The 72089-nt window shown below is 41.2% G+C and overlaps 1 protein-coding gene across 1 annotated transcript; it reads right to left on the bottom strand.

Annotated features, from left to right (window-relative positions):
- Nucleotides 1-23130: 23130 nt before the first annotated feature.
- Nucleotides 23131-58181, bottom strand: spata17 (spermatogenesis associated 17). Its single transcript, XM_070910198.1, has 10 exons — nt 58108-58181; nt 57485-57574; nt 56258-56339; nt 54774-54824; nt 51927-52030; nt 45336-45459; nt 40968-41210; nt 37115-37263; nt 36255-36363; nt 23131-23221 (listed from the first exon to the last, which is right to left on the bottom strand). The coding sequence occupies exons 1-9, from the start codon at nt 58173-58175 to the stop codon at nt 36282-36284; spliced, it is 993 nt and encodes a 330-aa protein (XP_070766299.1). The 5' UTR covers nt 58176-58181; the 3' UTR covers nt 23131-23221; nt 36255-36281.
- Nucleotides 58182-72089: the final 13908 nt, after the last annotated feature.

Genomic DNA, 72089 nt, shown 5'->3' with positions numbered 1-72089 from the left:
TCATAACTGTAGATCCATATCTAATGATAACAAGGCAAAGATCTTGTAATTATGAGGTAGTTTTCTTGTAAGTGCAAGGTATGGGTTGTTTCTCTCATAATAATGAAATCTTTATCTCGCAGTTATGAGATTCTAGGTCATAACTACTAGATACAGGATGTTTTTGTTACAAACGCGTGTTGAACCAGGTGTTTAAGCAGTATTCAAGAATGCTCTTGGCTTCCTGATCTCTCTGGTTCAGTGAGCCCTCAGTTCTGAATTATGTGTGGTACTTTTACCTCGTTTTACTCACTTGTTTTTTTGTTATTTTTAAATGTAGTAATCCTTTTCAAGCTGCAGTGAGGCACCAACTTTTCCCAACATGACAAATTTCTCCTTTGGGGATCAAAGGGCATCTCTTGTGTTAAAAATAATATCAGTCTCAAACTAAAGATGTGTTAATAGCAACACAATTTGACACCACAGACATTATCAGGCCAGGGGTGGCCTCATTACATCAGATCTTTATGAATGAATCTGAAAAACTGTGTGCTGCAGAAAAACACAACTATAAAATAAGGTGGAGCATAGAAAACAGTTGTTATTTAATGAGTGTAATTAACAAGTTAAAATTTGTGTGATATCTGAGTACCAAATGGCGTGCCAGCTTGCCATTTCTACCCACGCTGCATATGTGTGTGTGTTGTGATTAGGCCACTGAGGCAGTAGATAAATTAGCTTTGGGAAGGAAATGAAAGTGCAAGATATACTGGATTGCCCTGTGAGAGTTCATGTATAAAGTAGCCACACACACACACACTAAACCTTCCCTCCCTTCCTTCCTATCCACCTTCCCATCCATCAGGCCATCTCAGGGAGCTGCCCGCGGTTCCACTGGCTGGTTTAATTGTTAATGCTAATTGCTATTTATTGGCTCAGATGCAAATGATAGGCTGGCCAAAGTGAAATTTTATGAGGAGTGAACTCCCCCTCTCACACAAATTGAAAAAGTGAAACAAGAGGAAGAGGGAAATGAGGCGAGAAGAGAAGAGCTTAATGGCGGCTCTTTAATGGCAGAGAGCAAAAATTAAGACTGATTTAAGACACGCAGCTAAATCCCCCCCAAAATCCACTGTGAGCCCCTCTCAGGGAGACGCCGTTTGGCACAGGAGGAGAGCAGAGGAGAAATAAGGAGAGGAGGAATTTGAAATTGATTTAGTCTTGAAAGCTTGTTGTCAATATTACATGTTAAAATCTGTCAAATTCTTTGGATTTTTTATTTGTTGCCAGAGTAAAATTAGCTTGTAGTTCTTGACCCTAAGCCCCAAAACACATTTAAAAGTAAATAATTTGAGAAAAAATAGACAACGGAAATACACATTTTTCCTGAGCTGTGTGTCCTGAAGCAAATAAATTAGATTAGATAGACAGATATATAGATAGACACCACTTCCCGTTTAATATCTGCAAAGACACAGTGGAATAATTGTATTAGAGGAGAGCATATGGAGAATGACACTGGGATGAGGTCAAACTTAGCCAGCGGCAGCCTCTCACTGGCTCCCTATATACCAACCGGGCTTGCACTTGAACATCATCTACTTTCTAATACACTCTAAAAGGCAAAGCAGTATTTGCACAGCACATTATCTTAATGTAAGCCTGAAAATGTGTGTGTGTGTGTGCTCTACCAGAGTCCAAGCAGGACAAGCTTTGCGGACCTGTGTGACACAACGGTGTCCTCTTTTTAGGCTCGCTCATTTGTTTTCCATCCATCCAGTCCTCCCCATCCTCCCTGCTCTCCATCCCTCGCTCCATCACTCCGTCTGATTGAAGGGTCTTCTCTCCATCCTCAAGGTGCGATCGCCCGGCCAATTAAAGACCAATCCAATTGCATCTGAGCTTCTGTGTGTTTATGTGTGGGGGAGCAGTGTGTGTATGTGTGTCTACATGTATACACTCATATGTATGAGAATGCATGCACGTGTGTGTGTGTGTGAGATGTGAGATCTGGGAGGTTAATGCAGTTAGGGTTATTTCACAGTCCATTAAGAAGCTTATGTTGACCTCCTGACCCTAAAGCCAACAACACAGAATCCATTATCATGACAATAGGACTGTGTGCGCGCATGTGTATGTGTGTGTGACTGTGGACTCCAGTTGACATGATTATGCCATGTGGGAAAGTTAGCATGTATGAGAGAGATGATCAGAGAAGAAGACAAAGAGAGTGAGGTAACGAGGGATAGAAAGATATGGACACCATGACGGCAAGAGGGAACAACTTCTTGTCGTCTCTGTCTGTGATTACTGAATTACCATTGTAGTTTACAGAGTAGAGGAGGAAGGACAATCAGTGGCCATGCAAAAAAGAACAGAGGATGCTGACGCCACACTTTCTTTCTTTTTTTTTTTTTTTGGTGGTGTGGAATTTGATTCAATTACGTAGAGAGCAAAACCTAGTAGTCGCCGTACGTGCTGGAGTGTGGTGTGTGTGTGTGTGTGTGTGTGTGTGTGTGTGTGTGGTTGACAGATGAAGCTATCACAGGAAAAAGAAGTTTGTCAGCTGTGAAGGCAACCTGAGTGAAAAAAGGCCCGGCTGTAAAATGAATGGGATTTTCCACCTTGCCTTTACACTGTGTGTGTATGCAAAGATCTTTGTGAATCTTTGGATTGTTATATTGATTACTTTGGTTTTCCAAAAGTGATATTATTTTTTTATCTTTACAAATTTCTACATTTTCAATCATCAAATAAATAAGGACTTTTACTTTTACATTTTGGAGAGCTGAATTAAAGCCAGTCATATAAGTTTAGTCATGCTAAAATTGAGTGAAACATTTTTCAAGTGCAAATATTGCCACCTCTTTAACAAATAAAATCCAATAATTCATATGACAATACACAATCCCACTTTGAGTCAATATCTCTGTTTCTCTTTCTCTCAATTTCTCTCCTGTAATTAATTTACTTAAATCTCTCTCTCGCTCTCTTTCTCATCTGTTTATCCACTTATTTCCCTAACACTGGGCGGCTAACCCTGACCCTCACCTTGCCCCTCACTATCCACACCTCTTGGATGGTTATTGATCCACACACACACACACACTCACACACACAAAGACACAGAGAGAGAGGCCTGGCTGCTGTGTCCACAGCTAATGGGACAAACAGGGCCAGTCTGGGTCTGGATGGGTTACAGTTTGGAGGCCTATAAATAAACTTACAATACCTTAGGGAATGGCAAGATTGAATTTATTACATTTTTGGTCACAGCTTGAAAGATTTTATTTGTCAAGAACAAGATTCACACTTACAGAATTGAAGGCTAGACAAGGCTCCTCACACTGTATGGAGACAAAAGTGAGGGTGATAGTAAAAAGAAATAATAACTGAAAATAATCAGTGATTAAACAAAATATAAAAATTCAGACAGCTGCTACTTCATTCACCTTTTCTTTTTATTGTGTAACATTAGCTCTCTTTTAGCAAAAAACAACTTGACACCATGATGTGCCACCAAAGATGTTAACAAGGTGCATATTGGGGAAAAAAACTGCGAAAAACTCTTAAACACTTCCCTTTTCTGCTCAACCCACTGCCTCCCCTACACATACACACCTATAGACACACCTTTCCTCTCACCTTCCCCCCTCACCTCTGCCCTCCCCTCAGACGTTCTGAGTTGAGTGTTTGTGTGGTGTGTGTGTGTGCTGAAGTCAGTCACCTATAGTATGTGTTACAGCCTGTGTGGTTATGTGCATCTGACGTTATGTAGTTATGTGAGTGTGTCCGACAGCACACACAGACAGTTGAAATTGATATCCCTGGCCGTGTCTTTGCGTCCCAGGCAATATGTTTGCCTGTTCAGGGACTTATCAAACTGATGGATGGGAGAGGGGCAGAGCCCTGGGGACCCCTGCCTTAATCAACCACACACACACACACACACACTGCACTAACAACTTAAGACAGTACGGCTTTATGTGCATGTGTCTACCTGAGTGTGTTTAGAAATATGCGGGCATTCTCAAACAGCACACATGCAAACACTGTTGACTGTCAATAAAAAAAATGAAAAAAAAATCCAAGCTAGATACACTTGAAGCCACACACATGCATATAAAGATAATGTATACACACATCCTTCTGCAGCCATATATACACAGAAATAGAAGCATATACAATTCTCCACACTCATGCACACCCCCTTGTGTGTAAACGTTCTCCTTGGAAGAACCTCTGAGAACCGCCGTCACATGTAGGATGAGAAGTACCGACAGAAAGAGACAAAAGATGGCAGCAAGGGAACGGGAGAGAGAAAGAGGGAAGGTTTTAGGGTGATAGGAGAACAGAAAGCCTGTGATGAAAACATTTGCATATGCTGTTAAAAAGTTTGAGATCTTGCAAATTAGACATAGTAGGTTTTTTTTAAATAAATATATCATTTTATGAATTGTAATTAAAAATGAAATTATTTTGAATTACATGTTTAATATTTTGGTTCAGATAGAGATTATATTTAGGCTTTAATTTTGTATGTATGATGAATTATTTAAGATTTTTGGAGAAGTTAATTCATCAACTAGTTTTCATGAGCACATTTCTCACAACATAAAGACTTAAGATCCTAAGGTGTGTAGTGATTTTGATATTCATCCACTAACCTAAAACATTAAATAATATGAATTTAATTCCTTCATCATTCCACAGTCTGAATAAATCCATCCCTTATTTTACCTTGATGGAATTGAATTTCAGCTGTACATTAAGCTGTGATTAAATTTCTATTTGAAACATTTGTCTTTGGACTCTATATAGTTTCACCTTTCTGCACCTGAGTGTGTGTATCTGTGTGTGTGTGCATGCAGGCCTGTGTATGCTCACACTAACACGTTTTAATGACTCTGGAAGCTGTTTATTAGTGAAGGGTATACAATGCTCTGTTGTCAGTACTGTCCAAAAAACCACTGGGACAAAGAACACACACTCACACTCACATATAGATGACGATGCTCTCTAAATTGTCCTTCACACGGCTCTCCCTGCATATTGACTGTGTGTCTTTTTTCTCAAGCTGACGTTATTGTCAAATTGTTTCTCAAACGGGACACAATTGAAAAGGCGGACAGTTGTTCAATGGCTCGAGTTTTACCATTGATTACCAATATGGCCGTCTATTCGTCTGTCGGCTGGAGGAACGGAGAGAAACTCTGCTCTGCACTCGTCCCACGACCGCTCTCTTTTTATTTCAACACACACACACAGGTGCACACGCATACACACAAACACAAGTAGATATTTGTGTCAATGCATGCACACACACACACATCTCCTGTCATTTAAATATTGCCCCCGTCCCAACGCATTCTATTACTTGATACAGTATGATACCCACAGATCAATTGAAGCCAAGGAGACACCAAACACACACACACACACACACCAGACTGTGTGTAGCCCGCAGGCAGATGGTATCTGCAGTAGACGCTTGTTATTCTCAACAACTCTGATATGGAGATCATTAGCACAAGGAAAACACTAAAATACGTTGAAACACCTGAAGCGTATACTCGAGATAAAACTTTTTACTTTGGAAATCACCATATTAAAGCAGCCATTTTGTCTATAATATATTGCCGTTAAATCATTGAACACACATGCTGCAGCTAAACACAACAGATATGGAGATTATTAGGACGCAAGGAATGTTTTCAAATTGACGGAAAAACAGACATGCGGTAACTACAAAATGTTATTCAAAATGGAATTTTTTCTTACCATAAATACAAAGTGAAAATAGAAAATATTAAAAGATAGAATATCCCCCGTAATGTTCCCCTTGAGACACATATCATCAGTGTTCAGCAGTAAAAATATTGCTGTATCCATAAACATTACGTTGCTATATTATATTTTAGTGCCATTTCTCTCTCAATTTCAGTACACCAGCACTTTTAATGTTTTCAATTATCATATCCTTTTACTGTGTTTTTGTTTGTTGTTGTTTTTCTTCAAAAATAAATTTCTCTTGACGGACAATAAAGATTTGAACTGAGCTGTTTAAATCCCCTGAGCAAACATGAATGCACAAAAAGAACTTGGACTAGTGTGCATATGTAAAAATATTCTGGTCACTAATTTAGAATCAATCTTTTCCAAAGGTTATTTTGTGTGCAATGTGTGATATGCACGTAAACATTTACTGTATGATTGCACTTACTGTACTTGTAAGAAAATGAATCAATCAGTAGAAGAAGTTCTATCAAAGGAGGTAAAAGTGCAGTGAAGAAGAAGCAGAGGATGAACATTATTTTTCTCCTTCTCTGTCCCTTTCTCCTTGGTGGCATTTTCCAACAGTAAATAAATTAGACAAAAGGAAGTGTGTGTGTTTGTGTGTGTGAGACAGCGAGAAACACAGAGCGAGGGAGATAGCGCCAGATACATTACAAGGCCCATGGTGTGTGTGTGTGTGTGTATATGTTTGTACAAAAGCCCTCACTGCTCTCCTGTGTTCCTCCCTCTCTCTCTCTGTTTGAGAGTGTGTGTGTGTGTGTGAAAGAGACAGTATCTGAGGGAGCGTGCGGTGCTAGATTGATGTGTACCGCCGGCGTGGCCGTTTCTGCTGAGAATGGCCACACTCCTCTGCCTAATGATGCCACATCCATCCTGGAGCGCCGAGTGCTACGCGGGTAGGTGTGTGTGTGTTGCGTGTGTGTCCACAAGGCGTCTATCCTGGGGGCTACAACGCAGCACCTTACACAGCCTCTGATCACTCTTTATTTGGCACCGAGCATGTGTGTGTCCATATGTGTGTGTGTGAGTGTGAGAGTGAAGGGTCCTATGCGCCCATTAATATTAAATATAGATACCCTTGTCAGTGAATTACATCCTCTGATCCCATATCCTCCTCTCAGGGAGGAGAGGTGAGGAGGGAGGAGACACGGGAGGTGAAGGAAGGGAGAGATAAAGTGAGGAAGGGAGAGGAGGAGGACAGGAGGTGAACTGGGGAGAGAGAGAGAGAGGAAGGTAGAGAGGGGGTGAGGAATGGTTATGACATGGAAGGAGAGGGGGAGTGAAGAGAGAGGAAAGAGGGTGAGGATGTAGAAGGTAGAGGAGAAGCAGGAAACAGCATGATGAGTTTAAAGGGGAGGAGAGGAGTTAGAAGGAAAGGAGAGGGAGGTAGAGAAGACATGAGAGGATTATGGCAGACTTGTCTTGTTAAAAGTGGCTCATAAATGTTTAACTTGACCAGAGAAAGGGAGAGGAAAGGAAGCTTGGGAAAGGGAGGGAGATATGAGGGTAGAAGAAGAAGAGAAAAGGGAGGAAAAGAAGTGATCAGATGGAGTTGAATGATACAGAGGAAGCTACAGATTAGAAGAGAAGGAAGGGGATGCAAAGGTAGAGAGAAGTGGGGGGGCTGGAGGAAATCTGGGGAAAGAGGAACTACAGAGGGGACTAAGGGGTTTAGGGATGGATGGAGGGAGGGAGGTGGGGCCAGCTGATTGATTGTGCAGAGTGTTGGAGACTTGAGGAAAGAGGGATGACGAGAGGGGGAAAGGGAAAAGAAAACAGAGGACTGAATCCATCACTTCGAGGGAGGAAGAGAAAGGAAGGCATTGGCATGCAAAGACAGAGGAAAAAGAGGTAGAGAAGATCAGAAAAAGAGAAAGAGAGGTAAGGATAAGGTATAAAGTGAAACAGAAGAGAAATAAACTGGACAGATTGAGATGATGAAAGACATCAACAGATAGAGATTTGTTGGATGAAGATGTGAGAGAGCAAGAAGTGATTGAGTGATGACGGATGGAGGAAAAACAACGGAATGAACGGCAGCAGCTTTGACCTGTCATCTGTCTGTAATGAAGGAGGGAAGGGAGGAAGAGAGGAAAGGAGGAGTGACAGTTTGATTTTCCTAGCCAGGCGTTCATTCCCATATTCCCTGGCAAGCTCTCACCTGATGGAAAGATGGCAGAAAATCAATAGTCCATGTGCGTAATGGAGTAATGACTCTGAGTGTATGTGTGTGTGTGGATAATGATAAGTGTGTGTGTATCTGCCCGATCCCTAAGCAATCACACACAGCTTAAGCCAGTCCCAAGGGGTGGGGGCCACTTTAACTAACAACTTCATTACTGCAGCCACACACACACACACACACACACACACACACACACACACACACACACACACACACAGACACAAACCTTGCCCTACACAAACATTGTTGATCATAGACGGTAGACTTTTTACAAATATAATTCTGTCAGAAAGTTTAACAATGTGACTTATCTCATTCCAGTTTTATTTTGAAATGATCTTGCAAGCATTTTACATGGAAATTTTACATACAGAGTTTACTCCCCCTACAGTCATCAATGATGCACAGTGATAATGTGGCACCTTTGCTGTTATTGACTGCTTGATATCCACAGGTGGTACCTTACAGGGTGATATGGATATACCCAAACACTTTGGTGATGAGAAAATTGCTTTAAAACGATTGATTTTCCTTTAAAGGGCTACAAATACAGTCCATGTGTATCAGCATGGCGTCCCTTTGCGTGTGTGTGTGTTTATCCAAACAGCTCTCAAAGTGTTTCCATTCTCTGCCAAGTTGTTCTGAGGCTGTGAAAACATTCCCAGTTCTGGGAATGCAAGACCCTGGCACACATACACATGCAGAGATGCACCTCAATCAACCAATTAGGTCATCAAGGGGATCTCTCATCACAAAAACAGGCTCACTGCCATGTCCAAATGATGGGGTGCTGACGTACACACACACACACACACACACACACACACACACACACACACACACACACAAACACAGCCGTGGTCCTCGTCTGGCTCCAAACTCAAGAGACTCCGATCCACGGAATACACATACCCCCCCCCCCAGAAACACAAGCACACACTCACACACATGATTCAAACACACACGTGGCCCCTACTCATTACGGGTCCACTGATCAAAAAGAATGATGCTCCCCGTAACTATCTACCAGAGGAGGATGGAGAGAAAAGAGGAATTTGGACAAAAGGCGGCCCGTTGCGGCTCGGCGGCGGCACAGACCGGCAGCTCATGGCGGCAGCCCCCTCTGTTTACTAGCGGCTAATTAATTCGCCACATATGCTGAGAACATCTGTCGCTAGTGACCTGCCGGGAGAGCAGAGGACGCACTGCTGCGACGGCTCGCTCCCCCCCACTCTCATTAGCACACACACATACAGTTTCATACACACACATATACGCATAGACATGGATGGATGTATGCACTTGTGTGTGCAGACTCACATTGCTTCACATACCAAGATGTAACTTTGATCTGTCTTTAGTTCAGGACTTGTTTAAGTTGTTTCCCTGCAAGATGATAGATTCAAGATTACACTCATACATACAGGAAACACCTATCTACAATATCAATATTGAGTAAAAATGCTCAAATATGTACTTTAATTATGAGGAATAACTTACTCCATACTTAATCACAGATTTGGGGTAAGAGCTCAACAGCTCAGCATTTCTTTTTTAAAGTTTTTTTAATATTTACTAAGAATAATGGTGCTGAACAGTAAACGGTGCTTCCTCCAGAAAAAATGTATTCACAGTTGACCAATGTATTTACAGTTGACCAAACAATGTAATATTGGTATTCTGCATAAGTGTTCATCAAGGTGTAGTCAGCTGAAGGGCAGCCAACTTTCAAAGTTGTCAAAAATCTATCCGATGTGGGCAGATATTAGGGTAAAGACAGACTCAAGGACTTCCATGATGCCTATAATTCTCACTTGTTCCGTCTAAATATCTAAAACAAAATATAAACCAGTGTAAAATGTTTTTAATTGCTTTGTTAATCCACAGACAAATAGAAAATACCAATCAAGTCCACAGTCAGATTGTGCCAAATAAAAGATGGAGGAAAGAGCTGTAAACAGATAATTAGGATAAACAAAATAACTGTATCATGTCAAAGGTTGTGGTATGTGTATTTCAGCAGTAAAATGATAATAATAAAAATATTGGCAAATCTTTTAACATAATTTGGAAGTATATTTTGTTCTTTGGCTTGTAGCATTGCTGTCCACACATGAGCATGTTTTTGCTTCTGTAATTCAGCGCCTCTACAGCGTTGAACAAAGTCCCTGCATATTCCACACCTTCAGTAAAATTTAGCACACTTTTTGTCTACCACTCTGCCCTTCATGCTGCGGTGTGTCGAAGGCAAACTTGGCGAAATAAAAAAAGTGAAGCCCTGCGAGTGTGCAAACCGCAGCACCAGCAGAAAAACTCCCACCAGCCAATCAGATTCATTAACCTCCACTATCCCACAATCTCCCTGGGGGGACCTACAGAGACAAAGACAAACTCTCTCCCCCTTGTGTCCTGTGTGTCTCCCTCTTTCTCCCCCTCTTTCCTCTTCCCACACCCCATAACACCCACCCTGTCCCCCCACCCTCCCTCACATGCCACCCAACAGCCAAGTTTCAACACAGGAACTAACAGGAACAGACTGTAATTAACAAAGTACAGGTCTAACTTCTTAATACAATATATAAACGACTAAGAATCATGATTATGGGACACTTTTTGAGGAGTACTGCAAGTCTGGAAATTACCGTTAGTCTTAGTTCTAATAATTAGGTGTTGAGGTGGACTGATGGGTACTGTGTGGATTTTTGACTGAAGAACCTGATGGCTGATACTTAATTCCATTATTATTTCCATATAAACATATTTGAATTTCATGATAGTTATGTAAAGTCAGTCAGTCAGCGGGTCATTTAGGTTGTCACCTCGCCCGTCCCTGTTGTCCCTGGTGAGGAATCAATTAAAGCATGGACGTGTTGTCTGAGTTCTCCTCACCTTCAGCCCCCTCTAACGCAGCCAGCCAGACAGTAAAACCAATCAGTCAGTCAACTACTCTTGCCGTAACTCAGCCAACCGACTGCCGAACAAGTCAACAAGTCAGCCACTCAGTGAAGCAGCCGACCAAGCATCCAGTCAGTCAAGCAGCCACGCAGCCGGTGAGCCCCCCACCTGTCCCTGCTAATTTGGTGAGGAATCAATTAAGCCTGTGTTTGCTGAGTTCTCCTTGCCTTCAGCTCATCTGCTCCTCTCTAATGCAATTGTCCTGTGTGCTGCGTGCAGAGCGGCATAATAAAGTGATAAGGCTAATCAGGTTGGCTGCTCCTCTCCTCTCCCCATACGCACACTACACTTATTCTATTAGATGTGTAATGAGATTCTGCACTCCATCAACACGATGCCGCTATGCGTGTGTGTGTGCATGAGAAACAGTGTGTGTGAAAGTATGAAAGTGTGTGTGTGTGTGTGTGTGTGTTTGAGCGGGAGAGCTTCTGTTCTTGCAGAGGAAATTTGCTCCATTTACATTCTATCATTAGCTTGAAACAAATGTGCCCTTGAGCTTAGCGCCCCTGTCTCTCTCGGCTGCAAACACTTTACTTTGGCAGGCGATCATAGTAACATGCGCGTGCACGCACGGACGCGCACAGACACACACTCCCGAGCACTTCAGCATATAATCAAATACAGAAATGCACAAACACATGCTTTAATGAAACCAACGGCACAAAGTATTACTCAAATGAACGCGTAATGCTGCATGTGCTGGTGTGAGATCATTAGCTTAGGAATCATCTTACTTTTCATTATGTAAACACGCACGTAAGAAAATATGCACGCAAACACACACACACACACACACACACATTTTCACTTTTAGCCATCCGCTCATCCCTTCATTTATCCATCCATCTAACAACCTCATCTTACCTATCACATACACACACACACCAGTCCATTCAACCAACCGTCAACTGACACACACACTCACACCCCCCATCCAGGCAAGTAGAGAGAGTGATGGTCGAATAGATGTAGAGGACACGGGGCTCTATGATGTGTAGAACAGTCCTGGTCAATGGGCCAGATAATGAGTTGCCATAAACAGCAGCAGTCTTCCACTGTCCAGCTCAGCTCATTACCGTAGCTAGCATATGTAATCAGTGTGTTGCTGGGGCGTGTCTTAATGTACTCTACTCTGCTGTTTCTCAAAGACAGGGTTGGGCCCACAGGGTGGGTCACGAGAAGGTAAGAATGGATCAGTGGATCCTCCTCGGGAAACATTGGTGATTGGTATTCAAAGCTGCGAACGCTGGCCGAGTTATGGGGCCCGAATCTTCACAGTTCTTATGGATGTAATTTAGGCTAAATAAGCTACTATAGAGTACATTATGTGGTGCAAAATACTCTGTTTTTGTATCCCAAAATGTGGTATTTTTATGAAAAATATAAAAACAATGTTGAAGCATGAAGTCAGTATAGCTGCAATGGTTTTTTTTGGGTGTGTGTATCTCAAGCAATATATAAAGCACAAGCTCATATATTCCCTCTTTTGTGATTGACTTCATTAACATAAATCAGTGGGAAGACAACACAACAGAGGGTATGCAGTATATGGGTATTTTGGAGGCCAGAAAGCTGTCACAGAGACATAATTAGAAAACACACACACACCCTCACACACATACAAACACAATATCAAGCTGTGCACATCCTCATTAACTCCTCGAGTATGATAAAACACGATTCTCTCTCATCCCACCCAAGATTCCATAAAGAGGAGATAGTATTTCAAGCTGCCGACACTAAATCTCTAATTATAACTTTATTTGAAGAAAACAAGGGAGCACTTAATAAGCAAATGAGAGTGATAATAACTTGGAGTATGGATTGGACCTAACAGACTAGATTATAGGGGTGAACCCCCGCTGAGAGAGAGAGAGAGAGAGAGAGAGAGAGAGAGAGAGAGAGAGAGAGAGAGAGAGAGGTGTAAATAATGTGACAGTACGACTAAATTATGAGGCTAAATACTCAAAGCTGTAATTATGGCTTTCTTTGAATAGACAGAGATGAGTGGGTATGAGGATGATCGGATGAAAAAAAAGTTAACTGCCTTCCTCATTTGCTGTCATTCACAGACACTCGTTCTGCATCTCTATTCTGCCTCTTGCCTTTTCTGTGTTGGTTGAGTTTTCCATGTGTTTTGTTTAAAAAGGGACTGTAAAGTTCATTCAAATGAGTAGCTGAAGATGCAGACGTTTTTTTTCTGGTTTATTTAAACTCATTAAAGGGGCCCTCTGCTGGTTTTACAGGTGAAGATCAGTTCACTCATCCTGAGGAGGACTGCTCAGCCTGTGAAAACCATTGTATGATATAATATATAGCTCTGGAGGAGCTTTGTCAATCTCAGAAAATAACTTATCTTTACTTGGCCTTAGAGACTTTTACATTTTTAACAGAGAGCATGCAGTAAAGACTGTGGGTGTACAGAGAGATGCTCCTAAATTTGCATTATGGGAAGTGTAGGATCTGGTGTTTTTGGAGCATCACTGGATTACTCCATTTTGAAATAGTACTGATGAAAAATTATATTCATTTTAGGACTTCAAATATAATTTTCATAATTACTGGCTCATATATTAGCCTGGAATGAAGGTATTTTACTATAACAGCTAATAATATAGTATAGTTAATATACATCATATAAATATAATAACATTACGAATTTTTAAATACAGTTGTCCAGAAATAGACCTTAATTTGTCTGAGCCTTATGATGTGACCGCGCTATGGTTTAGGTTAAGGTTGGAGGACCTGTCATTTTTGGAGGGATTCTGTCATTATTAGGGTTAGTTACTAAGGTTGACAGTACATCTAGATTACATAGCATGAGACAGTCAATAAGAATGGCTTTTTTGCGAAGTTTCAACCTGCAAGACCTTCGTCAGGCAAACATCCATGTGAACAAAAAACAGGCCATATATACAGATTAAACATGACAGCTCCACCTACAATTAGGACATGACACAAAATGGCACCCCTATCCATTTGCTATGTCCCTTGCAGGTTGAAACGAGCTCAGAAATGTTGGATGGGCACACTATTCACCTTTTGTGCGGGTTTGTTTTACCCATCGTTAAAAGACACATGGGCCGTTTAAAGGCAAATGGTTATTCATTTTGACAGCCTGACAAAAAGGCAAAGACCTCAAACCCACAACATCATTAAATAATGCCAAGTGTCTTAACCCACTGAGCTGTCTGAAAGAATACCAATCCTATCTAATCTCGTGGTGCAAGTCAGTGTGGGTGTAGTTATGAATTGGTGGTACTGTTACGACTTCTCAACCCCAATTTAACACACGATCCCAGCTTTGTCTATCACACTCTCTTTCACTTCCTTCACTTTCTCTCTGTAACCCCTTTTATTCCTCTCCGTCTGTTTCCACACTGTTCCCAAATCTCTTTAGATTTGTCTGGAGCTACAGGATATGAAATTGACTTGTAAAGAGGAGACAAGTATTCACAGAGGGTTTTGCCATTCAAGGTTGATTTCATTCTATTCGCTATCAGGGCTGTCTGTCTGTTTGCATGTTAAAGATATGAGCTGTGTGTGCATGTGTGCGTGTGAGTGTGTGTGTGTGTGTATGTTGCTCTGCGCTTTGTGTCTCTGCCATTCAGCCAGCTGTACATATGTCACACAATCTCACTTTCTATACATGGTTATATTTGACATATGCTTAACGGGAGCCAGGAGGATCGCTCACAGTGTTGTGTGCTTATACAGGTGTGTGTGTGTGTGTGTGTGTGTGTGCGTGTGTGTGTGTGTGTGTGTGTGTGTGTGTGTGTGTCCCTGAGCAGCAGTCTGTGCTCCTGTAACCAATCCAATGAAGTTGTCTGAGAATGACAGCTTCATTATCTTGTATGAAAGTGGGACAAATGGAAGCTTGTCTCTCTATCACTCTGAGTGTAAGTATGGAGAGCTGAAAAACAAAACCTTAACACACACACACACACACACACACACACACACACACACACACACACACACCGGGACAGATAGCTCTTTCTTTTATTTCTTTCCCACATTGTGTCAGGCTGGTGGTTCAGTCTCTCCAATATCTCTCTCACACTCTTTCTCCTGAGGAGCATGTGTGTGTGTGTGTGTGTGTGTGTGTGGTGTGTGTGTGTGTGTGTGTGTGTGTTAGCAGCTGGGACCAGTAAGTGATGACTGTGTCTAAATGTTGATCACTGGGAGATGCTCTGTTGTTCTGAAATGAGGTGGTAGGGGAGATATGTATTTGTGTGTGCGTGTGTGTGTGTGTGTGTGTGTGCATGTTTTGGGGGGTCGCTGGCAGATGTCAAACAGTTGAAGCCTCACACAGACGTGCTGACAACTCTCTTAGTAACTGGGCACCTTAGGGGGGCAAGACAGGTGTGTGTGTGTGTGTGTGTGAGAGAGAGAGAGAGGGAAACAGACGTGACCTACCCCCCTCCATCCCATCCCATCTGCATCCTGACATCTGACAGGGGCATCACACCAGGCCAATCCACCAATCCATGCGTGTGTGTCTGTGTATGTGTGTGTGTGTGGTGCCTCATATCCAATGGGAAGGTAATAGTATGTAAATGACCCCACATATGTCATCCATGAGAAGATGGGGATGGACACACACACTTTCTACCCCTCTCTATTACACACACACACTTTATGCCCTTAGGGTTGGGGGGGTCTTGGCCCCTGTCTGATTTCTTTGGGTCAGTTTCTCACACTTCTGACAGGGTCACACACCTCTCCTCTCATTATTAACCTGCAGTAAAACGCTGCACAGCCAAACACTGAGTGCGTATATTGGTGTGTGTGAGTGATTTAGAGAGAGAGAGGGAGAGTGTGTGTGTAAAGAGAAGAAATGACAAACTGTTCATGTGTACGTGGGAGGGAGATTGAGACAGAGAGAGATTGAGAAACGGAGGTGTGTGTAGGACTGTATAGAGAGATGGATAGAAAAAGAGTCACTGCAATGTGTGTGTGTGTGTCCTCGGGGCATTACCTATCACATTAGCAATATGACAGACTGCCCAGCCTCCTCTCTCATTTCCTGTCAATCAAGCACAGTACATCACATTCAGCCAACAATACCTCACTTCAAAGAGAAGAACCACCCAATTACAGTTTTAACATGCTGCCCCTGTGCTCCAGGACAGTTTAATGTATATCTATGAGCGTTCAGCACCATTTAGTAGCCTTTACCCTCACGGCTCCCATATGCAGCCATATCCCCGCAGCCATTTCCAGTCCCACATAGGCTGCTTTCACTTTAATTTGGTTGTAATATTATGCAAAATTGCCACGAGGGAGAAGAAGAATCATAAATAGTTTGTGAAAAATAATGGCTGCAGTGAATATTTTGAAGTTGTCACCTGTTATAGAGGCTTTTGTACAGACTGCAAACCGATACTGCAACAGAGGAAGAACAGAGGCAACAGGATCAAAGTGACATGAAAACATACTGCAGAAAGAACAGACAAGAGAGAGAGAGAGAGAGAGAGTGTGTGTGTGTGTGTGTGTGTGTGTGTGTGTGTGTGTGTGTATACATGCATGTCCAGGACTTTACTTTTTGCTCCCATGATTCACAATATGCTGTTAGATTTATAAAAAATTAAATCCCCTCTAAATTCCATCACAGTTACTGACAGGATTATAGTGTATGTGTGAGGTGACAGGTAATGAGAGAGTCCTGCACTGTGGTCACTGCTGATACACAATAGGATTATAACCAACACCTACCTGTGTGTGTGTGTGTGTGTGTGTGTGTGTGTGTGTGTGTGTGTGTGGGAGAGGCTCCTGAATGATAAACAGTGACTACATCTGTCTTTGTTCCCTCTTCTTTTGTCTCTATCTATCACTCCATCTATCTCTCCAACCATCTGGACCCTCTGTCCAACCTCCCCCCAGCCCCTCAGCCCTAACACACACACTCTCACACACACACACACACACGTATACACACATGTTGAGTAGTTTTTCAACATATGCACATACGTTATGGGGAAATGTGGCTTAGACACATTATGTTTGTGTCTTGCCTGTACAGTAGAAATTAGTGCATAGTGCAACAAATTTGTTTTGCCAAATACGTTTTGAATGAAATGTATTTGCTCATTGAAATACGTTCAGTGGCAATGTTCTTTTGTTTTTGTTTTTCGCAGCGCAGGACTTTGACACTGCAGACTGGGATTAACATCCACTGCCATGTGTGTGAATAGGTTTAAGCAAAAAAACCCACTTTGGTTAAGGTTAGAAAAAGATTGTTGTTTCGGTTAAATGTTAGTAAAGCAAAACACTTTGCATCTCATGCTTCAAGTCACTTTTGACTTTGTCAGTATTAGCTAACATTAACCAAGTGACTGGAGTGCCTCAATATAACCACAAAAAAGGTGAATCATACTTTAGTTGCTACGAGAGGATATTGAATGCACCTCCCCCAACAAAGGTGTGTTAATGTAGGTGACAACATGTTCAGTGTGAGCATGAATTGTCATTAAAACTTAAAATCTGCTGTGTGTCTGATGTGTTTTTATGCATACACATACATTAAGTTCAGTTTGAGTCTCCTTATATTGTTATGAAGACAATGGCTGCACATGTGTGAAAGTGTAGCAATGTGTGTGTGTGTGTGTGTGTCTGGCCCCCCAGGCTCACTCCATCAACCTCCCTTCACCACCAGCTGTCTCCCCTCATTTACATACTCTCTCCTCCCACTAATGGAATTAGCCACAAGTTTCCTGAGGTGAGGCAACACACACAAAGACAGACACAGACCTATAGACACAAGTGTGTGTACAAGATATTTTGGTGGTGATGTGTGTGTGTGTGTGTGTATATTGAGGATGGGCTGCGAAGGTCAATCAGAAGACGCACAAAGATCGCGGCTCAGTCCAAAACTACTCTGCCAAAACAATGAGAAACTAAAAACAGTATCAGAGCTTTCCTGCTCAACACATCCACGCTGCCTTTCAATTCAAAGGTTTCTGAGATTAGCAAGCCAATAAGCAAACCCTAAGTAAGCCAATGTTTAAGTAACATTAAAGTAATAGGATGTGTTACTGTACCTGTTATGTTAAATGCCTGATTGTGTCCTCAGACTTTTGACCTGTATATACACACAAATTACTTGTTACTATACCGGCTCCCTGTTGCATCTTGCATCCAGTTCAAGACTGTAGTGCTTTCATACCTCCAAGCCACGGTCAAACCCTAGACTGCGGTACAAACATTGTGCTTCTCTGCCTCTAGACAATTTTGCAGATGTCTTCAATGTCCTGATCCCACAACGGTGGAATAAACCCTCCACTGAAGCCAGGGCAGCAGAAGCCACTGCCCAAAACTCACCATTTCAGACTAAACATGCTATGCTAGCTATTGCTAACATCTCATTTCAGCCACAGCAACACTGAACACACTCTTAGTTGGTTGTTTGGAAAGGATGCTCTTACTATTTAAGTGGAGTTTGAATTCACTTTTAGGCCAATTTCATGGAGGGCACAATTGGAAAAAAAAGCACAGTAATTAAATCAATGAATTCCATTTAGCTCACTGTCATGGCTTTTTAATATTATAAGCAACAACTGTGGTTTTCCTACTTTAAGTCAAAATTAAATTGGACTTGGGAAATAAACTGAAAAAGTGTCCTGGGTTTTGCTACAATCATATTAGTATGGTATTTCTCACAATTAATGTTCATAAAAATAGGACCAAATGCGCTCAACTCACAACTTTTTCACAATGAATGCTAACATGGTCTCAATGTCTCTGATTCAGTGAAAAAACAAACATTCAATAGTAGAAACAAGTTTAAAAAGTGTCAGTCTAAATATGTGTGATTAAAGTAGATTCAGTCACTTTGGAATGTGAATCTAAACAGCATATTTAAGTGGGTATACAAGTCCTTGGAAGAAGAACAATTTTCATTGTTGGACTTCAAAAGAAAATGTACTCTTGTGAAAGAGCTGAATGTGAACTGGTCTAGGCCCAGGTTAGAAACTCTCCCCGTCTTCTTACAATGACTTTGAGTGACCTCAACCTTAAAGTTTCATAGGTCCCAGTCAGTGTCCTCCTCTGGCCTTTTCTCTCCTTCTCTTTGAGGTCTCCTCTGCCCCCTCTCCGCCAACGGTGCTCTGTTTTCCTTTTGTTTTGTCCTCCATCTCTCTGTCGGCAAGTCCCGTCCATCAATACAGAAGTGTCAGTCACTGGAGTGACAATTGGCAGCTGTCGATACAGAGTAGAGGGCCGCCAGTCTGTATATAGGCTTCAACTCCTAAAATGCTATCAGCTGCCAATACATAAACACACACACAAGCACATGCACGGCTTGACATGCACAGAAGCACAAAAACACACACCTACACACACACACACACACACACACACACACACACACACACACACACACCTTATTCTCTTTGTATCCTCATCACACTTGATCATCGCTGACGCAGGAAAATTTGGTTTGGTAGGAACGAGATCAGATCAGATGAGGAAACAAAGAACCACCTTCTGACTATTCAATCTTTGGCAGCACACACACACACACACACACACAATCTTACTGATGAAGGTCTTTGACACAGACTGGAGTCACTGACACATGGCTCCCCCTACTGGAGACCTATAAGACCTTTGGCAATGACATTCCTGTCCCTGGTTACACTGTAGCACATTAACATTCATTAATTGATTCAATCATCCATCTATTCATTTAATCACTCATCCCTCTCTCTGCCATCATCTTCCTCTCACTTTATCAAACTCTTCCTTCTTTCCTTCCTGCCGTCTCCTCTTATTCATATAGTTGCTAAACTTGTATCCTCCCTCCCTTCCTTTATTTTTAATTCTTGTTTTTTTTCAGCTCCTTCTTTCATGTCCTTAATGCCCTTTGTGATTCTGTGATGTAAGATCAAAGCTTCCTCCTTTTCAGGAATAACAGCTGAAAAATGTTCAGTGTGTCTCTGTATGTGGCATGTGCTCTTTGGACATATACAGCTTTTAATATATATCAAATCTGACTGACAATCAAGCTGGATGATAAAGAACTTGGATGTTATTTTCATTCATTATAATTATCATCCTTCATTTTGGCCGTCATCATCATTCTATCCATTATGATAACATTATACTCACCAAAGTAAACACTGTGATCTGGGAACACAATGATATCACTACAACAAAGTCAGACAAAGCAAGAAACACGAGCAGTCAGAAGATCAGACAGAGAGTGAGCACAGATTTAAAAAATAATCCACAACTATGAGAAGTACTAGAACCTGACAAATGAATCGGCCAGGTCGACATGTCAACTTTGGGCTGGTATCAGCTTATCACAGATTTACCAGTATCTACATATATATCGCCTGAGTAAGTAAGAAATCGCAGATCAGGAAAGATATGTTTCAGGTGTTTAGAAACAGTGTCACCATTACATAGTTTGTCTGCTAGAGAGAAAGTTTATTTTTAGCTGTAAAATGTCCCACTCAGTGCATATGTTCTCAAAAGTTTTTTTATGTGAAAGAAAATAGGTGGGTTTGATATATGATGATGATTTTTTAGATACTGATATCCTATCGGCCTTGAAAATGAAGAATGGGTTGGGTACGGTATAGGTCAAAGCTGAACCAGGAAGTTGTTGGTCTATACACCAAATCTGAAAAGGCTTGACACAGACTGTCCCTGAGCTCACAAACCCCTGCGGCCTGAGATACACAGCATTTAATGAGCACGTTAAACACATTCAAAATTCAAATGTGACTAAATGCTCACAGAGGAGGAGGCTGGTTAGTTAGAGTAGCATTTGCATGCGTTATTACATGCAGACTGAATGAAATGTTTATATGGACCGACTATTGTGAGAGGAAGGTCGTGGACATACATGATTGGAGTGTTTATGGAAGATGTGACAACAAAATGACTCCCGTGCCTGCCTGAACTATCGCAAGGCACCATTTTTTTGTTTTCCCTTCAAAACAAGTCAAACTGCCTGTGTTTCCTGCTCTGTCGTACTTCTTTTTAATATTATTGCAATTTATTTTAGATCTTAACAAATAAAGCAGAGAGTACAAAGTTATTACAGAGTTGTGATAAAACCCAAATTTTCCTTTAAGTTGCATTCACAGACTACTCATCACAATTTATTTATGCCTTTTCATATAACTTCATGGCTGTAAAAAACATTAAATGTTTCCTGAATTAAAAGGCCGAAGAGGAAGTGCAACAGAACCAGATGGAAACAAACAGAACAGAGCAGACGAAAAGAATATACTGACAGGAGACGGGAGGGGAAATGCCTGTCTGTCTCCTTTCTATCTTTTACGCACATGGTGTCCATCCGTATGAGAAATGTGATTACAAATGAGAGTGTGAGTGAGAGAGCGGAGTGCCACAGCTGGCATGGCATCTGGCTTGGCATATCGTTGCCCGGCCTCGCCCGCTGCCTGTGCGCTCTAATGTGGCTGTCGACAAGCCCATTAAGAAGCCATTACTAAATGCTCTGTCTCTGCTCCTCTTCCACGCCTTATAGCACAGGCCCGTGGGGATGCCAGCAACATGGAGAAAAGGGAGAGGAGAAGAGTGAAGAGACAGACAGAAAGAAAGGAAGGAAAAGCAGGTGGAGGAAAAAAAATGAAGAAGGGGAAGTTTGTGTTAAAGAATTAACAAGTACATTTAATTATAAAAACACTGGTGTCCTGTGTCTGTTCCAGAGACAAAAAGCGGTGGAGAATAGAGACTCCAAATTCACTTTATACTCCACCATCAAAACAGACAACTACGTGAGGACGATCTGCCTCAGGGCCTCGTAGGAGGAGGTGTCAGGTGAAGTCATCCCTTCCAGACAAAGTTCAGTGCTGGTCTAAATAATTTAGACTGTAATTTTAAATAAATTACAAAAGTCTTTCAAAAGGTGTCAGAATAAAGAAAGTAATACATTTGTGGAGGATATTGTTAAGGTAATTTTCAGAGCTGAAACAACTTCTGATACAAATTCTGAATTCACTGGTTTCAGCTCATCAAATGTTAATAATATATGGTTTTGTTTTCTTAGTATTCTGTGATTAGGGTTTAGGACAGTTGGTCAGACAAAACAAGATATTTGAAAATGTCCCCGTGGGCTCTGGGTTCATAGACCATTAAAATGAAAACACCTCACACTACTCTTCTCCAGTACACCATGCTTTATTCACCTAAAGATGAATAAAGCATGGTGTACTGGAGAAGTTTCACGACGTGTTTTCATTTTAATGGACTTTAATGGACATTGAAGCTCACACTGATCTGCACCTTGCTGTGTGTGCGCTCTCAAAGTACATTGTTACATTTCATAGACCAAACACTTGGTGCACGTGAAAATAATAGGTAGATCGATCAGTAATGAAATTATCATTTATTTCAGTCATAATTATTGTACCCTTTGCTTTATGTCAAGGCTCATGAAATATCATGAATGTCCTCAAATACCCTCACCAGGCCATCCTATAATCTAACATGTTGCTCCAATCCTACAGTACATTATTAATAATATTCAAAATACACAGTGTCATCATTTTTAGCCATGTGTTTGATCTCATATTCATATGACATCTGTAACGACACAAAACCTGGCTTCCTCATCCAGACTGAATCAGAAGCCGATTGTGACCATAGAATCTAAAAGGCTTTACAAATTATTGTTTTGACTGTGTTGACAATCAATTAATGGTTGTAAAATATACCACCCTGCTATACTGCTTTTTCAACATCACATCAGACTTCTGCAATTACAAATTATAAATGTGATTCTCTCCTGACATGAATTTGGTTGGCGATACAGAATCAACACATAGTTAAAACAGATTTAAGACAAAACAAGCAATTCAATTCTGTGCATTGCCATGTGGCGTGATATGCGTATGTTAAAATGCAGTGGGCCCAGTCATCATGTTTTAACCGTGCAGAGGTGTTGGTGAATAAAATGAGAGGAACTGTTTCATATATTTTCCATTGCTGGCACTATGACTGCCTACAGGCATACATGCTGTCTCTTAGAACGGGTCACCAGATTAGACCTGTTGTGTTGCACATTCCCACTCAGTGACTCTGATTCACACACATTCTGGACAATAACTTGACAGCACTAAACATAAGACTCAATGGAGGAAAAGTTTCACATGAGTACATCAGGCACTGAAATAAATACAATATAATAAATACAATAAGCAATCTTTCTTTATTTGTATGTCTCTTAATTTTCTCAGGCCAGGAGGGGGTGTGTCACACTGCCTTGGGGCACAGATGAGGAAACAACTCAAAGACGTTGTAGGTGGCGAGCACTGTCTTGAACGGCTGGAGGGGAGGAGAGGGAAGGCAGAGTGGACATGAAGAGGAGGGATGGGGAGAAAAATAGAGAAAAGGGAGGATATGAGACATGAGGCAAAAAGATTGTCGGCTGAAGAACGCTGAGGCTGCCATGACAGTTTTCTGGCTTTCATATCTGGGGATGAAGGTGTACATCCATCCATTATGATTCACAAATACACTCACCAACTTCCTGCTGTGTGTGTGTGTGTGTGTGTGTGTGTGTGTGTGTGTGTGTGGAGCGGTGAATTGCTCTTTTCATGAGTGACTGTGACAGGTTTCTCATCGGGCCCTGAAGCCTCCTTGCAGTTAGAGACCATGTACAGCACAGCCCCCAAACAACAAACACACACACACACACACGCTGAACTGTGTGATGGTGTAAAAGAAAGAGTTTTCTGTAAAGCCAGAGTATCAGAGACGTAGTTGGTACCACAAGTGTGTGTTTGTGCGTCTGCACCGGCTGCTGGAACTAAGCGGGGCTCTTAATCACGGTTGTAACAGGCAACATTACCAGCAGCGGCAGCAGGCTAATGATGAATGCCCGAGTCTCCGTGCAAACCCTGACCTCCTTTTCTGCTGTGATGCACAAAAAGCTCTCTAACCAAAACACACACGTACACATGTATTCGTGTACACACACACGAACAGGCATAAGATTGCAGCAACATACATACATCTTGACAAAAAAACACTGCTGAGGCAAACTAACATGGATATAAACGCTTGCACACATGCACACACTTTACTGTTCATAGGTGGTTCTGAGCTCACTTTTATTATCAGTCTGGTTTCTCGGGGAATGCACTGTTCACGCGTGTGTGTGTGTGTGTGTGTGTTTGTGTTGGTATGAAATGATACAACCTGTTCTCCTATTTGCCTTCTTAACAAATCACTTAGACTATCTAGAAAGCAGTGTGATGTCCAAAACATTTCTTAAGCTTGGCACTGGAGGAAGAAAGAAAGCAAAAAATTGAGAAGTAAATGAGAGAAAGAGAGAGAGATGAGGAGAGAAAGAGAAGTGGAGACATAAGAGTACTGAGTAAAATGTAAATGAGAGAGAAAGAGCCGGAGAAATAGAAATAAAAGAGAGAAAGAGAGATCAGTCCATGAGAGAGACAGATGGTAAAAAAGAGAAGTAAACGAGGGAGATTTTGAAACAGAGCGGGTGAGTAGTTATAAACGAGTGTAAAGTTTTGATGAAGGACAAACTAATGTCAGGGACTGGGGCGGTTCGGGCTTCCTGCTCCCCGGCTACCACATGTGATCCCGCCTGTCACTCACACTCCATCGCCATGACAATCATCGTAATGCCGACGCCTGGGGGCGGGGACAAGCCTGTCCTTGTAACAAACAGAACCCCTCCGCGATCTGACGCCAACAACTGCCGAGAAGATCTCACACACACTCACACTCACACAGGGTGATGCCACACAAATAGAAACTCTTGCACACAAAAGTTAAAGCAAATTCCAGTTTAAATTCACGTTTTTTAGTAACACTGATGTGATGTGATGTGTGAGCATGCTGCATGATTTGTCAAACACATTCATTGTGTAATATGCAGCATGTGATGGCCTGTGCATCTGGATATGTGTGTTTGTGTTTATACATTTATTCATTGTATGCATTCATACAGTGCATGCGAGTTTGTGATCGGTGTGTTCACATATCACATGTGTGTGTGACAGAGGAGTGAGAGAGAGACAGAGAGACGGTGTGTGTGTGTGTGTGTGTGTGTGTGTGTGTGTGTTAGCCATGGGGTAGGGAGCAGGGACTTGTCAAGCTGAGGAAGAGATGGCAAACTGGATGGTGATGCCAGCCCTGTGTGACAGCTCCTTCACACACATACGCACACACACATACACACATTGTAACCCCCCAAACCTACCCTAGCCCACACTCTAGAGCTGTGAAAGCTGGGACGCAGAAAGAAAACGAGACTGGTGGAACCTCCTTTTAACTGGAGGCTGATTGGTGTGTGTGTGTGTGTGTGTGTGTGTGTGTGTGTGTGTGTGTGTTTGTGGTGGGCTGGTGGGGAGGGAGGGAGGGTGGAGGTTCAAAGTGTCACATCAATTTGTGGCTGTGCTGTTTCTGAAAGAGGCTAACCCCACTGCCACTTAGGCTTAGCACAACATTGAACAGCATACTGGCAGACAGGACACATACATAAAGTACACACACACACACACACACACACACACACACACTTATACACATGTAGTATACTTGCAAACCTACACAGACATACAGGCACACACAGTTATACAGTTTCCACAGTAGTCACATTCCAAATGCAGTGTGTGTACCTTTGTCATTTTGAATTGCTACTGCAAAACATTCTTGTTTCAGTTGAAAAAGATGTGTTCATTTAGCACCACGAGCCATAACACAAGATAACAACACATACTGACAATATTTGTGGTCATTTTATAATTATAATTATATTTACAGCGAGGTTTGAGAAACGCAACACTATGCAAACAATCGCGAAACAGGCCTTGAAGACGTATTCCAACATCTCCATAGATCTGCGCACACACACATAGTTGAGTTGAATGTCATTTTCTGCAAATCTATGAAATAGTTTGCCTGAAATTGTATTTTGGTGGGACGTTCCAATGTGCCTCTGAGCCCAGAGCGCAAGCAGCCAACGGAGGTGAGGTTGCTGGTTAAAAACCCCCAGGGGTGACCTGGCCGGGGCCCCAAACCACTTTAACCACTCGTCTCCATTAACAGGCTCCCAGATATCATTATGCTCCCTGGGGACCAGGCGTGCTCTAACCAACCATTTACCCTCTCTCCTCTATTTCTCTCTCTCCTCATCTCTCCCTCTCTCTGCCATGATGTTACTCAATGAAAAAAGACAGTGGGGAGAAAAAATATGAGATTGATTTATTTGCTTCAGTGTTCTTTGGGATGGAGTCCTCTCCCTCTCTTTCTTTCCCGTTTCTCTCTCCCTCTCTTTCTCTGCAAACTGAAACCAATTAGCGAGCAGAGCACTTGTAGCGGGGAATGTAGGGCAAGCGAGGAGTAATAAAAAAGTATTGACTTTTCTGTGACTGTACGCGGCGTGAAAGGGGTGCCGCGGCCTTGTCCGACATGAAAGGAGCTCCATTAATTTCACTTATTTCACCCAGGCCCCTGTCAGGAGGCCCTAATGCGTCCCAGGCGCACTTCTCACATGCAGGCACTCAGACAGCACAACGCAGCTCCAGCCTGGTTACCAAATGAGTTTACATTATATCTCAGAGCGAGTGAGAGAGGGTGGCGCAAGAGAAAGGAGTAATTTCTAATTCCCTGGTTGAGACACAAAGCGAGGCCTTTCATACGTAGCTAATTTTGCCTCAGCCTTACCTCCTCATCCTCCTCCCGCCTCGCTTTCTCTCTCGTTCTGCATCATGTAAAGGCCAAAGTTCCAGAAAAAGACCCACAGTACCAAAACACACACATACACATGTACAACACATCAACCTGAGAATAAGATAGTAAGACACAATTTCCTAGTGCCCACTCAGTCCACCAAAAAAAGGTATAGTAAAGCTGTAGTTGTTTAGAAACTACCGTATTTTAAGATTTTTAAGATACAAAAGAATAGTCTTTTTTTACACTGGATTAATACTCAGTTTACTGCAAATTCCTGCAAGAGAAAATTTTTTAGAGCGTCTGTTTTTACATAACTGCAAAAGGCTAAACAAAGTAGCCATTTCAAAATCCTATTTGGTGCCATCTTCAAAGCAGTATGGTAGCACATCAGACCTTGATGTAACTTGAAGACACAACCTCAAAATCTGTCTAACCACGACAGCTTTCTGCTTTATCATCTGCCCAGCTGTCGTCTTAAAAGAAAGCGCAAAAACTCTCAGCCAACAGTTTATCAGTGAGACTCTGCTTTCTCGTCACACTGCTTGCATGTTTTCTCCTGAAATTTGTGCCATTCAGAACCCAAATCCATCCCAGGCGCACAATTTGTTGGAAAAGCGTTCAGTGCATTTCCCATGGATTTACCACAATTCTCTGGAAGATTATTTTGACTCCTGATTAAGTAAAACCAGTTAGCAATGAGAGGCTCCATGAACGTTTCTCATCAGGCTCTTGGGGTTGGCCGACTGTCAAAGTCCAGGTAAATGGAATTTACCTGGACTTTTAGCAGCATTGTGTGAGTGCACGCATGCATGTGTATGGCAGAGATAGACGCATCCCCCGAGTGTGAGAGTGTGTGTGTGTGTGTGTGTGTGTGTGTGTGTGTGTGTGTGAAAGAGCGAAGAGTGAGAGGCTATCTGCAGACAGAAACTAATCAGTGTGTGTGAGATAAGAAAGCAGCCTTTATGGTGTATGGTAATCACCCCCCCCCCCCCCCCCCCGCCTGCCACCGCCATGCATAATCACCACGACTTATTCACATGATTGATGAAATATGCGTCTGTGAAATCCGAGCTGCTTTTGTTATCATCCTGTTTTTCCCCTCTACCCCCTCTCTTTCCTTTTCTCTCAATCTTTTTTTGTCTTGTTCAACCTCGCTGTCTCTCTAAATATCTCTCCCCTGCTCTGCAGTAGCCAAAGATGTTTTTGGAACCATGTACAAACAAGAAATTACACCCACAGCATGGGGTCCCTCTTGAAACTACATGCACACACAGTCACTCTACACATACTTTTCTCTCATAAGGTAGTAATATGATGCATGAGAAAAGCAACAGTCGTCTGAAGAGGAATATGAAGAGAAAGAAGAGGGAAAAGATAAGGGTAAGAGAGAACGAGTAAACGAGGAGACACATTAATTGTTCCGTCCTGCAGAGAGAAGTGTTGGCTGGATTAGAGGGGGATGAGAGGAGAGAGAGAGAGATAGAGTGATAAATGGAATTAGATGGATAGATGCTTCAGAGAGCTCTTGTCATTGACACTCAATCGCATTAATCAGGGAACGGATGCAGAATTCACAACTAATGTAACATGAAAAAAAACAAAGCATCTAAAACAAAAAAGGGGCAGCAAGTCCTTACGTGGACATAACTACTGAAGGAATGAGTGGCTACAGTTGACATGTGTCTGTACACAGTGACAAAAAAGTATTTACAGTAATAATCAGGAGAACAGCCTCATACATGAATCACCACCATTCAGAAATGCTTTGAGGTGTCTTCAGAGTTTTATAGTGTTCTTACCAGCTTGGAAACATTCCCTTGTTCTTTCCATGGCACCATAAGTGAGTTGGGTCTGAATACTGGCTGGTTTTGGCCTGTGTTTTACCTGCCAAACCCCATTGTTGCCTGCATGCATTTTATTTGCCATCCTCCAATATTACTTAGCTTCTGAAAAAGTATGGAATATATAGCCTCAGCAGTTTTGGTGTTGCAGGTGTGCCAACGAGAAGACTTCAGAAATCCTGAAGAGAAATATACAGCATGAATGATTGTGATTATTTGTAATTTATATATTTTTTTCTTATGAGCAGATTTAGTCAATTCTTGTGCGAGGTATACATCTCTGCTGCTCCATCAATTTTCAGGTCAGGTTCAGCTTTACCTCCTAGAAGGTCTGTCAGTGAAGTGAAACAGAGCACTACAACTCATGAAGATGGTTTGACAAAAGGACTGGACTGAAGAAAGTTGAACAATATATGCACGGCCACATTCCTGGTAGATTATTTTGTAATGTCAATGCCACATTTTTACTGTCTACCTGGCGATGACTGCAACAAAAGATTAAATTATTGCTGCCGTGATACCTTTCCAGAGTTGTAAAATCCTGCCTGATAGAATTATAAACCTTGGTGGAGTGTTTTGGCTTCCAATAAGTCTTTAAACTCATAGATGTACTCAAACTTCTTGGATCACATTTCATTGTCTCACCAATACCTGAAACAACATATTCCCACCAACGCAGCCCTTTGCGTTGTAACGCTTGCCTGCTCTCTGTCTGAACGCCTGCTTAAAAGGGTAGAAAGAATTTGGCCCATGACTTGCAGGGCTTAGACTAATGTGCAGTGTAGGAAAGGACTAGGGAAAATACACGAGACAAAGCTTGGGAAGAGGGCTGCGACTAGGACTGATTTGGGTCGAGAGTAGGCACTGAGGGAAGGTGGGGGCTGAGACTGAGGGTAAGATTAAGACTGGGGCTGGGGCTGGTGAATTAAGGCCCCCAGCCTCAGGGTGCTATTACACATCTATAATGAGAAACGGAGAAGAGGGGGGCTTGTCTTTGCACCTCGGAACACCTTAGATTAAATATGCACAATTCCCATGCAAAATGGGCCAGGAACAGCCGGGACCAGCGTTGCTGTCTAATCCCCTGTGCTGGAGTTGTTTCAGCCAGGGTTAACAGGCTCATCAGTCAACACAGGCTGCTTAGCACAGGACATCAAGGCCATTTGCAGGTTTAAGTGTTTGTGATTGCTTCCCTTTCCAGATCCCACCGCCACCGCAACCCCCCACAAATGCTCCCTGTGCTGGCTAGTGAGAATATGAGCCTGCAAATAAGACACACAGACATGCATATATATCAACCATCTAATAGCATAGGTAAAGGTGTGGCTTTCACATCAACATCATGCTGCTTACCAAGTGACCAAAACAAAGTATACACACACTCCAACGACTATATTCCCACACACACAGCGACACGTACTTTTCACGCATACACACCCTGTAACACCAAAAGACACTTTCATCACAGATAGATAATCTCATAATTACAGTAATTATAAAAGAAGAGTAAAACAATAGACTAGGATCCTGAGGAGAAACATAACATTTAAGATGTAAGAGGAACCAGGCAACAGAAGAAAAATCAAAACATCTTCTACCTGCTATTAGAAATTGTATTCTTTTGCTTTTTTGACGGCAAACACACATGTAAGTCTATGTATGCTGTCTGCTGCATCCTCTGTGTCCGTCTACACCGTAGCTTCATCACATTGCATTTGCATTTCACAGCCAGGGCTGACTTCTATCACCAACACACTGCTGTATGAGAGGGCTGTCATGTTCCTCAAGTATGTCTGTGTGTGTGTGTGTGTGTGTGTGTGTGTGTGTGTGTGTGTGTGTGTGTGTGTGTGTGTGTGTGTGTATTGTGCATTCAGCTATTTGATAGCATGCACACACACCCACAACAAATAGTTTGCGAGAAAATGGGTGGGGGGGCAGAAAGAAAAGTTGCAGCTAGGTACTGCAGATGAAGAGGACAGAGAAAAAGAGAACAAAACAAGACAGCAAGGGGAAGAAAGAGTGATGGCAGGAGATAGAGATAGAGATAGGCAGTGATTACACCACACTACATACAGTATGGTTCAGTGGAGCATATCTGCACAGGGACAGGCGGTCCATTAAAAGCACAGACATCCTTATCCTGCTTGTCTGCCTGCTTTCTCTTACATCCATGTATACATGGAGATGAAACTATGTAAATAAACCTGGAAGCAATCTCTGATCTTGACTTTGAATAACCATGATGACAATGCATTTTATACAGTAGGTATCTTTAATTTCTTGTCCGGCTGAAACTAATGCTAACTATACAATTAATTTACATATGGAATGTTGGAGAAATCGTGTACTCGTGCTAGATGCATTTAGACTGACACCAGCACTCGCAAATGAAATGCATCACTACTAAAGCTTTATCTTTTCTTTCTCACTCTTTATTATGGTACATCTAATCTGCATCATTTTCTGCTGAATTGTAGTACTTGAGTCTCCCTTACCTCATGCTATAATTCAAAGATTGTAAAATTTTATTCTACTTGTCTAGCACTACTAGTTATAGCTAGTTATAGTCTTAATGTTAATATTAACAGCAACACTAATGTCAATTAGAGTAAAAGCCATTACTCGAAAATTACTTTAGAAAAACAAAAGCACACATGAACCTTTAACCTATAGATTTGGTGTGAAAAGGTCTTGATTTACTGAATGCAACCTTCAGGCCTAAGAAACAAATCTTAACCTACTGCTGAATCCTACTCAAGGCAGAAGTTGTGAATATTTTTATTAATAAATTGCCAACACCATTTTTATTTATTAGTTTTAAACAGGAGCTTGACACAAATTCATACGATTAAGTTAAGAAATTGGCCTGAAATGACCCGAGTTAATCTGGTCAAGTCGGGTCCAACAGCTTTGAACATAAATAATAAAGTCTAATGTCATTCATTCTCCTATGTCACACCAAAATATGATTTCTAATCATTTAATTGAGACTGTCCATTTAATATCATGCTGTATGCACTAGGCCCTCATCGTTACTCTGTATGCAGGCCTCGCAGTGCAAAATGCCACCGTAATGGAAGCGAAGTGTTGGGTTAATTGATAAATTGGAGGTCCTGAGTAGGAAGGAGTGTGGCAGGGGGAATGTTTTACGGCTGTGCAAATGAAGGGGCTGCAGAGTTTTACACACGCCGTAAAATGGTTATGGAGAATTAGCGTTCTTTCTTTCTCACCGCAGTAACCTGGACACTAATGCAGCAGAGCTGGAGAGATGGATGGACATGATAACATAGGAAATACATACACTGACAGACACACATAAAAGGTGGACGCATATGAGTTCATGCATTTGCTGCCCCTGCCCCACCTAATTCCATTGTCTCTACTTGTGGCCTATTTCAGTTTAGGTATTAATTGCTAATGAATACTGTTCCCATTAAAAAGACCCATCATACATCAGTTGTATGCATCATAGTGATACATTATGGCTGAGGCCATTAAGACTGAGCCAGCATGTGTGTGTATGTGTGTAGACACACTTTTCCTGTCCCTGTTGCCTGAAGCTTTGCAACCACAATGCAATGATGACAATAATAAAGCTACAGCATTGTAGCTGGGAGGAGACTATGGTGTGTGTCTCTGTGGGGGTAAGAGGGGGTGTGCGCTTGAGTGTGTGTTGTGGCGAGAGGCAGTAACGAGGGCGACATTAAAGTATATGTGTGTGGTGAGCTATCGGCAATGGTCTGTGTACAGGCATGTATTCAGTTGTGTGCATGCAATTGTATATGTCTATGTGCATGTGTTCAGGAAAGCAGGGGTGGCTGTGCAAATGTGTGTTCTGGTGTGTGTATCAGTCTGTGTTGGTTCTGATCAGACGCTAGCTTTTGAAAGTTGTGACAGGTGTCAGTCTAATGCGAGGGGAAGGAAAGGCTTGGAGCGCAGACAGACACAGACGTGACCACTCAATGTAGTGTACTTGATTAGCACGTAGCCTCCTAATTAGCTATCCTCAATGGTTACAGGCAGTACCGCTGGTGACATGGCTAATAACACAACCACAAAATTAGCATGGACAGAGAGGGCTTTCCCATATTTGCATTTGAAATGAGTCATTGCTGGTGCAGAAGCTAAAAAACCTTTGAGTATTGTATCTTACGATAGACATTAAAGTGCTGGCCGTATTAAACTTTCTAACTTGAAGAGGTTTAGGCACTGTTCTCTCACAAAACCTAGCCTTTCATGGCCTTTCTTTACAACAAGTAATTCACATTCTTGCCATCTTTCAGTGAGAAGTATGAGTACCTTAATACAGCACCGTCCTTTTAGCCATTCAATAGCATTTCAAACAGTAACATAATGGTATTGTAACAAATGGCAGAGGGTGTACACAATCAGCTTGAGCAAGAGAACAACAGTATCCTCTTTCTTAAAGATCACAGTAGTTCCAGTGTTTCCTCATACAATGGCCAATGGTAAAATGTCATCTGTTTTCATCTTTTGTACTCGCTATACTCTCACATATAAACCTGTGTTTGCTGAGCCCCACTCAACACATGTTCAACATTTTTTAACATGCTTGACCCATTCATATGATACTTCTGTCATAGGTTAATCTCTGGTTGTCAAGGTTGTCCATTCTGCAGTTGAAGTTCAGTACACATTACTGTTGAATCATAGAAATACACAGACTTACAACAAATTACATTAAATCAATACCAAATTAAGAGACGTTTCTCTCTCTCTTCTCACATATTTGCGCTCTCTTACTTACCCACTCTCTCGCTTTCTCTCAATTAGTGTGAGACCTGCATTATGTTGGCATTGTGAATGAATAAAGCACGGAGCTGCAGAAGAAGGTCTGAGGTCTATGAAGCTAATATTTAGTGGGGAACCTGGGAAGTCAAGGCAAGGGCACATAGGAGCTGGAGAAAGGGCAACCATTACACAGCCCCCTTGGCCTAAGCCGGGGCCATTAAGCTCCTGGAGAGGTGGGTACTGGCATCTATGTGATTATGTGTTGATCTGTGTGTGTCCTGACAGGCTGGGCCACATTTGCATTGATAGATTTTCTTACTGTGACACAGATGGCTAAGGTAAATAAAGGTCCAGGAGTTATGTGCTATTTCTAGGGCTTGGTTTGGACTGGGGATGCTGTGTGCACACTGCCAAAAGCTGTGATGGTCAAGCTAGAGAGCCGTGGTCGGGAACTAGGAAAAAACAGGGCTATGTTAATGATGAGGCTTCAGGCTGTGTAGGGCTGAAGCAAGGCTTAAGGTGATGATTACAAGCAGGGCTAGGTAATGTGGCAGAGGCTGGGTGAGAGGGCTGTGGCTAGGGTTTGAAAATAATTAGGAGCATGGCTGGATAACATAGCTAGATAATGTGACTGGGGGGAGGCTGGCTGGGCACGGTATGAAGATGATGAGTACCAGGGTTGAGCTGTCCACTCCATTGGCCCTCTGAGCTGTGACAAGAAGCTCTGCTGGCTGCTGCTGTTGCTCGGGGTGATGCCAACGATAGGACTAATGCACTAATTACCACAGAGCGAGAGAAAAGAGAGAGAGTAAATAGAGGTAGAGAGATGCAGAAAGATGAAGCATCAGACAGAGACGAGAAGGGGAAAATCTGAGGTCTGACAAGCTCTGAGTGACAGCAGTATGACACGACTGGGCTGAGAGCAGGCGCCGCTATCTTCATCATCTTCTTCAATAACATCATACACAGCAGCAGCAGCAGCAGTGTTATCACAGAGACAAGGGAGGTCAAGTTTAGCCATCATGTATGAACGTGTGTCTAGATGGTGTGTGTGTGTGTGTGTGTGTGTGTGTGTGTGTGCGTGTGTGTGTGTATGTGTGCGGGTGTCACCATGCATGCATGTATTTATGTGTGCAAGTGTGTATGCGTTAGATATTGTTTAGGTAAGTGGCAAGTAGGAAGCTGTCATTTTGCAGCATCCATCAGAGAGACAGTTAGATGATAGGGAATAGCTATGTGCAAACACAGCCACTCACACACACACACACACACACGCATACGCACTTACTTACACAAAATTTAACTTAACTTACTGCTTATTGTGTTGCCCCTTTTGACCACTAGTGGTGATGTAGAATGTTTCGGTAAGTAGATATCAATATTGTTTGTATCTCAGGCCCTACCAACAAGCACATGGGATGACGTGATGACATAAAACAGTATATTAACATATCAATCATAATACTGTCTAGCTTTAACATATCACAAACCATAGTTATTTTTGTTGTTGTTTGTTTTCTTACAAATAGGGTTTAGCAAAATGAGTAAAAAAATCTGCGTGTAGGATTTCTAATTTGAATGGTGAGCTAAATTATCCCTGATGGCTTTAATTTTGGTGGCATCAGCGAAAACCTTCATTTGCCACACATGCTCAAACACAAAGACCCTACAAGCTTTCCATCAATACTGTATTTTACAAACGCAGCATGGATGCAAAACTGATCTTACTCCCCCGGCCCCCATTGTCAGCTGCAGGAGACCCCATTCACCGCCCACTCACTCCCCATACTTATTTATCTCCACTTCCTGGGGCCACGTTAGTTCATTCCTGTCGCTGCTCTCTCCTTCTTCCCTTGCTCCTCTCTCTCTCTCTTGTTTCACTCCTCGTTTCCGGGCAATTGGGTCTGGGTGCTGGTGGTGGTGGTGGTGGTGGGGGAGGTTGGGGTGGAGCTGCTGGGAACTTTGTGTGTGTGCGCTCGTATGTGTGTGTGTGTGTGTGTGTGTGTGTGTGTGTGTGTGTGTGTGTGCTGGGAAGTGAGCTAATAAAGGACGGTGATCCATGAAAGGCCTTGAGCAAAGACACAGTCAATTACCTAATGCCTGGACCAGACCGCAGGGCCTACACACACACATTCTCTCTAACAGACTCACACACACACACCCATGCATGCACCTCATTTACGTATACATGGAGAGGGGGCAGTGGAGGGCATAACTGGGAATTGTGTGTATGTGTGTGGGTGGGTGTGCATATGCGTGTGATGGAGAGCGGCGATTTATTAAATTGCTGTCACTTTTGACAAATTTGTGCAACTCAAGTTGAAAGGGTTAGGCTGCACTGCTTTGCTCTGTTTTTCCTCTTTTCTTTTAGAGGAGAATAATACCTTTCAGACCCAGGCAACGACAGGATAAAGCCGTGGCTGCCATCAGTTTGCATGGCCAAGCTGCAGACTTGGGTTTAACACGGGTCTGACATTGATTGACTTTGATGTGAAAGGGTGAACACGGGTTTCTATAATAGCCGTATGATCACTATAAAATTATTATAGGATTACTATAAACCTATAGCAGATACTAGTTGTTCCTTCCCTTTCAACCATAACTTTGATCTTCTCAATCTCAGAGACTTTTGACCCTTGATTGTACAGTTTAGGTTGTTGCAAAAATATTGCAGCAACCTCTTTAAATGGAGTGAAACACAATAACTCTGTTAGGGTTACAACGTTGACCATATGTGACAGCAATCTCAAATAAATGGCTCATATGCAGGTTTACCACATCGTCATTATCCTGTTTAATACTACACCGGCCTTGTGTGTTAAAGTGATTTAAGTGTGGGTTTTCCATATTGATGGATTCTGTGAGTGTGGGGCCCAGGCAGAAAAAGGAAGCATTCATCAGCTATGCATCTCTGCACAGCACAATGGCTAGGTGGGTGTGAGGTCTCCAACGATGACTTAATCTAGGTACATAACAGGCATACCCAATAACTAAAAGTATAATAATAATAATAATAATAATAATAATAATAATAATGTTTGTGTTTGTAGGTTTCAACCTACCTCCTCATGGAGTCCATGTGTAATCTACTATCTGAAGCTCTTGGCGTAGGCTGGCTGAGTAAAGGAATAGCTGCTGTGGTTCAGATGGTGGAGCATACTTCCTGTTCCCCTGGTTGGTGAATGGCAAAAAACAACAAAACGTCATATGTCATTAAGGTTACAGTTCAGCTCAGGTTAGTCTTTACTAAAACATCAAACAGTAATTAGGTTGAGCACGAATTTATAATGCAGAAAAATGTAAAAAACACAAAATACACTGACAAGACACAGGGGGAAGTCACAGATAAGAAAGGTCCTTAAAAATGTCTATTTAGTCATTTGATTGCAGTGGGACAAAAGACTGAAGAAAGATGGAGTGGCAAAAAAACTGGGTGGTCTTTTATACTGTAGTCAAGGAAATGATTATTATGTGAGACAGATCAAACAGGGGGTTAATAACAGTACTTTACACTCACACAACTGAGAAGATAAGCCTGTGAGTGGTAGGACACATACACATGCACGATTCCTAATTAAAACTGATACAAGCCTTTAAAATAAAGCAGGGAGAGACTGTTTATAATAAACCCTGTCTGAAGCAGTCTTAAAATAATCTCCTGGCATACACCCATTAGTTTTCATAATAAGGATGTGTCCATTTGCTACTTAATGTTGCATGAATTTGCATGTGACTGTGTTCAGTGCATCTAACATACATGTGTCCACTCTTGTATGCGTTCACAAGCATGTATTCCTTGGTGTATACGAAAGAAAAAAATGACATAATTAAGGAAAACCTTTTACGTGTTTATGTGTGTGTGATTGTATATGAGATTGCCTTTGTGGTCTAATTGTGTGTATTTTGTGTTTATCGTTCTCACAGTGTGCCACTGTGGAGTCTTACGTACTTGTGTTGTCGTAGCTGATTCTGGGCCTCCTCCAGGTGTGTGTAAGAGGTCTGCAGACGCAACATCAGGTCAGGACAATGCACGCGCTGCTCCCACACTTCCCCCGGTTCTCTGAGCAGACCCTGGAATAACAACACACACACACACACACACACACACACACACACACACACACACACACACACACACACACACACACACACACACACACACACACACACACACACACACACACACACACACACACACACACAAGAATCAGATAATGATCACTGTATCTTTCTGTTTCAGACCCCTGCCTCTTTCTTTCTCTGATCCCTCTCCCACAGGTAGTGATGGCTTACTGCTAAAACCAGAGGCCAATCCTCTTCATCTCTCCCCCTGTGACACAGAGACCGAGAGAGAGAGAGAAAGAGTGAAGACGTTATGAAATTATATCAGGAGATAGAAAGAGGAGGGAGAGCAAAACCAAGTATGCCAGAGTAAAAGTGAGGGACACAGAGAGAGGGGAGAGGAGGCACAAAGAGTGAGCAAGAAGGCGAAAAGAGAGGAAAAACATACACACTCAGCTGCACATCTACTATATTGTCTGATTAACCTCAGAGACACTTGGGGTTTAATGAGGCTTTATCTTCCCCTACTCCCAATAATAATAATATCCTTTATTCTAATATAATTTTTTCTTCCACATTTAATGCTTTCCTTTCATTCATCATTTCTTTAGGATTTGTTTCATGTGCCCAGGCAACATCATCACAGCACTGAAGCCATAGAAAAAAAAACCTTAATAAAATAACAAAATTTCACTGTGACTGACATTTAAGTTTGTCATCAATGTGTGACACCAATATCATTGGACAAAGAAAAAGTTATTTAACTAAATTAAATAAAATGAAAATGACAACACAAGGAATACGTCACCCACTACAACAGTATATCTTTTTTATGTGTTGTTAACCGTTTTTGACAAGATTTAAGTTCTTTAGAACACGCATAAGCTATATCAGACTGTGGCTACACAGACAATGTAAAAACAGGTCAAATTCATTGTTGCTTTTGGTCTTTTCTGATGATTTGTTTATAAATAAAGATAAAGATAACTTCAATTCCTTCTTGAAGTGCTTGAAATGCAGTTGCATAAAATATACAGTATATTCTGTTTTCTCTATAACTTTATTCATCCAATTGTTTTTTGGGACCAAATCTCACAAACAAGTCAGTTAAACTTTAAACAGCTGTCCGTCAATTTTATTCCTTGAACATCTTCTTGACATTGTAGCTCCTACCCTGGAGTGATGGGTTTCTGATGTCTACTGACATATCAAAGTTGAAAAGACAAAGAAAAGTCGTTTTCAGTGACATGTTTTTGTGACGTTCCCTGTCTAACCTCACTTTCCCCCTGACATCCCCTTGAGACACACCCTTGTACAAAAGGCATTGGACACATTTGAAACATATTCAATACAATGGTTACTGCCTTAACAAATAAATGCAAAAGTGATCTCACTGAAAAATAAATGTAAACTGTTTGCATTTATTTTACAAATATTTGTAATTTCCAAAAGCAGCAGCAAGCGGAGGACGTAGCATATAGTGTTACAGATATGCAATTTTCAAATCTCAACACCCTGTGGTGTTTATTCATTCTAGTTTTGATGATCTAGAGGGACAATTAGGTTAATGGTTCATTAATCATGGTTGAGTAATCATGTTACTTTACACAATATGCAAAATATGTGGAAAAAAATCTGTTTGTGGTGAATAGCAGGAATGCTGTTTTCACTATCTATTAGCACTTTTAGTATGAAATGTTAACAATCCTACATGCAAAGACATTTTTCAGTTACAGATATTAAACAAATATCGAAACTTTTATGTGTGAAGAAGAATAACAAAGTGCAACCTCTAAGCATTACTATGTTACTTGTGGAAGTGTATACTCTCTTTTGTGTAGTAGAGTAGTGTGTAAACTTTGTCCAGCGCAGATTAAATTAAATGTTGTTGCTTTGTTTGAGGTGACCTTCAGTTGTTGTTTGGTGTTAAAAAGAAGAGGGAGGATGAGGGGGGAGAGATAGAGGGAGGGGACGGCGACCCTGTCCTTGCTCCTATCGCCACGGGATCAGTGGCCTGGCCTGACCACTTCCACAGCCAGCACCTCAACCTTATCCATCACCACTAGATAGTTATCGCACCAGGGAGGGAGGGGCTGTGGGGTGTGGGGGTGAGTGCAAAAGAAAGAAAGGGGGACTTCCTGCACTAATCACACACACAGAGAAACACAGGGAGACAGAGACAGAGAAAGACAGACGTGTATAAATATAGATAAATAATCTTTCTTCTCCATGTCAGCACCAAGAGACTTTCCTGACACCATTAATGAACTCACCCTAACTACAGTCAGCTGGAGACATGTCTATGTGTGTCTATGTGTGTGTGTGTGTGTGTGTGTGTGTGTGTGTGTGTGTGTGCAGCTAATAAAATGAGACAGATCCACGCCTCATTTCTGCTCACTTATGTTTTACATTACTAGAAACTAATAATAGGGAAAGCACTTTGCCATAAAGAGCTACAGAGCGTAAATAACACAAATGGTGAAAGAGCTCCTCATCAAATCATCAACATACACACACATATGCATGCCCACTATCACATACATAAACACATGCACAAATGCACAGCTAGACTATGAAACATTTGTAAGATAAATTCTCAGTCGACAACAACTGAGAGGACTCTTCAATCAGCTGCAGTTCAACTGTTGCATTGCTTTAAAGCTTCATTCATAAATAGTTTTGATATTAACACTGAATTAATAGGCTTTTTTCTGCCTATTTACTCTTCAGATTTTAGTTTCTTTCAGGTGCATTCAGCTCACAGGTTTGGTTTTTCCCATTCTTGTTGAATCTCAAAAGCACCAATGTATATTTTACGTATTTGAACTAACTTCCAACAGGTAGCAAGAAAGAAAACTCCTATGGGATGGCCAAGTTGCCGTGTCTGCTGAATGTGTAAGAATGTATAATGTTATTAGCCATAATAACTTGATTTAAAAAATGACTGAGGTGAAAAGTTGGTAATGCAGCTTTAATATGGTAACATGGAGGTCCCTAAAGATACAAAATTACATAGTTCCCACTTTTTCTTAAATCTATCTCTCTGATGCATAGTATTCATTGTATATTCTCTTTCAGTGGCCCAATACATTGCAAAAAACTAATGTTATAATACAATAAACTTCCAGACCACAAATTTAAGTAAAATGTCAAACTAGAGTCTTAAGTTTGGTCATGTAGAAGACAAAATATGTAAATTCCACATCAAAGCAAATTTACAAATAAATTCTTGTGTGCCTGTCACAGCATAGATCATACTGGTTGGACAAGCTACAGTGAATTGATGAGTTGCGCTCATATATACACACACTGTGGTACACAAACCTTTGACAGTAACAAGCAGTCATACAGTCAGACACACAGTACTCGCTGAAATACAGACACTAAGCGGCTCTGTGCTGTAGCCCCCAAGAGAGCTGTCTGCCATGTTTTAATGATGTCATTCTTCTTTAAAAGGAGTTTTAAAGGATCTCTGCTTTCATCAAGAACCATCTCCAGTGGGACAAGAAGGGGGTGTTGGGGGGCTCTAATAATTAGTATGACACTTTGTAAAACTAATACTCTCTTTCACCTCTTGTGCATACTCTATTACTTTCTTTTTTCTCATTCTTCCCTTTTATAGTCTGTGTCACATTCTCTTTTATATTGTTGCACTCTGTTTCTCTGTCTCCACCTGTTTATGTCTGTCATGGTCCCAGCATTTACCATCTCACCTGTTGTTTCTTGCTGGCAATGGGGGGCAGTATGGGCCTGGAGGAGTACCAGGTTCTAGTGGTTTTAATCCATGGAGATCCAAGAGTCCCAGGGAAACTGGGGGCTGTTGGGCCAGGCATGCCCAAGAGACAAGCCCTACCCCTGGGGGCCAGCCTGGTGGGGGCCTGGTACTTGACCTGCCTCAGCAGTTGTTCCATCTCATGGGGGGCCGGCCTGAATGGAGAGTTGAAAACCCCTGGGCACTAAAGAAAGAGAGAGAGAGAAGGAGAAAGGTTAACTCTATATTATAGAGAAAGTGAGAGACTGAGAGACACAGTATCAGTAAGAGCAATGTGATATGATTAGATGCATATGTGTATTTCTGACTGGCTATGAGGATATTATTCTTCTATCTAGATTTTAACAGTGTAGTATCAAGGAATATCAGGGAAAAGATAGAGAGGGTTGAGGGGATGACATGCAACAGAGGTCCACATCCAGATTAAAACCAAGGATGTTGCAGTTAGATTATTATTATTAGTTGGATTATACTTTGTTGAGGCACCAGAATGTCCTGGATGTTTTACTCCCCAAACGCTATAATGTATTAAAATCCATTTGGAGTTTGGCCATCTCCTGGGACAGCTTAAAATGAAACTAACAACTGTTCGTCATTTAAACTATTATGGGCAATATTTTGAGGTAATATATATGTCAGTTTTTAATCAACGTTTTCATACACTTTTTCATCAGAGTTTTGTCTTTTATTATCGTAAAAGTATTATATACCGATATATACCGATTAACCCTAAACTTGGTGAAATTCACCATTCTGTGTCCCTGCTGACAACAGTTGTTTATCTTCACTGCCTAAAATGCATATACCATGGCTCTTGGCCAACCACAGGCTTTTGCCAGGTTAAATATTTGGCTGGAGCAGTTCAGTGTGTGCACTTCAAACAGAAAGATAACATAAATTGACCACAGGGACAACCTAGCTTCATCTTTTTTCCACTGTAGCATTATACAAGACTAGTTGTTCACTAAAACAACATATGCACAAACACACACATACAAAACTTTGCTTTCCCTTTTCTGAAGTGGGGTAGAGATTTGCCACAGACGGCCTCAGTAATAATTATTCAAATCACAATGATCCTTTTGCCTGTGTGTTAATTACCAGACCAAAGCTTTGAGTTGGAGGACTCTGTATCTACTCTATATGCTAATAACACTGCTTGCTATTTAGGCCACTCTAAAAGACTGGGACAACGGAGAGAGAGGAGAGAGAAAGGGCATGAGTGGGAAATTGCTCCAACTATATCGACCCAAACCTCACTCTTTTTAAAATAACATATTAACAGACTGGTTAATTCTAAATGTTTCATTATTAGACCATGAGTACTTTTGATGTAAGTGTCAAGTGTTTCAGAACGAGTTGAGAGAAATTAATTAAACTTCACTGACCCTGATTTCTGTAAGCATGGGTTGTAGACACAACTGGATAACAGCAGACTTTTAACTGATGGGTCTTTATCTTGGTGCAGTTTTTTGTTCCAGCACAAAGCTGACAGTAGAGCTAATGCATTATTTTCGTTGTGTCAAAATGGGTGGACCACCTCTTAAAACTACAGCCATTTTCATGACTCATGACAGATCACACCCACATACTAACATGGTATTTTGTGCAAACATCAGTTAAGAACGACCATCAACAGTGATCCACGACTTAAAACAAACGTGGCCCCTTCCCTTCCTAACCCCCTACTCCTGGCACCCTTGCTTAGACCACACCCATCTTTGAACTCGGGATTGTACTTGCCTTCTTGTCTTCTAAAATAACTTCTGTGTTTACTCAAGAATAAATTTGGCTTTAAAAATGGGACATTGTATGTCCTTGAAAGAATATTTTGGGTACTGTATATTTGTGCCTTGCCACTCTCTAATGGTTCTCCAGAGAACCATTACTGAAGCTTGCACCAACTCCACGTGCTGATACTGTATTCCTCCTACGAATGCATTACTGCACTACTACAGCAGCATTGCACACTCATTTATACTCTCATTTAAGAGCTTCTAATAAAGGCCCTGAACCTTTAAATATAACACAACAACAAATTGGCAAACTAGCAAACATTTTTAAACTAGAACATAAATATAGTACATGACTATAACTAAGTATATTAGAGTGTGTTGACTGAATAAAATGTACCCTAAAAATAGTTTATACAATACACTTCGCACTTGGCAACATCTTTTAAATATGAAGAACACTAAGTGAATCCTCATTATCAGGATTTTCTGTGTATTTAATGACATTTCTTTAGTGCTCAGTATCAGTGTATAATATGCATTAGGGATGAGTGTATACACCTAACTCAACACAGAAGGCTGGGGACACACACACCACACAAACACATACACAAATGTAATCCTTGCCACTCCTAAAAACACACGCACAAATACACACACATGCAAGCCCAAAAGTACCAACCTAGCTACGGGAAGAGCAATGATGTTGACCCCAGGAACACACCATCTCTGTCTCTGTCATAGGGACTTGGGGCCTTTTGGTAAGCTGTGTGTTTGCGTAGGTGTGTGTGTGTGTGTGTGTGTGGGCTGGGGTCCGAGAAGTGAGGAAGGATGAACTGTGTGGGAGAGCCATCTATTCACTGCTGACAAGGTCAGAGCTACGAAGGGAAAGAGTCCCCTGCCATATGCAGAGAAAGAGAGAGAGCGATATATAGAGAGAAAGAGATGGACAGAGGGCGGGGAAGAGCACACAAACTTTTCTTCTTGCTTTCTTTCCTTCTTGCTTATTCAGAACATATCCAATATAATTTATAAAATGATAAAAACAATGAACATATGGGTATACAGTCAATCCAAAGCATTTGGAGAGTCAAACATAATCTGACAAAATGCAAACTCTTCTGCACTCCAGTTTACACCAGCTTCCTAACAAAATTTCCGGAAGTTGTGCGTGGATGTGAGCGTCTTAGCTGAATATGGGGTATTTGCAGGAAGTAGGCAGTAAGCCAGATGATGACGATGCTGGTCGCACAGGCATGAAGGAGAGAGGGAGAGTGAGAAAGAAAGAGAGAGGAGTGGTGGTGCTGAATCAACAGTGACCAGTGTGCTTTGTCTTCATTATGATCCCAGTGGGGAGTCACAAAGATGCGTGGATGCCACACACATACACACACACGTACATGCACACCTGTGCCAGGGGAAGCACTAAAATACTCCACTCAGCACATCAGAAGAGCCATGAGGACACATACTTACTCATGTGTGTGCACACACACACCTCAACTCCACACAGCCCACCTGTGTTAACGAAAGAAGGAAAGAAACAAGATCTCCTTTTTTTTCTCTGTAGCCTGTTTCTGAAGGAACTCCCTATCATTAACTCTTATCTCATTGCATATGTGAGTCCCTGCATCTTTAGATGTGCATGTGTTTCTTAGTACAAAGTTTCTAGTGAGTCGTGATGTTGCCTATATATTCTCTAGGACATACATTCCCAACAGACACCAGATAACGACAAATTTGCTGTAAGTGTGGGTTCACAGTGTGTTATCTGATGTGGCTTCACATTCATGCTTGCAACCTTAGTTAAGTTCATATTCCACTTTGGGATTATGAAGTGACATTTCTAACTTGAGTACTATAATAACTTTTATAACTATATTAACTACAGCTATCAGAGGGAAATTGTTTTATTTCAGATCAGATGAAGATGAAATTAGGCAGGCCACAAGTTGATTCTCAGTTCAGTGCTGTTCACCTGGGTGGTCAGACCAAGACAGATATTTTGTAAATATATCTATATAATTATGTAGACACAGTTCAAGAAGACGCATGACGTCATTTGCACCACTGAGTTTAAAGGATCATCAGCTGATCTCCCAAAGTACCACCCACAACCCACTTTACATGACAGACCACATTCATCTCACTGCTATCACTACAAGTAACTGCTTTTCACTGGACAGTGGTTGCTGCTAGGCTGCGAGCTGAAAATATAATCATGTTGATGCTACTGTTTTGACAGTCATTCGTACATGTGCTGATGCAAGGTCCTGTTATATGGTGCTGATTTCTGTTATAGCTTGAGGATTGGCTTTTTTTTACATGCTCAATATCACAATATGACTTTTTTCTGACTGAATATAAAAGTTGCTTTGAATGGAGCCAACAAGTCAAATGTATTGAAATGTAGAATATTTTTATGCAGCTGTTAAGAAGGAATTGCAATTTAATGTCAGCCTCATAGTCCTTTCTATGTCCAATGTGTGAGATTGTGTGTGTGTGTGTGTGTGTGTGTGTGTGTGTGTGTGTGTGTGTGTGTGTGTGTGTGTGTGTTTATATTCCTGTAGACTAACCTGCTTTGTACTGAGGAGGTGGTGTAACCGGTGAGCTTGGTAGACCTTGGCTGTCTGCTCTTTCACCATCTCCAGACAGACTCTCTCTCTCTTCTGGAGTTCCTCGAGTTCATCCAGCTCCCTCCTACAGGGCAGACACCATACACAAATATTTTTGCAATTTAAATTCCAAATTTCCATTTAATTAATTTACACTATAGGTATTTAATAGAGCAATAGTTCATCATACTCATACACTCTAATGTTTTGATTCTAGACCAAATGACGCTGTTAATTTACGCATTATCTGGAAATTCAGCTGATCTTATATCTTAACACTATTTAAATGAAAGACTTATGCACTATGTAAACTTTACGCAAGTACAGTCGTGCACGTGTTAGTGTGTATTTAGAACACAGTCCTCGGCCGCAAAGTTGGCAGTTCCCTGGAGCGTCCTTCAGATGGATAAAAAAAACGCCTAATGATAAGAGAGAGACTGGGACAGACATGGAAAGACAGAGGAGCTGTGGGAGAAAAACAAGAGAATGAGACTGCTCGGACGGAAAAAAGGAAAGTGAGAGCGCAAGGGGCTCTAAGTGGGAGGATGATGGATATATTTCATCACCGCAGCCAGGACTGTCTGTGACATCTGTTAAGCGAAGCTGGCTAAATGGGATGCATTAAAAGCCCATACACTGCAATTTCATTCTGCAATCACACAGCCTTATTGTTACAAGGAGGTAATAATTTAAAAAGGGAATTGGAAACAATTACTAAAACACACATGCCATGGTACTGTGAAAATACACACACATTCACACGGCTAAGAGTAAAGCCGTAGCTCATCGACAATCCTTCGTCTCTTTTCTTATCCCTCCTTTTTTCTCCTCTTCTTCTCTACTGCTTCTTTCTCCATCCAACTTCTGTTTTCAATTACAAGCCTCCACAGAGGAATCAGAATATTCATAGTGTGTCTGTAATGTGAGGTTAACACATTCTGCGGCTACTGACATTTAAAAAGAAATCACAACACCGTTCCTGTTACCTTTGCATTCTCATTCCCTCCTCAGCACCAGATTAAATTACAAAATAAATGAAATATGCAGAGGACTGTGTGTGTGTGTGTGTGTGTGTGTGTGTGTGTGGTGAGAATGAGCGCAAGTCTAAATGTGTGTGTGTGTGTTTATGTAATATTAAGCACAGTAATTTAACTGTATATGAATGTGTGGCTGTCTATATGAGTGTGTGTGAGTGTGTGTGTGTGTGTGTGTGTGTGTGTGTGTGTAAATATAGAGGTTGCTTGGCCCCTATTTGTCCACCAGGCTAACAGGGATATTACCTATTAAAGTATAATATAAAGTTTTGGTTTATTGTGGGACAGTCTGGTTCACAAACCAATTGGTAAGTGTGTGTTTACAGTATGTGTGTGTATTTCTGTTCGCTCATGCATTAATACCACCTTAAAGAATTGACTGGAAATGTTTCCGTGGGTTCTCATATGTCTGTGTGTATTTGAGCTGAGTGTTTAAGTGTGACTGTATCACTGTGTGTGTGTGTGTGTGTGTGTGTGTGTGTGTGTGTGTGTGTGTGTGTGTGTGTGTGTGTGTGTGTGTGCGTGTGTGCGTGTATCAGCAATATGTATGTGTGTATCAATGTTTATACTATGTGTTCACACACTTTTGCTTGTATGTGTCTCCATATGTGTATGTGTGTATGTGTGTGTGTATGTGTGTGTGAGTATGTCAGGCTGAATGGGTGACCTTTGCTTCCCTGCCCCCAGCCCCAGTGTTATTAATTGCTGTGTAGTGGACAAAAGCCAAACAGATTTGTAACGGCTGAAGGCACCTCGATCTGTGTCGACCCAACCAGCCGCCACAACATACAACCCTCATTAGCCCTGTTCGGCACGCAGCACGTGCCCTATGTGTGAGTGTATGTGTGTGTGTTTGAGTGAAAGTGAAAGTGAAAGGAAAAGAAAGAAAGAAAGAAAGAAAGAAAGAAAGAAAGAGTGTGGTAAAACATCAGCATGTAATTCTCTTATATGTATTGTCATATCTAGTTTATTAGCCTGCGTTGATGAATTGGCTGGAATCATCTTGGTTGAAATACCTGTACTTCTGTATATGAAAAAAGTGTATAGAGACAAAAATACTAACTTTTGGTAATTTATATATATATATATATCTATTTGGAGCACATACTATAAGTGGAAAGCAATATGTAAATTTGAGTCTATGTACATAATCATTAGAAATATTATTTAAAGAAAAAACACATATTCCTGCTTCCACTGCCACCCATTAACACGTCTCTGCTGTTTAAAAAAAAAAAAAGTTTCTCCACGACAATCAATGCTATTTTTTTAGCTTAACAGCTAATATGAGGCTTCAGCATTCTGAGTTAGAAGAATCAAGTGGTTAGCTTCCAAAGTTAGTCTTTTAGAACATATTTTTTACATTTATATCGCATTACAAAGTGATCTCTTCATTGCCAGTATGGACAGGAGGAATGATTACAGCAAGCAAAACCTGTTTCAATGTACATAAGGGCACCTGATTATTGTTTTAAGACCAACCCATCCTTTAATGTTTTGTGGTTACTGGAAAAGATATTTGGAGCTGATATAATTTTACATGACAGTTATGTTAAAATGTCTCCTAACTGCATTATCTTGTCCGTATATTACATTATATATTCATTTGTTACTTGAAATGTTTCATCATGGTATACGTGACATTTGATCTATAGATAACAGCTAAAGTTATTTTTGCACAGTATAGCATTATTTTATTAATGATGATTATTTGATGCTTATAATGTGCTTAGCATGCCATATAATGCAGTGTGAGCACTCTGACTAAACTTATAACTGCTATACATTTGATGGCTGCTGCACTGTTCGACAACCTAATCAAGCATACTTTAACAACTTTCAAATAATTGAAACTCTGACTGACATTTTCACCCTGGACTGTTAACTTATTTAAATGGCTAATATTGTACAACTAAATTTCTCACTTCGCCCTCAATTATTTACTCCACGGTTCACAACGGGGCGTGAAGGGCTGATGGGATATCAAAGAGTGAGGCAGTGTGGGACAGCAGGCCACACCTGCGGTCGTCCAGGCCAGCACCAGAGCAGTTAATTGGCCAGGTTCTAAATATTTAATGGAGGCTTGAGCTGATTGGCTGTTTTAATTGCTCCAATTGAATGATTCAATAGCTGGCAAGGAGAGGGTAGTCAGCCAGTCAATTTAGACAGTGACCGGCTCAATGTATTGAACCTTCAACACCCTCATAACACAACCTTTCCATTTAAGTGACTGATTGATTGATTAACTAATTCACTAAAGTAGTAAAATTGATGCCATGAAAAGGTATGGAAGCAAACAGTGATGCCAGTGTTGAAATAAGATCCAATCAATATTCAAAAAGGGAAAACATTTACAACTTCATACATTTTACACACTTTTCTCCATTGTTTTACTTTCAAAAGTTTTCCCTAAGGAGACAGGGAGAGCACAGCACTCAGATAATATTTTAACACACACACACACACACACACACACACACACACACACACACACACACACACACACACACACACACACACACACACACACACACACTATATACAAATCCAATCAGATTGAAGGAGTGAACTTGTCTCCACCCAAACTGGATCAGAAAGAAAGAGCAGCAAAAGACAGACTGATGCATAGAAGCGGAGAGTGATCGCAGGGCAGGCATGCAGGCAGGCCCGCACTCTCTCCACCATAGCAGCTCTCCTTTCATGAATGTCCTTGACAGGGACACAAGAGAGGGAGGAATGAAGAAGGCTGGAGTAAAGAGAGACAGGAAAAAAGTAAAGAGAGGAAGAGAGACAGCATAGCACCAGAAAAGAATAATAAAATAAAAAAAAACACTAGTGCCGCTCAGCCTAGCAAAACCAAGTCCATAAATTCTCGCTTGTTCTCTTTAGGATAAGTTAAAAGATTTTGCCATGTCGTTGCAACATCACAGGGAGAATTATTTATCTGATTATGGCAGTAATAATTACCCAGCTGTTTATTGCAGATAGAGGAATAATTCATGCAGTCAACAGGCCGTGTTGGTGGCGGCAGCGATGACACCAGCACATTTAGTAAATATGCAAAGCGGGCTTGCTCCGCTTTCCTAATTGCCCCCATCGTCCCACTGCATGCCCTTATTAAAGCCCAGGAACTTTAAGTGTCTCCCTGACAAAGTGATAAATTGTTGGGGTATCAAGGAAAACTGTGGCAGAGTGGGGACTGCGCCGGGGTCCTGACTTCATTAGGCTATGCAGAAGGAGAGGAAGGATGAATGAGGATGGACACTGAAGCCCAGTAAACCGGTGGCAGAGAGAGAGGGAGAGAAAGATATAGAGCAAAATAGATTAAGAAAGAGAAGGAGAAAGAGAGAGGCAGAGATTGAGGTAGGGAGGCGGAGTGAGGGCAGAGGATAGAAGAGGGTAGTGTAAGTAGCGTGTATTAGCTGGATGCTGTACCTAATGAAATGACACAGATGGTTTCGTGCAAGGGAGATCTGTCATGAAAGAGAGAGAGACTGAAACAGAGAGTCAGAGAGAGAGAGAGAGAGGTTCGGCAGTCTATGTATTACTCCTATATCATTACCATGCGCAGCCGATCAGCCTGCACTAAATGGGGACCATTAGTCCAACTTTGAATAATTTATGCAGCGGGTTGGACAGACAGACTTACAAGAGGGAGGGAGCAGGTGGATTAAAAAGCGGACCTTTGCAGGGTGAGTGATCAGGCAGCGTGCGATCCGAGGGCTCAGCGGCTAACAGAGAAAGGATATTTTAAATAAATGCCGGCACGGCGTTAATTGATCGTGACCCCGGTAGCACTAAATAAACATGTGATTAACTGGAGAGAAAGTGACCTCAACACCCCGAACCACTGTGAAGGAGGGGCTGTGTATGTGTGTGTGTGTGTATGTACGAGGAGACTGGGGATGTCACACAGCTGATAATGAAACAGTAAAACCAAACCAGTAAAATGGCATCACATCTTGATCTCCTTAAATTTAGTTTTACACTTCTTTACTTCCACATATCTCTGATCTAGTCTAACTCTACTCTTTGTAATTAAAACTGACTGTAAAGCGCAACATCTCAGCTTTCAGAAACCGTTGGAATTTTTCCGATAGTGCAAACCGTGACGTAATTATGGTAATCCAAAGTACGCTTGCGCAAACGTGTCTCCTACGACACGCTCTGTGTTAAAAGGTTAATTGTTATAAAGGTGAAAAGAGATTGGAAAGATATGTGTGATAGTATAGTAATATTTAATACATTGTTTGTTTAGACAGGGTCCAACAAACTGCAAAATACAAAAGTTACTGTAAAGAGCAGTCCAGTCTGAGATAGTTTAAGATAAACATTAGTTGCTTAGTTTACTAATTTTCATATTACAAGTCATCACAAACTTTGGTCTAATTACGTATTACAAATATATTTTTGCTATGACTGTAAATACTCAATCTAAGTACTTTTTAGTCAGGTTTGATAAATAATAGCAGTATATGCAATATATTTCTATAGTGGCTAAGATGGTTTCCTATTTTAGGCAAGGCATAGGCATCTTTCGTCACTGGTTTAGTGTCACTAAGTTGCATGTAAGCGTGTGTCTTCGTGTGGTATAATACTAAAGTGGAAACACTTCCTTAATGGACTTTAACAGCCTAGTTCCCCTTACCTCTAAAAGGGGCAAGGAGTGTGGAGGAAAGGTGGAACGCTGGTGGGGAAGTGAGGGGGGAAGTCAGTGATCCAAGGAGCACTTTAACAAATTTACATTTAATTTTAGCAGAAGCCTAAAGATATTTTCCGGTAAAATATATTAGCAACATTAAAAATGTGACTATTAGCTAAACGTGATGGTTTTTTTTGTCAAAAATAAAAGATGGCGTATCTCTAGCAGAAAGCCCTGGAGCGCAGGATGTTTTATTAATGCACGAGCTGCGGTTCAAATCAGAGGCTAATTTTTAATTTCTTCACATCGTTCACTTCTCTCTCTCTCAGCCTCGAGCGCTTCAGAGGACTTCTCTCTCCCTCTCTTCTTTCCTCTCTATCTCTGTGTCTCTCTGTCTCTTTCATTCCTTCACCTTTCTTTTCCTCTTCCCCTGTCCCTGTTCTCTTCCTCTGAGGTAACAACTATGCAAGTACAGACTTTACCAACACACCTCTCTCTCTCTCTCTCTCTCTCTCACTCTCTCACTCTCACACTCTCACACTCTCACACTCTCACACTCTCTCACACACACACACACACACACACACACACACACACACACACACACACACACACACACACACACACACACACACACACACACACACACACACACACACACACACACACGAGGGAGATGGGACAAGAGAAGTAGTGAAGTATTGTATTCAACAATTTCCCTTCCTTTCAAAATTGTACAACTCCTTACTTGTATGGCTACCCATACAAAAAAATTAAAGTAAAGGAGGAACAGCATTCATTGAATTGCAGTGATGTCAAACTGTCTGCTCTATTGAGCCTCATATACAGTACCATTTGTTTTGGGGGGGTTTTTACCTGACAAGTTCATTTTTCCTGGAAAGTCCTTCCAGATAGCTCTTGCGTGCGTAGTAATTATGAATATACTTCCTCATAAAGAATCCTCTCCATCTCCGCTGGATCTGTGAGGGATTAAAGCATGGCAGAAGTTTTCTTCAACAACTTGACAACAACTTGGGGAAGTGTGGGAATTGGGAAATCTGGTAGTGTGGCAACTTTGATGCTTAATTATCAACAAATATGAAAGAAATTATTAGTTTCACGTGGCAATTATTACATTGACTAATACTAAATAGGGTTGCTCTTCACAGACGGTAAAATAAAGCATTATGGCAAGTCATGGAGATGTTACAGTTTTTTCAGGTTTTAATAATAATAATATAAATAATAATTTATTGATTGTTTTGCTCTTCCAACATACAATATAAAAAAAAATTACCAGCATAATACTGTCACAGAGACAAAGACATCATTATGTGTCTTCTCATTGTATTTGCTGTCTTCCCAGTGCTTCTTCTCATTACTTGGAGGACACATTAAACATAAAAAATAATACAGATGATGGTATTAACATATATGAGAGAACACTTTTAAATGTATGACAATGCATGCAGTTTTTTCCCCCCTGTAGTGATGGAGGGACACTCCAAGGGGGGGACTAACAGCTGTCACAGCTCCATACGTTTAACTGTATCAGTCCACATTGATTGTGGAGGCTGCAGATTAGCTAGCACACACACACCCACACACACACCAGTGGACCATTTTAAAGCAAGGGGGCGGATGTCCTTCAGACTAATTAGGAGATTAAAACAATGGCAGGTAAAAGAATAATCACACTATGAGAAGAGGGAAGAGGAGAGAAGAGGAGAAGTGGAGGATGGGGAAAAACAACAAAGAGCAAAATGAGAATTAGCATTGATCTGCCAGTCAATAGATAATTTTAAATAAAGTAATTGCCGCCTCCCGAGTTCTTGCTGACCTTTGTTGACTAGTGAAATCGATGCTGTTGAATCTAATACAAATCTGAGGTGCGGCATGTAAACACTGGTTTCTATTACGGCCCTAATACATTATCCTCTGTTAGCTACCACACCGTGATAAAGACAACAGGAGGGGAGAGAAAAAAGAAGAGGATCACAAGGGGATTCTGAGATGATTGTTTCTCCCTTTGTGTCTCCCTTTTTCTCTATATCTACACATTGAATATTTCTTTGGTAAAAGGTAGTCTGTGAGTACAGATGTCCTTCACTCATGCATTTTGGCACAGGCTCGCTCTCTCTATCTCATACATATGAACAAACACTATTGCTTCATTCTGTCCAGAAGGCCAATGTATCAGAGGAGATTCTGATCTTGTGTAATATTTTGCGGGATATAAGCAATCTAAGACCTCCTAACATACTGTACCTTTAAGCCTAGCATTCATAGTAAAAAATAAAAAATATATATGTTTTCATCTTTCAACAGGTGGCATCATAAAAAAGGATAGGTCCAAATCCAGGTACTAGATATGTTTTGACAATACTTTTTGTAATTCATAACTATTTCTAACCTTTTGAAGTTACACTTGATCAATCCACTTGGAGAAATTTGCCCCATGATATCTCTTTAGGAGCATTGTGCAGTACACAGGGCAGCGCTCAGGGACCAGCTCCAATTTTGAGGCCAAAGCCCTGGTCAAGGGCAGTGGCAGGAGTGGTCCTGATATCTTCATGTAAGTCTTTTGTGGTGTGAGAAAGTAGAGCACCCAGAGAAAACCCAGACAAGCACACAGAATAAAATGCACACCCTGCACAGAAAAGCCTCATTTGGCCCTTGTGGGGTTCAAACCCAGTACCTTCTTGAATTCCTAATCACTGAATCACTTTGCTGCCCTATTCACATACATTTCATTTTCCATTAAAATTCCTATTGCTTCCTTTAGGAAACTGTGGTTATTTTATACGAGTAATAAAGGCCTCTTTTCTCTAACTTCAGAAGCTTCTGCTCTGCTCTTCATGGTGACATCACCCCTAACCTTTCGCCCCATGACCTAAAACAGCTGGGTCAAACACAACTACTGGATCTACATCTCTCCTATTATGTGACATTTATTGAAACAACGGGGTGGTCGGCTTTATTTGTTTGGGTTTCTATTAAGTGTAAAACTTGAAGCCATCAATTTCCAGGCTTTTCCACCAATATGAAAATATTGCAACCATCTCTGTCCGCCTGAACCGCGACACACCCTCTTCAATAAAAACGAGTGGATTTTTTTGTTGGCCAATAAAACCCTTTAATGGTTAAGGCAGAATGACACTGTTAGACAAAAGAGTAGGCTATATGGAATTGTAAAAATATAAGGTTTCTGTGCAATATCCTTGTGTAAAAGTGCCAAAGCATCAGTCACAGCCACGGTGGTATGATTTATGAGTTGAACAGTAGTAGCTGCTGAGTGAACATTTGATGGGCATGAGCACTGAGGAAAAATAAAAAAACAAAAAATAAATGTTGCTAAAACTGAGATACAAGCCAGATATTGATATAATTCAGACTAACTAGCTTTTGAAATAGCAAAATAGCATAATACATTTTTCTTCTTTTGTGTATTATACCTGATTCTAATAGGCCTAAATGATGGTTAAAATTGAATTGTACAGGAATGTCAACATGATGCCACGTGTTAAAAAGTAAGAAAAAAAGAGTGCATGTGAGATTAAAAAAGTTGTTATGATGGACAATTTTTGCAATGAAGTGGTGTGATGAAGTGCTCACAGGCGGCTTATTCATAGGGCCTCCCATTTACAGCACACACAGAGAAACAGAGTGTCCCCCCACCACGACACTCGATTTGCTAAAACAAGACACTGTGGTGATATTTACCCTGACCGCCATCTCCTCGTAGAAATTCATCTTCATGATAAAATATGCCGCCTGTGAACACAAAGGAAAAGATGGCGTTACATCTTGTCTCCCAGCCCTCTGATCTGTCCACAGCAGGCGTCAAAGATAAAGAGCTCTTTATACATAATACATTGCACAGAGAAAGCACAGATAGGGCCACTGTAGAGGGGAGGGAAGGGGGCAGAAAAGGAGAGAGGGAAAGCAAGAGAGACAAGAGGAACAAGAGAAAAAGTCAGGGGAATGGAGCGGGAGAGGGAGAGAGGAAAGAGAGAGAGAGAGAGAGAGAGAGTGGTTAGTGGGACTTTGTATCAAGGGGAGGACGGTACTCTCTTAATACACCAACGCAGACAAGGGCCAAGAAAATCTATGGTAGTCAAGCAGCGAGCTAATGGAGATGTATGACGGCCAAACGCTCTCCTCTGGATTTCATAATCAATGACAGCACTGCCAGAAGTGACAAACAAAAGGCCAGAGAATATTCAGTGGCGCACTCGACGAGCCGTCGCTCACCAAACGTGCCAGCCAACCACTGGGGGCACATTTCAGGAGCAAACCGGAGAGTCCGCCATAAAAGGGATTCATATCTCAACACGTCTTTTTTAATAACGACAGGAAAGAGAGGGAGGAGAGGAAGGGGAAACGAAGACAAAGACTTGAAAGGAGGTTGTAAATTCAGCTTGATGTTTTGAGATGAGGCTTTGTGCACGTCACATTACACATGATAAGGTCCGCAAGAGTGAGAGAGAAAAAGACAGACAGAGAGAGAGAGAGGAGGAGAAGAATAGAATCTCTCGGGGCTAATTCAAAATAGTGCACTGTGGGAATTTTGAGTGATTCAAATTAGTGCTCGTCTGTTTCCAAATGAGACCAAACAGCCTCTTTTTAGCCCATATGTGTGTTATGACACATCCTTCATCGTTTATTTCAACACCCCTCAACCCCCCCCCCCCTTTCCATTTCTTGAACGCCTCCCAAACGGCGGCTGGCAGTTATGCTTTAGCAAACAGTCAATTTACAGGCATGATAAATAGCTTGTTGTGATACGTTTACAAAACTCAATCCAGGGGAAAATTATACGTGAGAGCGCTGGGTATTGGATCCGGTATCAACAATCTGTTCAATTAAGAAGCAGTTGGAGGCAATATGCTGAAAATGGGGCCTTGTTTTACTAAAGCACACACATGCACACATACACGCACACACCATACACACAAACTACTCTACTCTTTCCTTCTCTCTATTCTTCTGCACACTCTTCTCTATACATCCCGGGAGTTGCTATATAGATGGAATTCCTTATCATATTGCATCATATTTCCTAAGTGCTAATTTCCCAATGTGTAATGACTGAATTATATCTCTTAAGGTCAGATGCAGGGACTTAGGAATATAGCAATTGAATTCTAATGCAGGCTATCATAACATAATCAATATATCTATAGCCGTTCCAGGCGCTGGCTTACCTTCACCATTTGTCTGAAACGTGCCCTTGCTGTGAAGCCCCGCCATATCTTCTGTATAATGATTGCCTTCTTGTGCAGATGGCTGTAAAAAAAAAAATACATTTTTGAAAGAGGATTGGATGTGTATGTTTTAGTAGTGGAAATGAAGGAAAACACTGAAAAAAAATATTCAGGTAAACATAGAAGGAAAAATACATTGTGCATTTCTTTGTTTGTCTGTTTATACCCAGAAGTTCTGTAATTGAGTACAAAAAACCTTAACCTAAATAGCAAGAAAATTAAAACCTTCTAGAAATATGAGGGAGCTGCAAATAAAAATACCAAAAGCTAAAACAATTGCATTCCTGTTTGTAAATCAATTTAATCAATTAAATCACAAAATCCCTCAAAGCACTGCTGCTATAATAAACTGTGATCTGATCTTTGTTTTCTGCATGGAAAATGTTAGATTGTGAAGGTTCAATTAAAAGGTCAGGGAAACATTATGCTTAACAAACACACACCCTCACAGACACACACACACACACACACACACAGAACATTTCTGCTCCTCCAGGCTTTTCGATCATGTCTGATGAGCCTTTCACCCCCTTTAGTCGGCAGCACACATTTGTATTCATCTTCAAACATACTCTAAATGCAAGTCCACTGCGATTCTCTGCCTCCAACGAGGCCATCAATTTCCAAAAGGCCATTCATATGCCCAGAAAATCAATGCTTATAGTGGGGATAGCACAACCCCGGAGTTGCACTTAGGCAGCTAAAATTGTTGCTAATTATCCACTTAACGCATTGATCAATTAACTAAAGTAATCTGAATTAACCTACTGTCTGGAAGTTTGTCTGCTGACCCTGCAGAATGGTGCTGGGGTCACAGTATAGGAACAAGCACAGAGACAGAGACATTCATTTCTCTGTGTGTGAAAGGAGCACAGAGTGCAAGCGACATTTATTCCTCGAGGCCATTTGCAAAGCTCTAGAAGTGGGATAATTATGAGAGTGAGCTAGTATAAGGGCTTCCCTTGAAATTAACTCTTAGAATACTGCCTGAATGTTTTCCAACCCCTGAAGGGAAAAGCAAACCTCAAATTGGTTTATAAAATATTAAGGCTTGTATTCTTTTTTGCCTATGGCATAGGAGTACGTTCATATGCCATAGGCAAAGGAGGCTATTTTTCTGGTTTACATACTGGACTAACACACACTTACCACACATACACATTATACCTGAGATAAGCCCGCACCTTGCAGGCTCTGAACCAGCTCTGAATCCGGGTAGCGGCCTGATTTTCCTTCTGTCTGTTCTCCTCAGCTTGGCTAAGGTACACAGATACATAAAAAAAATCAGTGTACTGTAGCTTCATTATCTCACTGTGGCGTTGCATATCAACGTCCATTACTATGCCATACAAACAATACTAGTGTCTGTACTTGCAAGTACACAGCCAGACTTTGCTGTGGGTCCCACGTCTTGTTTGATCTGCATGTGCTTCAGAGTTTCATTACATTCGTCATGGCACCACTGACGATGCTTAAAAGTTAATTTACATTTTTTAACCCCAAATTACATATATAACGTTAAAAATCTCTGTCTACATTAACACAACCGTTGTTTGTGACGGCTGTTTGCTGGTAAGTATAGCGTCAAAACAATGATAGCTACAAACATCACACGGTAATTAGCCAGGTTAGCTAACGAAAGCTTGACGCCAGCGTTTGTTGACGTCTCGGGTAACGTTAGCTAGCTAATTTGTGTAATGGTTTGGGTTTGACTGCAAATCGCTTAACAACAGCCACAATGGTGTTTCATATCTGAATAAAACGTACTCATATAACTATACGATACATACCTGTTTCTGTAGAAGTATTCCTCTTGGAAGTCTTCAACTTCACTTTTTATTTTCAGCAGCTCCGCCATGTCTACTCAGGCGAGAGTTTACCTGTTGTCTTGACAACACAGCTATTTCCTATTTCCCAAGGTGGTGGAGATGCGTTCAAAGCATCTAGAAAGTAGGACTTTTCTCCCCGACAAAACGAATAATGCTTACTTCATTGTACCTTTCGCAACTAAAGATATAACTATACTCCCCCTGTTGACGTAAATGTCTTAGATTGTCACTGAGGTTAAAGGCACCTGCTTAGTTTATGTAACCACTCAGCATGGAGTGCTAATTTGTAAAGTGTTTTTGTTTGTTTGTTTTATCTTATTTTTTATTTATAAGATAGCTGTCAATTTCTCTGTATTTTCTTTTGATAATCTCTTGAGCCCCTGAGTGTTTCAACATAAAGCACCTCTATTTTACCCTTTAGACATTTCATTTTTATCGAAATGGATAATCCTGTTGAAAGTGCCATATCTTAATTTATTTGATGCCATTAAAAGTTTACATTAACAGGTAGGCCATTCTTAAGCAGTGGGACAGCATACTGTGTATTGTAATATTTTTTTTAGCACAGAAAATATTTTTACAAAAATCCTTAGTCAACATTTACACTTGGTAGTCTCAGAAAAAGTAAAGAAAGACTTTGGTGTCCTTACTAGTTCAGATGTACTTAATGAAATGCAATCCATCTTGTTTATTTCTTCCTCTGCTTCTTCCTCCACATTACTGAAGATTATAAATACAGTGTAAATAATATAAGAATGGGAGAAAATCCCAGAAAAGACATTTTAAAAATCCCTGGTCTCTGGATGCAGATTGTGGATCTGAGTATTGATCTGCCAGCTGCCTCTCTTTTTCCATCCATCCCTTCATCCATTCCCCTCCTTTCCTGACGTTATCACCCTTCATCATACAGTTATCAGTTTATTTCTTCCCACTCTTCTTTCCTTATTCCCCCTCCTCGTCACTCCTCAACTCCTATTCAGCCATATTCACCTGTCAAAATGATCACCTCAGCAGGGTGCGTGTGTGTGTGTATTTGTGTCTGCACTTGTGTATCTGTGCGAGGAAAGATATCTGTCTGGCCAATGGTCAGAGGAAAAGCCTGTCTGTATTATAAATTACTCCTTAGAGAAAAGTGAAAATGAATGAGTGTGTGTGTGTGTATCCATCTCCACACTCTTTCATGTCTGTGCACTGGCATTCCTGCTTCTCTGTGAGCCAGGCAGTGAGCTTGGTTAAGTATCTTTTTCTGTCTCTCTGTCTTTCTCTCAGGCCAATTTGCTGTCTGAGGGCCACCACAGTGGTGAGGAGCAGTAGGCAGACGTCCTAGGTAGAGTTATGGCTGGAGGGGCGAACTCATGGTGGCTCAGCCCATCCATCGAGCGGCGGCAGGAGGGCGGCCACCCTGGTAATTACCAGAGAAATGTTGTTGTGACAAGACAGTATGAACAGCGTATGTGAGTGAGAGAGACAGAGAGGTTTTTAGGGAAGTGCTGTTTTTGACAAGACTGTAAGGATGGCTGGAAGCCATTCGTCCTGCCACAACACTGATTAGGTGTCACCAGGAGTGTATCTGTGAGAGAACGACACAAAAAGGGGAATGAGAGCACTTCATAAAAAGACATGCTGTTTACACACTGTCTAATGACCCACTTCTAGACCCAGCCAGACCATCCTCTTCTCCATGTCCCTTTACTCTTGTAACACACTCTTCCATCAAGTTCCTCCTCTTTCATTTTTGGATATCTCCCCTTTCGTGTCTCTTCTTCTGTACTTACCTGCTCTCTCCACTTCCCTGCTTTCCTTTTTCTTTCCCCATTCTCTCTCCCTTCTCAATCACAACATTTTTGTTGCTCAGTGAAGCAGCCATTCCTTATCCAGGATTACCCATGTATACCCTCTCTCTCCCTCTCTTTCTCTCTCCGTCTCTCGCTCCATCTCTCCGTACGGGGCATGTCATTTAACATGCCTCCAGTCACCTCTCACAGTCAGGAAGCTCATCCAACCAGTCATTCTCAATGCCCATTGTTCCTAAATGAGGGCCATATGCGCTGTGGCCAGCACTGGTCATAAAGACACACACACCACACACACACACACACACACACACACACACACACACACACACACACATCAGTGCTGATACCAGTGTCTATGGGTGAATGTGTGTGTGTGTGAGACTGTCACACATTGCTCTGCACAGTGCGTGTGTATGAATCATTATTGTGTGTGTCAGTGTATGAGTGATTATGTGTGAGTGTCTATGCATGTGGGCTTGTCTGTGTGTGTGTCTGTCTGTGCATGTGTATTCCTGCAGCCACAGTAGGGTGTGGCGGGTGGAATGTGTGTTTCTCTGCAGGACCAGTTCGGCCATTATTATTAAACATCTGTCCGCAGCACATTAATTCCCCTACTCTGACGCATCCCTCTCTGCCCAGGGATCACTTAATTGAAATCCATAATGACTCTTTCTTCTCCTCTCTCCCACACTGAGCAAAGTGAAGCTGGGAAATATATTTTAGACAAAAAAGGAGGTTTTTATCAGCCATTGTCAAATCATTCCATCACATATTGTCAAATTCTTTAACAGCCTGAAACACTTTTAAGGAAACACACAACATATTGATTTTGTGTAAAACAAATAAATTATGGTGACTGTATTTCTGAAACATTTCACTAGTAAACCAATTTAATGTGTTCAATTGTGTGGATTTGTTGGTCTATTAGTCCCTAAACAGTTTAATTAAAATAAGGAAATTATATAGAAAATAACAAAACAAAGCAAATCATTGTTACAATATTAGCTGGCTCTCTATGTCTTGTGTTGTTGCACTTGCTTGATGTTTGGCTGTGTTAGCAAAGTGTCGACTCGCTAGTTTTTGATTATAAGCCAAGTCAACCCACTAAATCCAAATCCTTCAGCTTGTCAACAAATGCACATGTACAGATGCACATGATGGTGAATTGCACTCCTATAACTAAGGGGGCACCAATTTGCACAAACAAATTCCAGCATAATGTTGCTTTAAGACACGGATGAATACAAAAGAGGGCAGTTTGTTTCTCCAGAATGAGTTTAATGTTTAATAAACTACTGACATTGCTTTCATCAAAGATTCATTTCATCTTATTGAATCTTCTGTACTTTAATTTGGGATATTTTCACTCCAGGAATTATTTTCCCAGTTTTTGTCATTAAGGCAGTTAAAATTCTTCATCACACACAGGGCGAATTCCAAAAAGTGATTAAAGCATTTCCAGCTGACGTCATCTGTGTGACACTAAAATGTTAGTGAAAGAAATAGGTTGCCCTCGAAAGCTCACCTAGGGCCTAAAAACGGCCCGAGGTTCGCCCTCAGAACTATGCAAATTGCTCCTTCATATTTTCCACCTGGGGCTGCTGTTACTTTTTACAGTGGCAATGCTTTTAAACCAATTTGAAGCCATCTCTTTTCCCCCTCTCCATCCCTCCCCTCCCTCCAACATTTCCTCATTCCCCATCCTAATATCCTGCTAATGGATAAAAACTATGATTGTGCCGGTAGAGGAGAAATATCATACCTTTATTAGCTCACCTATACCCACAGAGAGAGAGAGAGAGAGAGAGAGAGAGAGAGAGAGAGAGAAGTAATGAATTGAGCATTGTGTAAAATAGTTTAATGCAGGGGTGGTTCATCATTATTTGTGGCGGATTGCGTGCAGACAGGGGTGATCCATTAGTGTGGTCGTTTCCATCTGTGTATGCGTGTCTCACTGTGTGTGTGTTTGTGAGTGTGTGTATGTCCCACCCAGAAGGACATTCGCTGCTGCCGGCCCCACTGTCACAATGAGAGATTCATCACCACACACACACACACACACGCGCGTGCGGGCTACAGTACACATGTGGCATTATTGTTCCATCATTACTCCTCTCATTCTTCTTTTCAACAATTTGTCATTTTGCTGTCTGTGTTGACACACACACGCACACACACACACACAGATTCATATGGCAGCGTGTTTTCTGTGTGTTTCAAGTCCAGAATTACAAACATCAAATTGGATTCGAAAAAATGTAAATGTAATGATGCCAAAATAGAAATCATTATTTAATGAAATGTTAACAATTTAAAACTTTTATTGTAGTTGGGTTGCGACTAAATTATTCAAATGTCTATTAGCCTTCTGATACAATTCTTATGATATAATTGTATATACTGCAAGGTGAGTCAGACTTCTTAACTATGTTTACGGGAATTAATACCAGTGACAAAAACCGTAGTGCAGCAGCGGCTCAAATTCAAGTTTAATTCAGTCACATCTCTCCATCCACTGTTTGATTTTATAAGATAGTCCAATATTTTCTTTCTAACCACAACCTTGCTTTTAGCAGTATTTTCAAAATCTCCAAACCTTCCCTCACAAATTGTGTGACTGTTATCCAACGCAACCCGCAGCTAGCCACACTTATGATATCTTCTCCTGTTTTTAGCATGCTCTTCCCTCAAACTGCACTTATAAGCTGGTGTGCAAGTTTGCTAAATATCATGAGTACAGTTGCAGTATGCGTCAGAAACAAACGCTTAGTAAATGTGGGTGCAAGAGTTTCTCATAAGTTTCTCATATTTGGCAGCATTTTTTCATTATATCTGTGTATTCATTGCACTTTTTATAGACAGGAGGGTGAAAAGAGAACAGAACAGAAATCAAAGAAGAGAGCAAAGCGAGCAAAGATAAGGAGAGACATTTTTAGTTGCATGATTGCCACATCTGATGGCCATTCCTTTACCCCCACACATCCACACCCACAATCACGTTCTCCTTTTTAGAGAAAAACCCTCAGTAGTTTAATGGAATGTAGATTTTTTTTTTCCGGGGACTCAATATTGGAGAGGGAAAATAAATCATCCAGTGCATACTCTGATCATGGCAGGGTGTGGGCATGCATCTAAGGATTCTCCGTCTTCTCCCTCTCTGTAGCACTTCACCACTTACACTTCACTTGTTCTTTTCATCTGCCCCTACCCATTCACTATTACGCTCATCTCTCTTGTTCTGATTCACATCTGTCTTTTGCTTGCTCTGTCTGGTTTGTATTGCTTACTAGCTTTATCTTTGTCTGGCAGGGCTTTTTAACTTTTGCACATGACTGTCTCTCTCTGTTTCTTTGACATTAACCTCCTTCTCATCTTTTTTTCTTTCTCTTTCTGTCTCTGTGACCAAGCACACGTCACATGATCTCCACACACCTGAGAAATTCCATGTGGAAACTGTAGGATCACCAAGCTCTCCAGATACCCTAACAATAAAAAATACAAGCCACTGAAATCAATCAACTGCTCTGATCTCTTTTTGTTCTGCCATTCCTCGGGTACAGCTTTGCACATATCTCCAAAGCACCCAGTTGTTTTTGTTGCAATTATGAACACACACACACTCTGTTGCTTCTGTATAACAAAGTATAACAAACCGTTAACATGCCTGTGTGTGCATGTATATATGTCCTGTCACCCCAGGAGCTAGTCTATTTCTCTTTGCTCCCAGCTAATTGGTTGGACCGTGAGAGAGACAGGCTGGAGAGGTGGCCAGACCTGACAGTGAGTGTGTGAGCGTGTGTGTGTGTGTGTGTGTGTGTGCGCGTGTGTGTCAGATGTCCTCTGGCATGCCTCAGAGAGCTAATCATAACCACACTGCAGAGATTAATGAAGTCAAGAGCAATCAGCCCTGTCACACACAAACAGGGACACACACATGCCCACAAACTCACACACATGCACACACACACACACAGGAATGTATAGTGGTTCTGGCTCAGATACATTGGACCTTGTTTAGTTGAGGCAGTGACATGTGGAGTGACTGAATGATTAATTGAATCTCTTCTTGTGTGAACATCTGTACCTACATATGTTACTATTGTCAAAGTTCCTTTTTTCATGCCCGCTTAACTCGTGCTCTGCCCCTCTGGAGACTTTAAATTCCTGTAGAATTAATGCATATTATACTGTATGGGGAAAGGCAGAGGACTTCTACCATGTCTACAGTATACAGCTGCTGGACAGATGCAGGGTTATGGAACTTCTGATGCAGTATGAAAGACTGATGTCCACGTTTGCTATCAAACCAGTATACATCTAATTGATCTAATACCTTCCCGGAGGCATGATAGATGGAGGATGGGGTACCTCTAAAGAACGTTTTAGAGAGCTGTGATACCTTCAATGCCAGTTTAAAGCCTCTCTGTTGACAAGCATCATTCTCTTTACTTGAGCAAGGAACTGAGTGGTTGATTTACCAATAATTTTTGGTTCCATTAATGAGTTAAATAGCAGTGGTGGTGCCAACATGCATGTAAAGATGGAAAGGGAAGCCACAACCTCAGTGCGGACATGTCTCCTAATTACCACTTCAGTGTATCTATCTTCCTCCTCCCAGACTAATACCAAAACCACTCTCAACAGCCATTAAAGCCATCATCCTGGTGAATGGTGAAAGCTTTGTTATTGTTTCCTGTGAGTGAGCGGGACAAAAAGGGGAGAGAAGCTAGCAGTGGTTCACCAGTGGGACATTTTAACCTTTCTGCCTGCTGGCACTGCTTTATCTACTGGGCTGGACCTCCCTTCCAAACAAGATCAGTCAGGGGACTGGTCAACACCAAAAAGTTGAGAATGAAGCATCAGTATAACAACCACAAGCTATGCCAGCCATGTTAACCACCTCACATAATTTTTAAGTCTGGGCCTCAGGCAGGTGGTAATGGCAATGGACTTATCTAGCTGGGGGCCCACCTGCCTTTGGGCCATGAGGTTCCCCAGACACTGAAACTCCCCCCCTGCCCAATTACACACTTTTTAGGGGTTGGCCATGAGTCCCTGCCTTGGGGACTCCAGGACCACAGCCACCATCTGCAGACCCTGCTCCTAACAATGATGACATCATCTGTGTAGGCTGCAGAAACACCTTATGGAAAAGTTGTTTTTCCAGGGACTTCCACAGACAGGTCCATGCAGGCATGTCCTTCAGACCATCAGTATTCTGTGTCCCCTCAACTGGCCACGACTACAACCGGATTCACTTTCTTTTGGGGGTTACCGGAGCATAAAGGGAGGTGCGCACCCTAATAGGATATTAAACCACACCCCACAGCCACAACAACCATCATCCCTATGGATGGATGGAGCTTTTTTCTTCCTGAATTATCTTGTAATTGCTTGGCTCTTAGCTGACCAGAGAAAGAGAGAGAGAAAGAGAGAGAGAGAGAGAGAGAGAGAGAGAGAGAGAGAGGGAGAGAGAGAGAGAGAAAAGAAGAGAAAAGGAGGGGGCAAAAAGTACATTACATTCCTCTGTTTTAGAGCACGGGGCTTTCAGCTCCTCATAAAGACCTTGACCTTTGGCCCCTATGGGCCTCTGTGCATGATTCATGGGCTACAGAGGCCCCTGATCCCATTTATCTGTTTTTGGTGTGTGTGGGTGTGGGTGTGGCGTTTGCACATGTGAGAGTGTACATTATATGTTTGCTCTTAAGTGAGCATCTAATGTTTGTATGTGTATACTGTGTGTATGCTCGGATAGAGCCATTTTCAGTTGTGCAATGTGTGGCTGTACGTTTTCACATGGCCATGACCAAACAAATAAACTTGCCCAGTGTCCGGCACACATATTCAATTCAATTCAAACTTTGCCTCAGACTCACAAGAGGGTCCATAGGGTCCAAAGATTCAGTATCTAACTTTTCATACCAGACATAAACATCAAAAACACATATAATCCAAGAGTTGTAATCCTTGAATGTCGGATGTGTCATATGAATGATGCCATGTGAGTGTGCCTGATAATCAGTAAAATAACCCTCTTTGGCAGTTTAATGCTGGAGCTTTTCCAATGTGTTTATCCTACGAGACAGTGTATAGTTAACTTTGGTGGTCACATTATGCTTGCTTTTAAACAGTTTGTACTTGACTTAGGCCATGCTTCTGAATGTGAAGTACTTTCTGGTTGCCAGTGACCACACTATAACACGCATCAACACACTTGCATTTGTGGTTCACTGTGTGTGTCCAAAGAACTTTGACTGGGTTTGGCCTTTGGCCATTATTCCCACTGATAGATTTGTTTTTCCACTCCCATTTACCACTAACTGATTGCTATTATTGGACTATTACTTTAAAATGTTTTTGTAAAGTATGCTGTATAAATGTAAAGGTAGTCTACTGGATCACTCCAAATAACATAACTAAATCATTACTATTATTATTATTTTTCAATTTGTTTTGCTGGTAAAAAGGTTACGAAATAAAAAGAAACTTTCCTCCACAACATTTATTTACAGTAAATTCCTTTAACGCAGTACTCCAACTTTTAAATTGTATTCCTATATTTTCTTCAACTACAGAAAACTCTAATAGTGAACATAATGTAATCAGATTACTGTAATATAGTTATATAGTCCATTACCCTCTCACTCTGCCCACTCACATACAAAAGCCTTATTCATCACAGAACCAATCTAACTTTCAAATCAACAGAAATCAGCACTGGCCACAGGTGACTGGCCTGGCCAAATAGCCTTTTATTACGCGTGTGTGTGTGTTGGCCTGTGTCTTTTGTTGTGGATTAGAAGATTTAGATTGAGGGCAGGGGTGTCCAACACTGAAGGTCCCATGATTGCACTTTGCAAAGTAGCCTACATTTCTTATTTTTGTTCAAATATGACTTCAGCAGTAGCAGATAATGACAGACTTGTAGACAGATATGCAAATAAAATGGAGAAAGGCATGCAAACCAACCCACGACAGTAGTAAGACACAAAGAAAGACGTGGATATAGCTTTAAATAGACAGTGACGGTGAAGGAGAGAAAAACAGCAAAAACTAAAAAAACCTCAAGAGACCAAGACAAAGACAGCTAAACCATGAGCTAGACAGAGCAGAAACCAAGCAGTTGGTACTAAGGCAAACAGTACATCATTTACAGGCATTACCATACCAACTGATAGCAGAGTGAATGTGTAAACCTGATGATGATGGGCTTGTCTCTTCACATGTCAGAGGCAGCAGCAAAGGTCACTGAGCACTGAGGAAGTATGAGGCTTTTAGGGAGGAGGAAAACACTGAATACTCCTAATCCCCCGTTTATTTGCCGCATGGATGGTTAAAAGCTACTCTCAGCCTCATAAAATTAAAACCAAGCGTGCACCGAGCTGTGGAGAAGAGGCATGGATATAGAAAGATAGCGGGAGAGAAAGGGAAGAGAAAAGGACTTAGATGATGAGGTGAGAAAGATAGTGAGATGGAGAGAGAGAAAGAGAGAGAGGGAGGTGGAGAAAGTGTGAAAGAATAAAGGGGAATTGCGAAGCGGTGATGTGCAGCTCCAAAACATTCTTTAGCAGAATGAGCTGTCACCTGTACCTCCTTTTCCCGGCGATCTATGGTTCACACCGGCTGCCTTTGATTAATACATCCTACCTAAATCATCGAAAGTTCCCCTTTCCCTCTTACCCATAAAATGCAATACACAACACAAATCAGCCCCTTAAACAGCGAAGCCTGATAACAATCGGAAAATAATGCATCTTACCTGGGCCATCCCGATAAATTGTTCCTTATAACACCCTCCCTTAAACCAAAATCAATTCATCCGCCTCCAATTTTTATTAAAATCCCCAGTAATAAATCTTCCCCCAATGTTTGTTCATCTGTTTTTTGATACATTTATATCACTTTCAGTTCTGCTCCAGTGTTTCCCCTGCCTCTACAGCGTAAAATGGGAAAATCTATTTGGGGCCAATAGAATAGTTAAAGGGGTGTTATGGGTGCCTGTTCTTGTGGTGAAAATGGGTGTCAATTTGTGTGTGCGTTTGTGTGTGTGTTGTGTGTAAATGGAATCGATAAATGTGGCAGTGTGGTGAGTAGAAAGCACCCTTCCCCTTGCCGTTCTGATTAACCCACCCCACTGAAAACCTGACAGCAATACAACAATATTAGAGTTGTGTGTGTGCGTGTGTGTGTGTGTGTGTGTGTGTGTGTGTGTGTGTGTGAGTGTGTATATGTCCCAAGTCCATTTGAAATCACCTTTGTCTCTTCATAAAACCTTCAGGGTACATACACAGCCATGTTTACAGGTATGGTATGTGGTTGCTGTTTGTGTACAGTGTTGAGCTTATCTACACGTACACTGTCTGTGTATGTGTGTGTGTGTGTGTGTGTGTGATAAAGTAGTAGGCTACTCACCATTTTAAGTAGCAGCACCCATCTTCTTCATGTTTTTACTGGCAGTGCTCCTCAATGCAGCACTGTGAAGACATAAAAAATAAAAAGAGAAATTACAAGTTTCTAAACTACAGCTGCTGAGTTAACACAGTAAAGAACAACTCACATTGTGTTCATTCACACACAAAGAAAAAGAAGCTGATTAAAAGTGCAGGAAGTAGTGCACTGAAAGGAAGTTTTTTTTTTTTTTTTACATTTATGGGTGTAGCAACAGCAGGAGCATCAATAAAATAATACAGATAATACTTAAAATATATGACAGTGACATTTTATTTATTTGATTTAACATGCAGCTTTGAGCCATTGTTCTCTACTTGACCCAGATTCAGAGCAGTGTGATAGAATTACAATGCAATAGGCTTCATTGTCCTGCATGTTGTCTAATCTGAATGAATCTGTTTTGAAATCGATTAACAAGAGCAGACAGAAACTGAAGGCTAACTTTATCTCACTTATCATGGTGACACTGTTATTTCATGTCGCTGAGCCTTGACTTAGTAACTGTCAAAGATCAATGGATTTGAAAGGAGGAACACAGGACTTTATCATCTGTTGACCTCTTGGTACCAGTGGTGGAAGAAGTACTCTCTTACTCAAGTGAAAGTACCAATACATTCATATAAAAGTCCTGCAATAGTACTTGTTCTGCAGAAAACAGACAGATATATTATTGTATATGACATTTATTGAAAGTACTTTACAGTTACTTAAAAGTTCTGCTTCACAAATCTGCTTTCCTTTTTGGACTTTCTTCTAATCTTTGCTGTCTTTGCTTTTTTTGTGAAATATTGAATAATTTACCTCTTTGGGCCTTGAAGAATTGTTTAAATGAAACCATCTGAGAAGTTTGGAGGGCAAATGTCTCTTTGGTGGAACTACTAACAACTCATAGACATCTGAAACATGACAAAGGGCCCCAACCAGACACTGTTTTAATGTAGAGGGTCATTTTATAAACTTATCATCTAATGTTTTACGTACAATGTTAATCTGAAAAGTAACTAGTAAATATACCTGTCAGATAAATGTAGTGGAGTAAAAAGTAATATTTTCCTCTGAAATGTACTGAAGACCATTACAGGTATGAAGTAGGATAAAATGGAAATACTCAAGAATAGTACAATTACATGTTGTATTTCCTTAGAATGAAAAATGTAAAATAAATAAAGTTTTGCCTCCTTGTTCACTGTCCGGCTAGTACTAAATCTTGTCTATATTTATTTTATCAAGTTCTAATCACAATTTATCTGTTTGTGGCAGGGTAATGATTGACGATGTAAGAACTCAGACAGCAGAATACAATAGGAATACAATACAATAAGCCTCATCGCCCTGCATTGTCTCATTTGTTGGGTGATCAATGAATGCTTTGCAGAGTGCTGGATCAGTCAGTGCTGAGAAATGGAGAGATGTGCCGTGATTTATTCTAGGTGTTAAAAAATAATTTGTTTGGATTGATTAACGTTAATTAATTATGCTAATTGAGCAGGATGAAAACAGATGTCGAAAATGCCCTCCTACTCATCCTTCGGTAAAACTGGCCCTTTAATTACAGATGCTATTGGTTTATCTAAAAATAACTCATAATACATGCAATACAAGTGTTTGCACACATTACACACATGGACACAGACACATGCACCCTCACCAGCATGCATGCTAACATGTTCACACTGACACAAACAGAGTACAGGACACATGGAAACTTTAGATTTGATTTGATTATCTTTGATAAGATCATACTCTTACTATGAAAAAACAAACACTGAACTTAGAGTGAGTCTCACTTTCTAATGTGGCGATTTATCGTTTTTCTGTGATGTTACTGAATCAGTGGTTATCCTACATGATTGTGGTCCATTGCACTTTGGAGGTGATATTCTAAATCTGTTTTTGGGATGAAAGCAACATGTCGACTGTGCCAATTTTCACTGGATTGTCTTACTTTTCTAAAAACCTAAACCATCGTTATAATTTCAAAGATCATATAATCAGTTATTTAAGCATTTTATTGAATGTTTTTTCCACCCAAAGTAACTCTGTCAAGATATGTGTAGGTGCCTGACCACTGCAACAAAATAATTCTGTTTGTTTGTTTGTTTGTTTGTTTACGGGATGTGGTTTTCTGGGCCTGTGCACAGACATTTTTATAGTATACTTCTTGACTTTGCAGCATGCATGCATCCAACTCTGTGTGTGTATACCTGTGTAAAACCGCCAGTGATAGGGAGGCTCACATTGTAGTCATGAATATCATCACCTGATTTCTACGCAACATTGGAAAGTTTTGCATTTCAACGGTATTTAGAAATTAGCTATCTAGAGTAGCTAATGTTCAGCTCAAATATAGATATGCTGCTGTGAGATTAAATTTTTTAGTAAAGGAGTTGAAGAAATGATAAACGTGTATGTGTGTGTGTGTGTGTGTGTGTGTGTGTGTGTGTGTGTGCACATGTATGTGTGAGAGTATGTGTAAGTATCTGTGAGCTCAGATGGGGCAAGAGGCTGCGCTGAGCCTCATGGATTTGCTGCTAAAGTTTGAACAGTTTTAAATTAAAATGTATTGCCCATTCTCAATGTATTGATCTCAGACCCAGCTGTGTCAATACGCCGCCCCGGCTATTTTTCCAATAACTTATAAAGATCTGCCAGCCAGGCATAAATTCATTACATAGCTCTGAGTTTATATTCTCTCTCTTTTTTTCTCCCTTTCTCACCTATCTCTTTTTTCTCCCCTACTCTTTTCGCTGTCTCTCTTTTCACCATTCCTCTCGCCTCTTACATTTTCTTCACTGTTTTCCTCTTCTTTTCCTCATTACAGACCTTCCCCTGTTTAAATGTTTACTCAGGAGGCTGTTTTTGCTGCTGTTTCAGGTGTGATGGTTGTCAATCACCAGCACTCCCTGCTGGGTTTACATAGAAAAAGGTCAGTCCAAAAGGACTCCACCCAACACTTGATGACCCAAGGTGACAGTGCTCATTGCTGTTTGATGTATTTTAAAGGAAGGGGTGTCCTATTGTTCTGTGGTATGTTAAAATCACCGTCATGTACATTTACACTGTGTCCTAGGTTTAAGTAACTTTTAAACTCTATTTATTTTTCCATTTTCTATTTGTTATTTTTGCAGCATGTAAAGACATTGAGAGATTTTTTGCCAAAGTAAGAAATACACCAAGAGCTTATATCACTTCATGAATAAGCTGAAACCATTGTGTTATTTGTCATTGTATAAAAGTGAAATTCAATCAAAAAAGTTATTTTTCACTGTACAAACATAAAAAGATCATTTGAAGTAATTGCTCCCCTAACTTTTTACTAACTCTTCTTTTCTCTTGCCAGTCTCCTTCAGCCAAGATTACATTTCCTCTCGTCCCACTCTCCTCTTCCCTTCCTTCCATCAAGATCTCTTCACTTGCACTTTTTCCTCCCTTTTCTCTCCTGTTCTTGCCATTCTTCTGCTCCACTCTTCCGTACTTTCCTATTCCTTTTTTGTACTTCTCTTCTCTCATCTCTTACCACCTCTTCTCCTCTCCTCCCTCCTCCTCCCTCTACTCTTTCCATCTCTCTCTCTAATCTCCCTCTACCTCCCCTCATTGTCAATACCTATCTAATTCCACTTTAGCACCAGTAATTGGCTGATGGATAGAAGCTATGGATTGGCCTCTTCCTGATGACTGCATGACATTTTTCCCCCT

Source organism: Enoplosus armatus, chromosome 1 (assembly GCF_043641665.1).
Source record: "Enoplosus armatus isolate fEnoArm2 chromosome 1, fEnoArm2.hap1, whole genome shotgun sequence".
In the NCBI taxonomy this organism is placed as follows: domain Eukaryota; kingdom Metazoa; phylum Chordata; class Actinopteri; order Centrarchiformes; family Enoplosidae; genus Enoplosus; species Enoplosus armatus.
Note: the sequence above shows the minus strand (reverse complement) of the source record. Positions and strands in the feature narration are given on the sequence as shown.

Excerpts from the sequence above, each read along its gene's own strand:
- spata17 (XM_070910198.1), bottom strand. The coding sequence starts at position 58,175 with ATGGCGGAGCTGCTGAAAATAAAAAGTGAAGTTGAAGACTTCCAAGAG. Across the intron at positions 41,211-45,335 it reads ACCTCCTCAGTACAAAGCAG|TGCCCAGGGGTTTTCAACTC; the intron begins GTTAGTCTACAG and ends CTCTTTCTTTAG. Across the intron at positions 37,264-40,967 it reads TTGCCAGCAAGAAACAACAG|GGTCTGCTCAGAGAACCGGG; the intron begins GTGAGATGGTAA and ends TTGTTATTCCAG.